The sequence below is a fragment of the Pinus tabuliformis genome, chromosome 7 (assembly GCF_031772625.1).
Source record: "Pinus tabuliformis cultivar Carrire ecotype Pingquan chromosome 7, CPIR1, whole genome shotgun sequence".
In the NCBI taxonomy this organism is placed as follows: domain Eukaryota; kingdom Viridiplantae; phylum Streptophyta; class Pinopsida; order Pinales; family Pinaceae; genus Pinus; species Pinus tabuliformis.
Window position 1 is genome coordinate 350052923 of NC_142293.1, and position 72089 is coordinate 350125011.

The window sequence follows — 72089 nt, forward strand, 5'->3', positions numbered from 1 at the left end:
AAAACAGAAATTTCTACATGGTATCGGAGCTTGAGTGTTGAAGGGCAGTTTGGGACAGCAAAAGGAAAAATTACAGTTGCTGATTTTTCACTCAGAAAATTCCAGCAAGCTGATTTTTTCATAAACAGCAGTTTTATCTTTACTAAAGCAGTGCTATTTTTCAGTTTTAGGACAGCAGGATGTCATTGGGATTGAGGGTGGAGGATAGGCTGGATGGGCATATAAATTACAACGTTTGGAAGGAGAGAATGCAGAGTATCTTTGAGGAGGCAGAAGTCTGGGATATCATGGTGCATACCGCACAGAACCCTGTTGTTGTGCCCACTGATGTTACTCAGTTGGCTGAGTATAAAAAGAAGAAAAATAAGGGTAAGAGGCTGATTCTAGACGAAATCAAAGACCATTGCATTCCTCATGTGAGAGGAAAGAGCAATGCCCATGAGATGTGGACAACATTGTCCAATCTCTACCAGAGTACCAATGAGAACCGGAAGATGGTCCTGAAGGAGAAGCTGAAGAACATTAAGATGGGTAATGATAATGCAACTGGATATCTCACAAAGATTACTAATGTGAGAGATGAGTTGGCAGCGATTGGAGAGGCCATTCCACCCACTGAGTTGCTGCGGATTGCAGTGAATGGCCTCCCCCGTTCATGGTTGAACTTTGCTGATGGGGTTTGTGCACGTGAGACCCTTCCCACATGGGAGAGGTTTTGGGATGATTGCATTCAGACATAGATCAGGAAAGGACAGCTTGGGGCAGCCAAGCCAGTTGAGCAGGATGAGGACGTAGCACTGGTGGCAGGAGGTAAGAAAGGCAAAGGGAAGAAGCAGGCTTCCACAAGCGGTGGCAGGAGGCAAGAAAGGCAAAGGGAAGAAGCAGGCTTCAACAAGCGGTGGTGGAGGCAAAGGCAAAGGTAAAGGTAAACAGGGTAACACACAGAAGGACTATTCCAAGGTGAAGTGTTGGAATTGTCAGAAGATGGGACACTATGCAGTTGTGTGTCCGGAGAAGAAGAAGAAGAAGGGGAAGAACCAGGATGTGGCAGCTTCAGCTGAGATTGAGGACTTTGCAGGTCGTTTTGACCGGGAGTTTGCATTCACTACATGTGAGTCCTCTAGTGCAGGATCACCTGTGTTAGGCCCCTATACTACTAGTGTAACCCCTTATTGTTATTAGTATAACCCACTTATTATATTGATGTACCCTTGTAGTGCCCATATTGTTACTATTGTGCCACATAGAAGCCCACTATTGTTATTATTGTGCCCTTACATTATTATTGTTATGTCGGCTCTGATTATGTTATAACCCCTTAGACTCCTATATATAGAAAGGAGGTCTTTTCATTTGTATCATCCAAGAATTGTTTATTTATGTAATGTAAAGGAGGTTTCCCCCTCGAAGAGGCTGAATTCTAAGGTGTTGATCTATCTTTTCTATCTTTTCTTGAGCTGGTTTCATAACATTTGGTATCAGAGCTTTGGATTCTAGGGTTTCGCTGCTCCAAACAGGTCATCGTGGCATTTTCACTATAACGTTTTTTTCTGTGACGTTTCAGAAGTTGCAAAAAAAACCCATTTGAGAAGAAATCGTGCTAAACCTTGGTTCCAAATTTCAGAGATTTTCGCGTGATATTTTCGGAGATATGATCTGAGGAAGTTGGTCTTTTTGCAGACTCCTGAATTACACTCAAAACAGATGACCTGGGGAAAATCGTCATAACTTTCTCTCTAAGGATCGAATTGAAGTTTCGTAAGAAGGTACAGAAAGAGGATAGATTGTAGTTTCTTGTGGGTGTTTTTCAGATCCAAAGGTTGAAACAGTGACTCGTGGCACGTCATACAAGTTCGCTCTACTGAACTAGTCTATAATCGAGTCACTGTGGGAGATTTCGCATAACTCTTCCTTGGAGAATCCAATTTGGGTCAGACTTGTTGCATTGGAAATAGGACACAGAGGGCTACTGCAGGTGACAAATTCAGAACTAGGTGATTGAAAAGGGCAGAGTTACAGTTGTTTCAAGGTCGAGCTCCTAAAATCAAGAAAAAGCAAGATGAGGAAGTTTGATGGCAAGGATCCGGTAAATTGGATACTTCAAATGGAGCAATATTTTGATCTACATGGTGTAAAACTGTTACAAAAGGTATGTATTGCATCTTCATATTTAGAACCAGATCAATTTTTATGGTATGAAGGGCTTTGTTCTCGTAAAAAACTTGTTACGTGGTCAATTTCCACGGAGGAAATGATAGCACATTATGAGGATACAAAGAGCAACACCTTCTTTAGAGAAACACCACAACAATTGGAAAGAGTAAAAGGGCTTTGTGACATAATATAAAGAAAAATTATGGAAACCAGGAACCATACCCCTCACAACTATAAAGATGGAAGTGTTGTTTCTCCCAGCCTTCCACAACCTACAAGGGTTACACCACAACAATTGGAAGAAAAAAGAGAAAAAGGGCTTTGTTACAATTGTGATAGCAAATGCACTAAAGGTCATAGGTGTGCTGAGAAGAAATTATTTTACATAGAATATGAAGAGGAGGAAGAAAATGATCAAGAAACATCAAAAGAAGAGGATATACGCCAGGACACCACCCCAGAGAAAGAGGAAATGAATCAGACCATATCTTGTAAAGCATTGGAAAGAATTACCACTCCTCAAACTCTCAAGATAGAAGGACATATCAAGAAGAAAAAGGTGCAAGTAGTGAAAGATCACATCGAGAAAGAAGAAATGAATCCAACCATATCTTGTAATTCAATGGACAAAATTACCACTCCTCAAACTATCAAGATAGAAGGACACATCAAGAAGAAAAATGTTCAAGAAGTGAAAGATCACATTGAGCATCAACAAATGAATCCGACCATATCTTGTAAAGGATGGGAAGAAATTACCACTCCTCAAAAGATAGAAGGACATATCAAGAAGAAAAAGGTTCAAGCAGTGAAAGATCACATCGAGCATCAACAACAAGTTCTCCAACTTTTAAAGGATAACGCCACTTCGGTGCAAAATCAAACGAAACAACAGGTAGATCAACATCGTAGTGAAAATTTTTTTGATGTAGGTGATTGGGTATTTTTACTGCTACATCTAAAGCAAGCTATTTATGAGAAGGAAATGTTGGCAATACTACATGCACTTAAATAATGGCGACCTTACCGAATGGGAAGACTCTTCAAGGGTGAGGATGTGGAAGCATTGTTTTGTGCTATTTATTATATCCAACCAGATTGGATAAACAAAGCAAGAGATGAATGGAAGAAGGACAAAGAAGTATGGCCACTTATTCAAAAGTTGCAGATCCCAATTCAAGAAATATTGCCAGAAATTGAAGAGGAAGGAAAAATCATATTGGAACCTGGAGCAATCACAGAAACAAGAACTCGACAGCTACGAAATTGATCAATTTCAGAGTATCTCATCAAGTGGAAGAACTTACCCGCTGAATATTCCACATGGGAGGACAAGAATTTTATACAGAAGCATCAAGAGCTACTCAAGTGTTGAGGACAACGCTTTTTGAAGGAGAGGGGCATGTTAGGCCCCTATACTACTAGTGTAACCCCTTATTGTTATTAGTATAACCCACTTATTATATTGATGTACGCTTGTAGTGCCCATATTGTTACTATTGTGCCACATAGAAGCCCACTATTGTTATTATTGTGCCCTTACATTATTATTGTTATGTCGGCTCTGATTATGTTATAACCCCTTAGACTCCTATATATAGAAAGGAGGTATTTTCATTTGTATCATCCAAGAATTGTTCATTTATGTAATGTAAAGGAGGTTGCCCCCTTGAAGAGGCTGAATTCTAAGGTGTTGATCTATCTTTTCTATCTTTTCTTGAGCTGGTTTCATAACAACCTGCCACACAGGTTCAGAGGGAGCATGCTTTTCCCTCGATTAGCGGAGCATCTTAAGGTATCTGGTATGTGGACAGTGGGGCTTCACGTCATATGACAAGAGTCCGTGAGTACTTCTCAGAGCTTTTAGAGAGTGGCACTGATATTGAGGTAGTACTCGGTGATGACAGAGTTGTTAGAGCAGTCGGGGTGGGGACAGTGACATTTCAGAGGGAGTCCAAACCTCCCTTGAAGGTGTCAGAGGTTCTTTATGTGCCAGGGATGAGGAAGAACCTCATATCCGTCTTAGCTTTGGAGGACAGAGGATATGAGGTACTGTTCAGGGGAGGACAGGTGTTGATGTATCCTAGGGGCACTCCAGCTGATTCAGCTAGAGTGATAGGTGTACGCCATGCAAAGGTGTACAAGTTTTCATTTCAGCCCCTTTTGGCATTGAGCAATAGTACCGACAGCAGAGCTAGCAGTTCTGAGCTGTGTGAGATTTGGCACCGCAGAATGGGACATATGTATCATGGAGCCTTGAGGAAATTGCGGGAGATCACTACAAGTGTGCCAGATTTCAGTACTGATCAGTTTGATACTTGCAGAGGTTGTGCGATGGGCAAGTTTGCCAAATCCCCTTTTCCCAGCAGTGACAGCAGAGCGACGGGGATACTTGATTTGATTCATTCCGATGTGAGCGGTCGGATGTCTCATGTTTCCTTGAGTGGATATGAGTACTATGTGTTATTCATTGATGATCACTCCAGGATGACCTGGATTTATTTTTGAAGACCAAGAGTGAGGTCTTCAAGCGGTTTCAGGAGTTCAGAGTTCTTGTGGAGACTCAGACAGGTCGAAAGATCAAGTCCTTGATGTCGGACAATGGAGGAGAGTACACCCTTGGAGAGTTTGTTGACTATTGTGCGGAGGCAGGCATTAGGAGGGAGTTCACTGTTCCTTACAACCCCCAGCAGAACGGGGTTGCAGAGAGGAAGAACAGATCCATCATAGGGGCTGCCAAAGCCATGTTACATGATCAGGGGTTGCCATTGTTCTTGTGGGCAGAGGCCTGCAACACAGCTGTTTACTTGCAGAACAGGAGTCTGCATCGTGCCTTGGGGCACATGACTCTGGAGAAGGCTTTCTCTGGGAAGAAGCCTGATATTGGTCATCTTCATATCTTTGGATGCATTACATACTCCTATATACCCAAGGAGAAGAGGACCAAACTAGAGCCCACCGCAGAGAAGGGTATCTTTGTGGGCTACAGTGAGACCTCAAAGGCCTTTCGGATTTACATTCCTGCACAGAGGAGAGTTGTTGTCAGACGGGATGTGAAGTTCGAGGAGGACAGGGCCTTTAGGAGGTCACGGGAGTTAGAGTATCTGGATCAGCCAGACCCTCAGCAGCAGTTGAGTCAGTCGCAGGGATCCAGTGGGCAGGGATCAGGAGGATCCGGAGGTACATCTATGAGGATGTCAGGTCCGTCAGTGAGCAGTGGCTCGCCGAGCCAGAGGGGTGGTGCTCCGGGCAGCATGCAGAGCAGTTCACAGAGCAGTTCACTAGCGAGTCCATTGATGGACAGTTCAGACGGTACCTCAGCTTCTATAGGTTCAGGTGCAGGCAGGAGGACAGCAGACAGACAGTCAGGAGTTCAGGCTACTGATGATGATGAGGAGGAGGAGTTTCATTCTCCGGTGGGAGAAGTGCGCTCAGGGAAGAGGAAGCCCAAGTGGCTTCAGGACACCTTGAGAGATGCCACATCTGTTGCTGAGCCGAAGAGGCCGGTTAGAGAGAGTAGACCACCTGAGAGGTTTTGTAGCTATATGGCGATGGTTACCAGCATCCTTGACTCTGAGCCTTCTAGCTATGAGGAGGCAACTAGCCAGCAGGTCTGGAGAGAGGCCATGCAGGAGGAGTATTCTTCTATCATGAAGAATGATGTTTGGGAGGTGGTGCTGAGGCCTGAAGGCAAATCCGTGGTTACTTCCAGATGGCTTTACAAGGTAAAGCATGCTACAGATGGCAGCACTGAGAAATTCAAAGCGAGTTTTGTGGCTAGAGGGTTCTCCCAGGTAGAGGGAGTTGATTATGAGGAGACCTTCGCTCCCGTGGCTCGATATACTTCGATCCGCTCCATTATATCGATAGCAGCAAAGATGGGTTGGAAGATCCACCAGATGGATGTGAAGACCGCATTTCTCAATGGCTTCATACAGGAGGAGGTGTACATTGAGCAGCCACAGGGCTTTGAGGTGCATGGGAAGGAGTCCCATGTGTGCAGATTGAAGAAGGCCCTTTATGGCCTGAAGCAAGCTCCCAGAGCTTGGTACTCCAGGATAGATGCATACTTGCAGGGGATGGGTTTCACAAAGAGTGAGGCAAATCCGAACCTTTACTTTATTGTGATTGGTGAGGAGCCTCTCATTCTAGTGTTGTATGTGGATGACTTGATCATTACAGGTGCAGAGAGACTCATAGAGCACTGCAAGAGAGATCTTGCGGCGGAGTTTGAGATGAAGGACATCGGCTTGATGCATTACTTTTTGGGTTTGGAGGTGTGGCAGGAGGAGGGGCATTTCTTCATGGGGCAGGGGAAGTATATTGTGGACATCCTTAGCAGATTCCACATGGAGGATTGTAGACCCATGTCGACACCGATGATCACCAACTGGAAGAAAATTCATGCTTCGGATTCCGAGTTGGTGGATCCCACATTGTACAGGCAGCTGATTAGTTCCTTGATGTATTTGGTCAACACTAGACCAGACATCTGTTTTGCAGTCAACACGATGAGTTAGTTTATGTGTGAGCCTAGGAAGGTTCACTGGGTGGCTGCAAAACACATTTTGTGGTACTTGCTGGGGACAGTGGATTATGGTCTGGACTACAGGCAGGGAGATGGAGTGAGATTGGCAGGATACACTGATTCTGATTGGGCAGGTTGTGCTTTTGATAGGAAGAGCACTTCAGGGTGCTGTTTTAGGTTGGGTTCAGCAGTAGTGTCATGGTTCAGCCGGAAGCAGCAGTCAGTAGCACTGAGTTCAGCGGAAGCAGAGTATATGGCAGCCAGTCTAGCTAGTTGTGAGGCTATCTAGCTTCGCAAGATGTTGTTTGGCTTATTTGGTCAGCCGTTGAGACCTTCAGTGATTTACTGTGATAATCAAAGTTGCATTAAACTCACGGAGAATCCAGTATTTCATGACAGGTCAAAGCATATCGGGATCAGATATCATTTCATCAGAGACTATGTTCAGAAGGGAGCTGTGAAGCTTGAGTATATTTCCACTGATGAGCAGGTTGCAGATATTCTTACCAAAGCCTTAACACGGGGCAAGCATGTCTACTTCAGAGACAAGATGGGTGTGGTGAGGAACACCTTCCTCGGTAAGAGGGAGTGTTGAAATTTGGTACCGGAGGACAGGTGGTTCCCTTAGGCTTTGATCTTTGGCCTAGGGAAAAGTGTCCAAAAGAATTTAATTTTCTCCTAAAGTGACTTTATAATTTTATAAAGTTAAATCTAATTTAAAAGTGACTTTAAGTGATAAAGTTACTAAGTCTAATTTTAAAGTAACTTTTATAAAGTAAATGAAAAATTAGAAAGGAAAAGTGACTTTGGAAATAAATGACTAAGTGGGTCTTTATTAAAGTGGGGTGAATTAAAAAAATAGAAAGTGAGATTTAAATGAGCATTTAATCTCAGCCATTGATCTAAATCTATTTCATCCATTGGATTTAGAGATCACCCAAAAGTCACTTGGAGTTATATTAAAGGAGGAAAAGGAGGAAAAGGTCAATCATTCTTTCATGAGCAGATTGGGAGAAGGAAAGCAAGAGAGCAAGAGAGATTTCTGAGCAGGGAGGAGAAGGAGACAGCAGCTTGGCACATATTCCAAGGCAGCAGTTGAGCAGATTTGTACAGCTGATTCAGCACATAGTGAAAGGCAGATTTTTGCACAAAAATCGAGGAACAGTTTTTTGATTTTTCTGCACAGAAAACGGAGGCCGTACAACATTTATTGCTGTCCTGTTTGCTGTAATTTCCAGATTGTTGTGAGGCACGGGAAAGGAGATAAGTTGTAAATTTGCTTGCTGATTTTTTGCTGAATAATTCTCACTGTAAAAAGGCAATTTTCAGAAATAAAGAAGAGCTCTCAAACTGGTTTTCCCCAAGAGTTGTAGGGGGTTTTTCCAGGGTCAAGTTGACCAAAAATATCAGTGTTTTAATGTGTTTTAATGGCTGTTTTTGATTGCTGATTTTTAATTCTGCAATTTCCAGCATTCTGAAAAATTTCCAGAATTTGTGTTTTCAGCAATATTTATTTTTTTCAGTCTGTTAAATGTATGGTTATGGGAATGGGCATTTAACTACATGGGAGAAATAAGGAGAAACTGAAAATCGGGGTGGGAAAACAGAAATTTCTACAGTAGGATGGAGTGGTTGGGTTAATCTCTCATGAAAGGGTAGTGGATTTACTTTAAGCATGCTTTCCTCTTTTTCTTCCTCAACCTCCCTAGGTGGAGGTAGAGGATGGTTGTTTAGGAGTAATCTCCCAGATCTAAGGATTATTTTCTATATCTCCATAGAATAAGTTGGATATGATGTCTCTCCACTTTATACTTTGTTGTGCCTATCTGTTGTTCAGGTTTGGATTTGGCTTGGCAGGCATCTGGGGTTTTTTAGGTGGAGCAGAGTGTAAAATTTGTGGTTGGGAAGGTGGTGAAGGAAATAAAGCTAGTAAATTGTTGTACGGGGGCCTCCACCCATGGGGCGGTACATTCCACTGAGGTTGTGGTGGAGGATATGGTTGAAATTACTGGCTGGCTAGCTGGGAATGATACTAAGGTGTAAAGGACCAAGGAGGAGGTGTAGACTAGGAAGGATGAGTAGGGGCCCAGATAGAAGGTATGGATGTGTTCTGGTTTGGGTTGTAATCTGCATGTGATGACCCTTGAATGCACTGCCAGTTTGGCACAGGCCCAAGAGGTCTCCTTTGGTTTATGTAGTAGAGCTTCTTAGTGACCCCTTCAGCTCCTTGATATCCAAATTTGAGTCTAGGCAAAGAGGGGAAATGGTCTGTGGAGTTGTTTTCTTCATATACTGAGAAACTTTCAATAGATTTCAATGGACATTCATTCCTAGGGTGCCTCTTCGCCCCTCTAGGACAGAAAATGGCCAAGGCTCTCCCTGCTTCCTCCTGCTTTCTCTTAATTTGAAAAGTTTCCATCTCTAGGGAAAGGGTTTGCAACATCTCACTTTTGAAATCCTCTAGAATATTTCAAATTTCACCCTTGATGGATGAATTGGAAGAGGATGGACTGACCATAGGTTGACTACCCCTACCCATTTTTCTAGCTTCCCTAGAATGGTTTCTAAATATAGTCTTGATATCCTCATAGGGTAAGTGGTAGATATCCCATCCTGCTAACACGTGTAGGTTGTCCAAAAGATCTTACCTTAATCCTCTAGCAGGACAAGCTTCAGTGACTTAGGGTCAAGTGTGCACCTCGCCCTTTTATAACTAAGCTAGAATATTTCTTCATAATCCTCTAGGGATTCATCATTGCCTAATGTCATCCTAAAAATTTCCTCTTTAGTGTGTTTAGGCCTACATTAGTCCCAATAATTGTTGTTGAAGGCTTGCTACATATGAGCCCAAGTTGTGATGCTATCTCCAGGTAAACCCATGAACCAGTGCAAAGTTGCATCTTTGAGAGTGGATGGAAATAGTTTCAACTTCTTCTCATCATTTGTATAGTCATAGGTTCGTCATATGACAACACACTCAAGTAAAAAAAATTATGGGTCTTCTACGGTCAAGCCATGGAAATGAGGAAGGGAAGTAGGGCTTATATTTTTCATCTTAGTATCTCCATTGCTTTCCCTGATGGGGAAGGCACCCTCAACTCTTTCTCTATTTCCTTTGTCATTTTTTTTTCAGCCATAGATTCAGTAGGAATGGGTTCTCCTTCTTCTTCATCCCTTGTAGGTTCTTCAAATATGTCTAGTTTCTCACCTAAGGGTTCCTCTACTTCATAGGCACTGAAGAAGAGGGAAGGTTAGCTTTTTGATGTAGTGGGGGTATTTGGCAAAATTTTCCCTAAGTTATCCCTATTCCTATGAGCCATGAAAATAAATGTTTTTGTTTTTTTCTTTTCTTTTTCAAGATTGGAAAGTATTTGTAGAATTGAAATTGTTGACTGAATGAAAATTACTAAATGAATGAAAAAATAATTGCTTCATTGAAATCCTACTTGTAGAATGGAAAGGAGAGGAAAGAATGTAGAATGAAAAAGGAAGCAAAATAAATTACTTTTGTAGAAATGAAACTAAGAGCGAAATATTAGAAACAAGAAATAGAATAAATAATGTAGTAATCACATATTACTAAGACACCTCCTCAGAAATAGTGCCAAAAGGTTATGGGCACCAATACTATAACAAGAATGTTGCAACTCCTCGAGCTACCAACTTTACCTTATCAAACCGAAGTTCGTACAAACTTAGAGGTTACTTTACTATATACATAAGTAAAAGCGATGGTTCTGCCTTTTGTCACTATTCATCTGGCGAGAGAACACTAGGATTTTCAAGCTAGACTTCTATGGATTCAGAAGAATCTTGATTGTTGATTAAGGAAAGAAAAATCTATTGTAGGAGAAAGCTTGTATATTGCAATAAGGAAAATGACTGAAATCCTATGCTAAAAACACACCATTCTCTAACTAACTGTTGAGAAACTATGCTTTACAAAAATGTCAATCTAACATGTATGAAATGCTACGGTCTAAAGCATGGAAGTACAAGACATCAAATATCACTATTGTCCATGTAAAGGACTTAAATAAATTTATTTTGTTCTTTTTATTCTTTTTATGGAAAATCAAGTTTAAACCCTAAACTATTTTGATGATGTGGTAATTGGCTTTGATGCTAGTAGATGGATATGAGGTTCAGGAGATGGTTGGAATGTTTGGGAGACCCTTCGGTAACCTGGTGTGGGTTCCTAATGGTTTTCCCTAAATTCATCCTCAAAACAAGCCACTACAAGAAAACCTACATGATGTAATAGAAACCTACAGGATTCCCTGTATTTCTACATGATACAGTGGGAGAAAAATGATGGTTAATGGAGGTGATGGAAGGCCTAGGAAAGGTGATGATGGGTGGAATAGAGTGAGAAAATACTTAGGATCACTTAGAACTAAAAACCAAGGTTAGGAGATGGTTGGATTCACTCAACATGCTTAGACGGATTTCTATGTAAAAGGATGAGATTGGTGAAGGTCTTGGTGAAAGAAAGGAATGATTATGGATGGATGAAGTTGAAAAGATTTATAATTTCCAAAAAGTAATGTAAACAAGAAGAATTCTAGCAAGCCAGAAAAAAAGAATTTAATGAACTAGTTGTCTACTTCATGCATGAGGAAAGTTGCTGGATAAAATGGAATCATGGATGAAAACTTCTGTAAGAATGAATATGGAAGAGATGGTGATTAAATCCTACAGTTGCAAAACTGATCAAATGCTAGTTCATGTATAGTAAACTCTAAAGCTTATGAGAAAATGGAAATCTGTCTTTTTGGGGCTGCATAAGGGTCTTTTCCTCAAATCATGGTCCGTGAGGGAAGCAGTGAGGCCAAGGAACCTAATGAAAGCTTTGTGGTTCTCCTTTTATCCCTTCTAACATGCTACTAAAGTAAATCACAAATCGAAGAAAACTAATAAACAACTAATCAAATCTACATTACTTGTAATGAAATACTTCTAAAGACAATTTGACCATGAAGCTATGAAGCTAAGCCAAGCATACAGATACAAGAGAAGGAGTCTTTGCTACTAGGGTTGGGCCCTAACACATGAGCTTCAGACCTCTAAGTTATCTCATTGCTAGATCAAGAAAAAGCTCATTTTCATTATCAAAAAAAAAATTACATCAATGTCTTCCACAAAAATTCGAATACCTAATGAGGCTCTAGGCCTCTCTACTTATACAAATAAAGTTCCTAACGACTTCCTTAAATCTAGGGAGGCTTGGCTCCCAAACTCAAGATGAACTAAATCTTTCTCTATAACTTGCTTGGCTACCTCTTGATCTCCATGAGTTGTCTGATTGCACTCTGAGCTGGTTTGATTAATGAAGGAATATTAGAATGGGGGTGGAGTAAATGAGGAGGATTTACCTTGATTTTCTCTTCCAAACCTATATTCAATGCATATTAGTCCACTAGGAACAATACCTCACTTTAACTCATCTAATTAAACAAAATACAATCAAAGAAAGTAATATATTGTGAGAAGAGTTAATTTGACTAGCTGGAAGTGAATTAAGGCCCATATAATTACCCAATGATGAGGCTCGTCAATGGAGTTGTGGAAGATGCATTTTTACGGAAGAGGTCTAGAACTACAATACAAAGGCAATAAGACATTGGCATATTGGGTTGAAGGGAGAAATTCTAGGCAAAGCTATATGGCACAACAAAGAAAGGGTGGAGGAAAAATGTCCTCACCTCATTCAGTAAAATATTTTGGGGACCAAAATCTTCCCAAAATGGGGAGGTGTGATACAGATTGGATCCTTTATTTTTCAGCCATCTTAATGCATTTGGAGTAGAAAAAGTCGAGGGATCATCTCATTAGACTATTTTTACTGGTGGGACCCAATATGGTAAGATGGGGCCTCAAACCTTCCAAGAGTGTTTTGAGACTTCAAACTATGCTCTTTTGGGTTAAACCTTTGCACCTTAATGACACATTGTTGTCTTCTATTATAAAAACAATTAGCTTTCCAATGACAAAATAATCACATCAATCAGATTTTGTATGAAAATGTTATGCCACTCCTATGTTGACCGTCCTGTTTTCATAACTATAGTTTGAGAGGATGCCACGTTAGCCACCATTATTCATGTAAAATGGTATAGAAATATGTTTGTCACTTAAAATACTCTAGAAGAGTTTATTTTGTACCTCAATTTTAGAGATTTTGTAGTCAAAATTAACCGCTAGTAGGCTATCGGGTTGTGTTATAACAATACCACTAAGAGGAAGGTGCATTCCATTGTTGTGAGAGAATTTTTTTCCATGGCAAAGAAAATTTAGCCATGAGAGATAGGAGGTAGAGCACATAGAGATCATTGTGCACTATAGTAGCCCATGGGCCATTGACATTACTTATATTTACCTGCAACCATATTTCCAAACAGAGAAAGAGACTGAAAGCAGCCTCACCTTCCTGCTAGGTTTTCTCTAGAAAGGGTTTCCTAGAGATAATATATTATGTCTTAAGTGTGTGTGAGCTTTTTTTCTCATTCTCTACTTTTCTACATCATTTATATTCTCATGCATGCAATATAAACAGTTAAATATACAGATCTTAAATTTGAATAAAACGATAATAGTGTAGAATCTAAGGTTCTTAAGATAATATTATCATATATGTTTTCATGAACTATCTGGTGGAATATCCCAATAATTTATGGATCACCGTCACATATTTCATGGAATATTCGCTGGATGTTAGAAAAAACCTTCTTGGTTTCATGTGTCTCTAATAGGGTGGTACTATTATCTCTCCCTTAGTGACTCACTTTACTCTTTCCCTCCATAGTAGAAGAAATTAGACACACCTATAGCTTAACCCTCACCAGACACACCTTCCAACGTTTGAAAGGCACACATGTGCTCCTATCTCTTATTGATAGTTATAGCTAAGGCATATGTATAAGAATACATGGAAACTAGGACAATGCTTTGGTAGGGTCTCCTATTCCAAATGGTTTGAGGTTTAATCGAGAGTTCATGTCAAAGAGACCCCTTGGTTTATGTATTTCCAGCAACATCAACAATGGTGCTAGTAGTTCTAGATGGCAACTTGTTCTTATTGTGTGCGTTTTGAACCTCTCATCTCAAATGGATCATCATCAAATCTTACTTCTGGGGTGTTTCTCTAATTTATCCCTTTATCAATTTTCAATCCCTAATGAACCCCTCTATCACTTGTCTCAGTTAAAGTTTGATGGTGAGGATGGAACACCCATATCCGTGCACATTTATGATTTTCTAAAATCTTGTGAATCTTACGAATTTGATGATGAAAATTTTGTTTTTGTGGTTTTCTTCATAACCCTTTAAGGTCAGGTTAATCAATGGTGTCATACCTTATCACCTACCTTCATCCATTCTCCATCATTTCCTCAAGGAACTTTATCAAGCCTTTGATAGGTATGATTACTGAAATGTTTATAAGAGAATCATCCAATTAAGAATCAAAACTAATTAATAAGTTGAGGATTTCTCTAATCTATTCCTTCCATTTTGTTATGAATTTCCGGAAGACATGGATTGGGATTTCTTTAAAAAAAACCAACATTTGGTTCATGCCATGATAGGAGTTTCGTTAAACATGTCATAAATATGAATTCTATTGTTTTAAACAACATATCTGAGGATAAGGGTGTCATACTTATATGGGATTCATTAAGAATCATTGATGCCCCATCACAATAACTATATTAGCATCTATAAAGCCTTATATTCATTGTACATTTAGTGATTAAACAAAACATGATGAGAGCTGGATACATTTTCATTGTCATAAAACTCATTCATAAGCACCATATAACCAAAATAAATATAAAGGATATAAAAACCATATAAACCACATATAAACAAGTATATTTACCGATAAAATACCAGTGAGGAAGATATATCTTATTGATGAATGCAAATTCCAACCAGGTTTGGGACTTTCACATTCCACCTGAACATATATTGGCTGAACCAAACGTCTCTTTATCCAACCATCCACGTGCCATATTCCAAGCATCAATGTGGGATATCATAGAACAAATCCATCAAAATCATACATGGGCTTCCAAAGGCCAAACCACCTCAACCCTCAACCAGTGGTTTGTCCTCACGGTTGGAAGTCATTACCCCTCATCATATTGGTTTCTACTAAATATTTCCAGGGGTCTAGAGCATCTCTTCCAGCCAAGGCTCGAGGATTAGTAACTCAACCACAATTGCTATTGGGCTCCAGAGTGTTTTTTCCAACCAACGCTCTAAGACTAGTAACTCAACCCACAAAGGGCTCCAGATAATTTTTCCCACCAAGGGTTTAGGATTAATAACTCAAACAAAGTTGTTATATGTCTCCAAAATGTTTGTCGAATGAAGCTTCCAGTAACTAACAACTCAACCCACAACCAAAGAAGCATGAGAACCAACCAAAAGACAAAATGGAAAGTCTCCCACAATACCATGGCTATCCAGGAAATGGAAAATGTGGGAAAAGCCACTATCAATCCAGGAAATCCACCATGGAAATGAAAAACATGACCAAGAAACCACATGCATATGCCATTGATGCCAAAAGTAGTAAGGAAACCGTACATGAAACTCAGTACCTACAAGAAAAACCCATCGTATTTGTTCCTCACAATATCCTCTTGCACTTCCCTGCTCTTCCTTCACCTTCTTGCTCCAAATCCCAACAACAGAAAACTCCTAGATTTCTCAAAGAAAACTCCAAGTATCCAAGAGTATGAGAGAGAGAGAGAGAATAAAATGAGAGCTCCAAAATAGAACTCACAAAATTCTTAATTGACCAAAGCCATGAACATATGATTAGAAGACTTTTTTATTAATGAGGCCTCTATTTTATCATGTTTTAGTTATTTTCCTTAATTTTCCTCCTCACATGCAACATGTGACCTTTCACCTTCCTTTTATCCTAATTTCCATTATTTTCATAAATAAATGCCAGTAAATTCAACTTTGTCTTCCAAATACCTTACCATTGCCTTTGCCAATTTTCATATCCATAATAAACCAAATGAACACCCACACTAGGATGTTTTTCGCAACAATTGGCTTCGAATATGTGTCCCATGAACATGTTTATTATTTTACCTTCATTAACTTTTATTAAATGGATTTTTTAAGTAGGGTTGTTACATGTAGCAGTTATCCTCAAACCATGTACGATTTGGTTCAATATTCAAAATGCTACTTTATAATCCTGGAAAGTTCTAGGACCTGCGAGAGAGTTAAGGAATTTCAACTTCCATTGATGGTTATATCATGATCTCACAACCCTTGTAAGCCCCTAGACTATGTCAGATCTAGTTTCTCTTGCATAGTCATTCTCTTTGCATGGTTTCACTTGATGAAAATTCATTTTTTGAAAAATGTTTGATATTTCAGATGTAATCTTTAAAATTTTCAAGATTTTACTTTTAAGGGGGTTTAGGAATCCTTTTCAGTTCAGTCATATTCATGCAAATATCTCGCATCAACTTCGAGTTTGGAATGTGTATCTCTCATAGAGTCATGGAATTGCGAAGTTGATCACTCCAAAGACCATATTTTGCTAAAGGGATCATGCCTATCATATTAATTTCTTAGTTGGCATACCTTTTAAATTCCTTCGATTATTGTGATGCTTGTATATTTCATCACTAGTTCCAGGAAAATGATTCATCACATTCTTCCTACGAGGAAGTTGGTTTGATTATTTAGAGCATCCACAAAGTTGTCAAAATTGGTTTATCTTTGTTAATAAAAAAATAGGAGTTTAGTTCTTTAACCAACTCATCTAATCATGATTCTGTGTTTGATGACTCTCATTCAACTTACTATTTTCCCATTTACGCATCAAATGAAAATTGTTTTACACCATTCAATCTTTATTGTTTAACATCAGAATTTTCGAGTATTGGTTGAGTTGTCGAGGAACTTCAGCCTTTCTTGTTCATTATGTCAAGTCCTCATTATCTCAACATGACTGCTAAATATGATCGAATCTATTTTTCCTCACAAGTTTCTAATTGTAATCACGTGCCTCTAATTGAAAATTCATCTTCCCAAATATTTTCGGGTTTTCAAGAGGATTATCATGAATTTTATGATCCAATCGCTAAATGGTTGGAACCGTCTTGCCTCACAAGCTCTGTCACAAGAAAATAGTTCTGATCCTTCCTCACGCTTGCTAAGGAATTCAATGCATATGGAGACACATTCATAGGAAGCTTCAAAGGTTTTTTGAATGACGGTCCTCACAAGAAAGGCAAGAATATAAACTGGTTAGAAGTGGTGTCTATGGCCTATATTTCTACTAACAAGAAAGACCTTTAAATTGTTGTTCAAGTTATTGAAGTTCTTGTCTTTCTATTCCACGTTGTTTTATATATGATTAAATTGATTGCATATTTGTGATCGTAGTTGGGGAAAAATTAAGGTGGCTACATTTCAAATTCTATTATATGCAACCCCAACCATCTAGTTGGTTAGGCTAGGAATGGGTCTAGTTTAATTTTAGTTTACCTACACATCCATCTTGCATTTGCTTGTTGTAGTTTTCCTTGTGTTTTCTAGTTCTAGTTTCACATCATGTTTTTCTTTAGACATTTTTGTCTTGTCTTCTGGTTTTGTTTCATTGATGTATGTTGTATTTTCTTTCATTTTGTGGGACGATCCATGAAGATTCTCTGTTGGATCCAAGGGAGTGTGGAAAAATAGAAAATGACTTTGTAACACCACAACGTTTGGCTAACTTTTTGTCCTTCTTGTCTTGGTTACAGATTTTGATTTATGATGTTCTGACGGAAAATACGATCCTTAAGTTAGGAAAGCCTTGTGTCAAAACATGACCTCCATGTCTATTATGGAAACCTCATGCCTGCACTCGGGTTTTTGTTTTTCCATGTTCTGAAACTTATCCAATCAAGTAGAGAAGGACAAGGGGAAAAGTCTAAATGGGAAAACAAATGTCGAAGGTCTTATATATGCTTCCCTAAAGGGACAACCTCTCCTCACCTTAATTAGTTTAGATCGCTCTTCCACCGATGAGGGTAGTCAAAGAGTTACAACAAAGGTGAATAATCATCTCTTGGTTATATATACACCCTCATTGTATCAGAAAAGGTCTTTTTTACCTTGGTTCCTCCCACAAGGAATTAAAGAGATAAGCTAGTCCTTTTGAGGAGAAAGGAGTGGCTCCAACGCTCCACTATTGAAGATAATGACATTCATTGGACACATGTGTCTTAGAACTTTAACTTAATAACAAAAACCTTCAAGGGTAGCATGTTCTTCGTGCATGGATTATGAATATTCGTAAGAATATTATGCCAATGTTTGTATATTCATGTTTGCCTTCATCTATGCTAAAGTACTTGGACTATTTCAGTTATTTTACAACTTTTCTTCTTTAGAATTTGTTGTAATGGATGCTATTATTGTCCAATCCTTGTGGACTATTCCACATGATACTTAACATGTATGTCTCATTGACTGGTTTTCATTCCTATCGTATATTTTGTGGACTCTTCCACTGGATGTTAGATGGATCCTTCTTGGTTGCTTGTATCTCTACTTTGGTGCTACTATTACTCGTCTCTTAGAGACTTACTTTACTCTTTCCTTCGAGTAGAATAACTTTGAGAAAACTACAACTAAACCGTCACTAGGCACACATTCTTGCTTCTTGAACACACATTTTCTTCTCCCTTGTTGAAAGTTAGAGCCAAGGAAAGTCTATAAGTATATATGGTAACCAGGTCGATACACTTGATGGGGATCTTATTCCAAATGGTGTGATGTCTAATTGGGACTTCACATCGGGGAGAACCCTTGGTTGATGGATTTCTAGCACCACCAATAGGAAATTCTATATAGACACCCTCTATGTATGAGCAAAGGACATTTTTGCCTTGCCTCCTCCCACAAGGAATTAGAGAGATAAGCTAGTTCTTTTGAGGAGAAAGGAGTGGCTCCAACACTCCACTATTGGAGATAATCATTTTCATTGGATACATGTGCCTTAGAAATTTTACTTAATAACAAAAACCTTCAAGGGTAGCATGTTCTTCTCTGTTGTTAACTGTTAGAGCCAAGGAAAATCTATAAGAATAAATGGTAACCGAGTCGATATGCTCGATGGGGATCTTACTCCAAATAGTGTGATGTCTAATTCAGACTTCACAATGGGGAGAACCCTTGGTTGACGAATTTCCAGGACCCTTGGTTTGGTAATTTTATGCTACAAGCTTGGGATAGTCTACAATATTCTTTGATGATGAGGTTATATATGTCAAACGGTGGTGGAAAAAGATAAGAAGCATAAGTATGCCTCTCAAAACTGGGATATTAATGTACATAGAAATTTCCAAGAAAGTGCTAACATTGTATTTCTCGTTAAGTGGTGCTTAGAGGTCACAAGTAAATATCCCATGCACGTGATCTTTTCAAACTATTATTCATATGACTATATATTTTCACTTCCACTTAAAATAATAATAATAATAATACTATTAATACACAAATTAATAATAATATTAATAGTCAGATTATTAATGATCATATTAATAGTCAAATTAGTAATGATCAAATAAGTAGTGAAAACATTGTTGATCAATTTAGTAATAAAAATAATTATCACCACATTAATGATGGAATCAATAATCAAAATAATTATCCACATTGTGGTGATGAAATTAATTATTCTCATATTAATGATCAAATCAATAATCAACATGAAAATCCTCCCCTGAAGAGTAATAATCCTAACTATTCCTTGGATCCTTCTTCTTCCCCTATCCGTCTAGTTGTTGCCGTTGTTAGCTCTAGGCTTTCCTTTGTGGTTAACCTTTACTCCATTGATCTTGATCCCTCTTCCTTCCATATCTTAGAGAAACGAATTTTGCCTTAGACCCTCTATGAATCCCCAAAGAGGATATTCTCTATTCTATTGAGCTTGTATGCCAAAACCTTCTATCTCATGTAGCTGAAGAAATTTGATAAGAATGTGGTAGGGTTGTAAGGAAGGGAAAACCTCCCAAACCAAATTTATCCAAAAATGAAGTCCAAATTTATCCATATTTTAATTTTATTTTTTCTATAAAAATTATATAATTTGAAAAACTTAAAAGGTTAAAACAATAAAACTTTCAATAATAACTTAGACAAGCTAGGACATTATACAGTAATATGTTTTAAAAAAACTAAATTAATAAAATGTTATACGTGTAAGCAGGGCTGACAAATATGTTTCAAAACACTTAAGAAAAATATTTCCATAAAAACCAAGCAAATGAATAATCAAGTATTTTAATTTTATTTTTCGCCATAAAAACCATATAATTTGAAAAACTTAAAAGATTAAAACAGTGAAACTTTCAATGATAACTTAGAGAAGCTAGGACATTATACAGTAATATGTTTTAAAATAACGAAATTAATTAAATGTTATCCAGCTAAGTGTAATCAGGGTTGACATTATACAAAAATATGTTTTAAAAAATTAGAGCAATAAATGTGTTTCAAAAATCTTAGATTAATAAATATGTTTCAAAAAAACTCAAATTTAGAAAAATATTTCCATAATAACGAAGAAAATGAATAATCAAGTATTTTAATTTTATTCTTTTGCCATAAAAACCATATAATTTGAAAAACTTAGAAAAGTTAAAACAGTAAAACTTTTAATAATAACTTAGACAAGCTATACAGTTATATGTCTTTAAGAAACTAAATTAGTAAAATATTATCCAGCTAAGTGTAAGGAGTGCTGACATTATACGGAAATATGTTTTAAAAGACTCAGAGAAATAAATATGTTTCAAAATTCTCTGAAAAAACAGATTGAGAAAAATATTTCCAGCGAAATGTTTCGGCAAAACAAATAAAGCTTATTTACTACTTACTGCAGTTTGGGAAGCGAGTTGAAAGTAAACTCTGCTGCAATGGGGATGTGATCGGAAGAGCGATTAACAGTAGGAAGTCCACCCGGCTTCACCTCATCCTCGTCAATCAACTCCAGTAACGACACCACTTTCAATTTGGTGGTACTGTAGAGAATGTAATCCAACGTTCCCTCAAATGTTTCCCGGTCATTCTTCACGAAGTTAGTGAAACGGGGCTCCCCGGTTTCACGATCCATTTTTTTATCAATGTCTTCCCGCAAAGCATTGCATTGAAAATACGAAGAATAAGCACTTGCTAACGGTAATGCATGCCGAAATTCCTTGTGTAAACTATGGACAAAGCCTCTGATAAGGAGTGGGGGGCGCTTCCCGGCAAAGAATTGAAGTACCCACATATTACAAGAGGAATATCAGAGACACAGTCATTCTCTTGCTCCAACTCATTCTCCAACCTTTTGAGCAAACAATCAACCTGCAATAACTTTATATCACTGTTTTCTGGATTTGCATGAATGTGGGTATTAGCTATGACCACAAGTTGATTAGTCTTTTTGAACGAAAGCTGAACATGCAGGGCAATGTTGTCTTTGTATATTAAACCTATCCACCACCATCTTATCAAATCAAACTCTTTCACTTTATAAAACGTTGCACAACCGTCAATAGTTTCAGTGAAATATCCTCTCTTCTTTTCTTTAAACAGCCCCTCATATCCTAGTTTGGCCAGTTCTGGTTTGAAAAAATTACAAAAGTGGTTGTGTTGCACTTCCTGGAGGCAAATGATGTCCGGCTGACATTGTAATATTTCTTTTAGCAGGTTTGGTCTGCGGTATTCCCAGCCGAGAGCGTAGGACGGACAGTTGGGAAACTTCTGTGAAGTAGCATACCTGTCTGCCAGAACGTTGTATGTTACCACTGTGAATGATGGACCGACTGTCAAACTTCTGTCATTCATGTTGTTGTTAAGCTTAGTCATTTTCTGAGCACTCCGGCGAATAACAGGCTTAGTGACAAAAAAATCCCTTTCCTTCAATGTGGAGAAGTGATTCGGTCTATAAAACTCTGAGGTAGACTAACTGTAATTTCTCTTCGTAAATTAGCTGTCCTATTTTCTTAATATTCGGATGAAATCAAAAAAACAAAAACATTGTTGAAATTCTACCACGCTAAGTTCTCAGCGTTACCTTTCTTTGTGCTCTGAGTTTTTCTATAAGACTTACCAGCCAGCTCTCTTTCGTTAAGACCACATGCCACTTTTTCTCTATAAACATAAATAAAACTCCACGCTCTATAGATAGACAGAAAAGCCAGATTCGTGGTTTTATTCGCTTATTTATTCCTTCCATAAATTTCCATTAGCCTTTATTTATATAACTTAGTGTTATTTTTTCGGTTTACAAAATAAAAAGTTGAACGGGACGTCGTATCCCCACAAAACAAATCAATAACTCATGGTTGGTCATTGTTGGATGACGTAAATAACCATTTAAAAAAATATAAAATTAAATCTTTAATATGCACAATTTATCTTTTATTGGAAAAAATAAAATTAATCCCTGAATGACAGCCCATTCTCAATGGTCTCACAGAACCCATTGTCGAAATCTTATCATTTGTTGTTGAATATTATCAAAAACGTGTTGTAAAGTAAATAGTTAATTGATGCTTCATTTCAAATTTCTTGTATAACCAATAAAGAATCTCTATCTCATATTCCTAATAATCTAATTGTAGGGTTAATTTGAGAGTCTTCAATTCACTATAGGATGACCTTTTTGGTTAAATTCCACACACATTAAGATTTTATTCTTTGAGGAACCCCTTATGGTTTTTTTAAAAATTTCGAATGCTTCTCACCTTTGCTTCAAAAAATAAACCCAAGTCATTCTACTGAAATCATCAATGAAGAATAAAAAGTATTTGCAACCTCCTATAGAAGTTTGTAGAGATCCACAAATGTCATTGTGAACCAATTGAAAACATTTGTTTGGACATCATGAAATTGTTGGAAAAATATCTCGACTTTGTTTCCCGTAAATGAAAGCCTCACATTTTGCATTTTATTTCTTAAAAGTTGGAAGTTCTTTAAGAATTCCATATGTTTGAAGTTGAGAGAGACTTTCAAAGTTTAAATTTCCATATCTTACATGCCAAAACCTTATGGGTGAAATATCTATACTTTCTACTCCTGCAAAGTCAGAATTATGTGGAATAACTATTCCTTTCATCCTTAACAGTTTTCCATCTTCATATCCTATCATGATTGTTTTCATACTCTATTTGATTGAGTTTATTTTGACTAAACCGTACTCCATAACAACTTGTTGTCCTTCTTGTCAAATTGTGGCTAAAGATAACAAATTCTTTTTGAAAGTTGGTACATACCAAACATTTGAGATAACGTTTTCTCCAATGCGAGGAAGATAAAATTTTACTACACCTTTTCCACAAGGAGTGTGTATTGTATCATCTACAAGGAAGATTGAATTGAGATGGCATTGTTTAAAATTCCAAAAGAAGTCACATCGAAAAGTCTTGTGTTGTGTTTCTCCTGTATCTAAAAGGCAAACATCTTCATAATCACTTTTAAGATATGTGGAGACTTGTAATGCTGTTGATTCTAAACTTTGATGTGTAGTAAAGACATATTATGATCCATCATATTCTTTATCATTAACAAACTATGTTGTGTGTTGATGAAACTTTGGAATTTTTTTAATAAAGGTTTGACAATCTTCAACATAATTCGACTGAAATCTTTGTCTCTACCCCCAACCAACTCTATTATCCCACAATCATTCTTGGGCTACAACTTTATATCCCTTCTTGGAAGCGTAATTCATGGAATGGTTAAGAGACCATATTTTTGGTCATCATCCGACATTATGTTGGCATTATAATATTTCAAGGCATTTTCATTTAACTTTCAAACCTCCACAAGATCCTCTCCCAATCTCAATTCCTCCAAAGTGAGCTACTTTTTTTTCAAATTTGTAGACCCCCCATAGTTCATAATCTATATTGGTGAAAAACCATCAAATTTGAGGCTCATGAATCAATTGAGGAAGTGATATATCCTAGCCTTGAGTGCCTCTCCGAGAGTCTAGTTCTATCTAGAAATTACTCCCTTACCCGCCTTCTATATAAACTAATTACAACCAAATCAAGTTTTGGCTTCACAATTTCCATATCGTTTGGGCATTATGTAATTGTTTGACAAGAGATCTAATCTAATCCTCTATCCACTGAATAAAACTATTGAGATTTGATTGTCTAGACCCACAATGCTTTTCCTTGTTGTCCACCCTCCATACAATTTTAGCTACGAGTTCATTCTTAAATTTTTCTCCCCACCAAATAAATTTTTAATATAATACTCCAACTGCTTGCAATACAACCTTTCATATTTAAGTGAATGAAATCTAACATACTAGGATGATTTATTAAGACACATTTTACAAGTAACAATCTTCCCCCTCTCGAGAGAAAGGAATTTTTTAACAGAAAAAATTCTTTCATGTTCTTGTTATTTATTATCATTCACCCGAATTTATTTTAATAATTATTGTATATAAAGGGTTGACCCATGCTTATTTGTTATGAAACCAGCTCACAAAAAGATAGAAAAGAGAGATCCACGCCTTAGAATTCAGCCTCTTCGAGGGGGCAACCTCCTTTACATTACATAAATGAACAATTCTTTGATGATACAAATGACAAAACCTCCTTTCTATATATAGGAGTCTAAGGAGTCACCATATAATCCAGCCGACCTAACAATAATAATATAAAGCCACAAAAATAACAATAGAGGGATTCTATGGGGCACAGAAATAACAATATGGGGGTAATAGGGGCACAACAATATAAATAAGGGGTATAACTACAATAGTAATGGGGTAATCACTAGTATTATAGGGACCCAACATGCCCCTCTCCTTCAAAAAAGTGTTGTCCTCAACGCTTGAGTAGTTCTGGATACTTCTGCATAAAATTCTCATCCTCCCATGTGGAATCTTCAGCGGATAAGTTCTTCCACTTGATAAGATACTCTGAAATTGATCGGTTATGTACCATAGAAAATATGCTTATTCAATTTTGGAGTGGGTGTAATGAAAATATGCTTGTAATACTCAAATTTAATAGGAAAACACATATGGCTTTAATTTTAGTCTTTCAAGTACCTTATTTGTATTTACACCCAAAATCTATTGCACACTCTATTTGCATCCTATGACTACTTGTCTTGTGTTATGGGTTTGGTTTTGAGCCATTGATGTGTTTCAAGGCTTTTATGGTATATAATCAATGCTTTTATGAATTCTTAATATGGGCACCTCAAATTCTGCTCTTAATAGTGAATTTTTATGGATGCTTATGATTAAGGTGAGAATAGTTCCTCTTACATTCATTTTTATCAATGTTCAAGAGCATTTCATTACGCTTTTTTTATTAGGTGTCCATGTTGTTGAAAAATATCTCTTCAAAACTAGGAATCAGATATTTTAGTTTCAGGAATTATCTCTCTTCAAAACTATTTCAAAAAAGGTTCTCAAGTTTGCTTAAATATATTTGATGAACTACCAAAATTTACATTATGGTCTAAACTTATTAATATGCATGGACGCTAATAATAATAATAATTTATGTGTCACTGTCACATATTTTATGGAATATTCCGTTGGATGTTTGACAAACACTCCTTGGTTGCATGTGTCTCTAATAGGGTGGTACTATTATCTCTCCCTTAGTGGCTCACTTTACTCTTTCCCTCCATAGTAGAAGAAATTAGACACACCTATAGCTAAACCCTCACTAGACACACCTTCAAACATTTAAAAGGCACACAAGTGCCCCTCTCTCTTATTGAGAGTTATAACTAAGGCATATACATAAGAATACGTGGAAATTATGCCAATACTTTGGATGGGTCTCCTGTTCCAAATGGTGTGAGGTGTAATCAGGAATTCACATCAGAGGGACCCCTTGGTTTATGTATTTCCAGCACCATCAACAATGTTGTTAGGAGTTCTAGTGACAAGTTGTTCCTATTGTGTGCATTTTGGACCTCTCATCTCAAATGAATCATCGCCAAATCTTACTCCTATGGTGTTTCTCGGATTTATCCCTTTATCAATTTTCAATCCCCAATGAACCTCTCTATCACTTGTCTCAGTTAAAGTTTGATCGTGATGATGGAACATGCATATCCGTACACATTTATGATTTTCTTAAATCTTGTGAATCTTACCAAATTGATGATGAAAAGTTTGTTTCTCTGGTTTTCTTCATTAACCTTTAAGGTCAAGTTAATCAATAGTGCCATACCTTATCGCGTACCTTCTTCCATTCTCCATCATTTCCTCAACGAACCTTATCAATCCTTTTATAGGTATGATTACTGAAATGTTTATGAGAGAATCATCAAATTAAGAATCAAGACTAATGAATAAGTTGAGGATTTCTCTCATCTATTCCTTCCATTTTGTTATGAATTTTTAGAAGACGCGGATTGGGATTTCATTTAAAAAAATAAAAATTTGCTTCATGCCTGACAGGAATTTCGTTAAACATGTCACTAATATGCATTCTATTGGTTTAAACAACATGTTTGAGCATAGGGGTGTCATACTTATATGGGAATCATTAAGAATCATTGATGCCCCATCACAATAACTATATTAAAATCTACTAAGCCTTATATTCATTGTACATTTAGTGATTAACCAAAATATGATGACAGCCATACATTTTCATTGTCATAAAACTCATTCATAAGCACCATATAACCAATAGAAATATAAAGGATATAAAACCCATATAAACCACATATGAACAAGTATATTTACTGACAAAATACCATTGAGGGAGATATATCTTATTGATGAATGCAAATTCAAACCAAATTTGCGACTTCCACTTTCCACCTGACCATATATTGGTTGAACCAAATGTCTCTTCATCCAACCATCCATGTGCCATATACCAAGCATCAATATGGGATATCACAGAACAAATCCATGAAAATCATACACAGGCTTCTAGAAGCCAAACCACCTCAACCCTCAACCAGTGGTTCATCCTCACAGTCAGAAGTCATTACCCCTCATCATATTCATTTCTACCAAATATTTCCAATTTTCTAGAGCATCTCTTCCAGCCGAGGCTCCAGAATTAGTAACTCAGCCACAATTTCTATCGGGCTCCAGAGTCTTTTTCCCACCAAGGCTCTAGGGCTAGAAACTCAACCCACCAAGGGATCCATAGAATTTATCCAACCAAGGCTTTAGGATTACTAACTCAACCCAAGCTGTTATAGGTCTCCAGAAAATTTGTTGAACGAAGCTTCCTGTAACTAATAACTCAACCCACAATCAAAGGAGCATGAGAACCAACCAAAAAACAAAATGGAAAGTCCCGCACAACACCATGGCTATCCAGGAAATGGAAAAGGTAGGGAAACTAATGCCAATCTAGGAAATTCTCCATGGAAATGAAAAATATGACTAAGAAACCACATGCATATGCCACACATGCCAAAACTATAAAGGAAGTGTTATGAAACCAGCTCACAAAAAGAGAGATCCACGCCTTAGAATTCAGCCTCTTCGAGGGTGCAACCTCCTTTACATTACATGAATGAACAATTCTTGGATGATACAAATGAAAATACCTCCTTTCTATATATAGGAGTCTAAGTGGTCCCAATACAATCAATGCCTACATAACAATAATATTGTAGGGCACAACAGTAACAATGGTGGGCTTCTATGTGGCATAATAGTAACAATATGGGCACTATATGGGTACATCAATATAATAAGTGTGTTATACTAATAACAATAAGGGGTTACACTAGTAGTATAGGGGCCTAACATGCCCCTCTCCTTCAAAAAGCGTTGTCCTCAACGCTTGAGTAGTTCTTGATGCTTCTATATAAAATTCTTGTCCTCCCATGTGGAATATTCAGCGGGTAAGTTCTTCCACTTGATGAGATACTCTGAAATTGATCGATTTCGTAGCTGTTGGGTTCTTGTTTCTGTGACTGCTCCACGTTCCAATATGATTTTTCCTTCCTCTTCAATTTCTGGCAATATTGCTTGAATTGGGATCATTTGCAACTTTTGAATAAGTGGCCATACTTCTTCGTTCTTCTTCCATTCATCCGTTGCTTCGTTTATCCAATTTGGTTGGATAATATAAATAGCACAAAACAATGCTTCCACATCCTCATCCTTGAAGCATCTTCCCATTCGGTAAGGTCGCCATTTTTTAAGTGCATGTAGTATTGCCAACATTTCCTTCTCATAAATAGATTGCTTGAGATGTAGCATTAAAAATACCCAATCACTCACATCAAAACATTTTTCACTACGATGTTGATCTACCTGTTGTTTCATTTGATTTTGCACCGAAGTGGCGTTATCCTTTAAAAGTTGGAGAACTTGTTGTTGATGCTCGATATGATCTTTCTCTACTTGAACCTTTTTCTTCTTGATATGTCCTTCTATCTTTTGAGGGGCGGTAATTTCTTCCAGTCCTTTACAAGATATGGTCGGATTCATTTCTTGATGCTCGATGTGATCTTTCACTTCTTGAACATTTTTCTTCTTGATGTGTCCTTCTATCTTGATAGTTTGAGGAGTGGTAATTTCATCCATTGAATTACAAGATATGGTTGGATTCATTTCTTCTTTCTCGATGTGATCTTTCACTTCTTGCACCTTTTTCTTCTTGATATGTCCTTGTATCTTGAGAGTTTGAGGAGTGGTAATTCTTGCCAATGCTTTACAACATATGGTCTGATTCATTTCTTCTTTCTCTGGGGTGGTGTCCTGACGTATATCCTCTTATTTTGATGTTTCTTGATCCTTTTCTTCCTCCTCTTCATATTCTATGTAAAATAATTTCTTCTCAGCACACCTATGACCTTTAGTGCATTTGCTATCACAATTGTAACAAAGCCCTTTTTCTCTTTTTTCTTCCAATTGTTGTGGTGTAACCCTTGTAGGTTGTGGAAGGCTGGGAGAAACAACACTTCCATCTTTATAGTTGTGAGGGGTATGCTTCCTAGTTTCCATAATTTTGCTTTCCATTATGTCACAAATCCCTTTTACTCTTTCCAATTGTTGTGGTGTTGCTCTAAAGAAGGTGTTGCTCTTTATATCCTCATAATGTGCTATCATTTCCTCCGTGAAAATTGACCACGTAACAAGTTTTTTACGAGAACAAAGCCCTTTGTACCATAAAAATTGATCTGGTTCTAAATATGAAGATGCAATACATACCTTTTTTAACAGTTGTACACCATGTATAAAAAAATATTGCTCCATCTGAAGTATCCAAATTACCGGATCCTTGCCATCAAACTTCCTCATCTTGCTTTTTCTTGATTTTAGGAGCTCTACCTTGAAACGATTGTAACTCTGTACTTTCGGATCTTTAAGTTCTAAACTTGTGACATGTAGTAGCCCTCTGTGTCCTCTTTCCAATGCCACAAGTATGATCCAAATTGGATTCTCCAAGAAAAAGTTATGCACAATCTTCCGCAGTGACCTGATTATAGACTAGTTCAGTAGAGCGAACTTGTATGAAGTGCCACGTGTCACTGTTTCAACCTTTGACTCTGAAAAATATATAAACCGAAACTACACTCCGTCCTCTTTGTGTACCTTCTTACGAAATTTCAATCCAATGCTCAGAAAGATAGTTACGATGATTTTCCCCAGGTCACCTGTTTTGATTGTAATTCAGGAGTCTGCAAAAAGACCAAAGTCCGCAGACAATATCTCCGACAATATCACGCGAAAAGATCTGAAATTCGGACCCAAGGTGCAGCGCCAATTCTTCTCAAATGGGTTTTTTTTGCGACTTCTGAAACGTCACAGAAAAAATGTTATAGCGAAAATTCCACGATGGCCTGTTTGGAGCAGCGAAACCCTAGAATCCAAAGCTCTGATACCAAATGTTATGAAACTAGCTCACAAAAAGATAGAAAAGAGAGATCCACGCCTTAGAATTCAGCCTCTTCGAGGGGGCAACCTCCTTTACATTACATGAATGAACAATTCTTGGATGATACAAATGAAAATACCTCCTTTCTATATATAGGAGTCTAAGTGGTCCCAATACAATCAAAGCCTACATAACAATAATATTGTAGGGCACAAGAGTAACAATGGTGGGCTTCTATGTGGCATAATAGTAACAATATGGGCACTATATGGGTACATCAATATAATAAGTGGGTTATACTAATAACAATAAGGGGTTACACTAGTAGTATAGGGGCCTAACAGGAAGCCATACATGAAACTCAGTACCTACAAGAAAAACCTATTGTGTTTGTTGATCACAATGTGCTCTTGCACTTTCCCACTCTTTCCTTCACCTTCTTGTTCCAAATCCAAAGAATACTAAACTCGTTCCATATTCCTCAATGAAAACTACAAGTATCCAAGAGTATGAGAGAGAGAATAAAATGAGACCTCCAAAATAGAACTAACAAAATTCTTAACTAACCGAAGCCATGAACTGATGCTTAGAAGCCTTTTTCATTAATGAGGCCTCTATTTTATTAAGTTTTAATTATTTTCGTTAATTTTCCTCCTCACATGCAACATGCGACCTTTCACCTTCGTTTTCTCTTAATTCCATTGTTTTCATAAATAAATGCCAATAAATTCAACTTTGTCTTCCAAAGCCCTTACCATTGCCTTTTCCAATTTTCATATCCATAATAAACCAAATGAACACCCACACAAGGATGTTTTCACAACACTCAACTTGGAATATGTGTCCGATGACCATGGTTATTATTTTACCTTTATTAATTTTTATTACATGGATTTTCTAAATAGGGTTGTACATGTGGCAGCTATCCTCAAACCATGCATTATTTGGCTCAATATTCAAAACACTATTTTATAATCCTAGAAAGTTCTAGGATCCGCGAGAGAGTTAAGGAATTTCAACTTCCATTAATGGTAATATCGTGATCTCACGACCCTCGTAAGCCCCATAGACTAAGTCAGATCTCGTTTCTCGTGCACAGTCATTCTCTTTGCATGGTTTCACTTTATGAAAATTCATTTTTTGAAAACTGTTTGTCATTTCAAATGTAATCTTTAAAATTTTCAAGATTTTAGTTTACAACGTGTTCAGGAATCTTTTTCAGTTCAGTGATATTCATGCAAATATCTTGCGTCAACCTCGTGTTTGAAATGTGTATCTCCCATAGAGTCATGGAATTGCGAAGTTAATCACTCCAAAGACCATATTTGGCTAAAGGGATCATGCCTATAATATTAATTTCTTAGTAATCACCGAATCAACTGCTATCATTCCTTGTGTATGTTGTATTGTAAATATTTCCCTTCATCACACCTGAAATCCTCTTGAATGATAATTAATGCACAAGTCATCACGTAAATCAAATTCAACTTCACTCACTATGTCCTGACTGGTCCCATGAGTTTGTTGTGTTGGCATACCTTTTAAATCCTTTCAATGATTGTGTTGCTTGCCTAATTCATCACTAGTTCCATGAAAATGATTCATCACATTTTTCCTACGAGGAAGTTGGTTCGATTATTCAGAGCATCCACAGATTTGTCAAAATTGGTTCATCTTTGTTAATAAAAAAATAGGAATCCTGTTCTTTAACCGACTCATCTAATCATGATTCTGTGTTTGATGACTATCATTCAACTTACTATTTTCCCATTAACACATCAAATGAAAATTGTTTTACACCATTCATTCTTAATGGTTTAACATCACACTTTTCGAGTATTGGTTGAGTTGTTGAGGAACTTTAGCCTTTCTTGTTCATTATGTCAGTTCTTCATTATCTCGACATGACTATTGAATATGATCAGATCTATTTTCCCTCACAATATTCTCATTGTAATGACGTACCTCTAATTGAAAATTCATCTTTCCAAATATTTTCGGGTTTTCAAGAGGATTATCATGAATTTTACAATCCAATCGCTAAATGGTTGGAATAGTCTTACCTCACAAGCTCCATCACAAGAAAATAGTTTCGATATTTCCTCACACTTTCTAAGGAATTCAGTGCATATGGAGAAACACTTGCAGGAAGATTCAAAGGTTTGTTGAATGACGGTCCTCACAAAAAAGGTAAGAATATAAACTGGTTAGATGTGGTGCCTATCGCTTATATTTCTACTAACAGGAAAGACCTTTAAATTTTTGTGCAAGTTATTCAAGTTCTTATCCTTTCTATTCCACATTGTTTTAGATATGTTTAAATTGATTACATATTTATGATTGCAGTTGGGGAAAAATTAAGGTGGCAACATTGAAAATTCCATTATATACGACCCTGACCACATTGAAAGTGACTAGGGTTAAAGTGAAAAATTCATACTTTGGTTTTTAATCTGGGACTAGGAAAGAAAAGGCAATAAGAGAACATTACACACTGGGAAATATCTTTTAACAATTTATATTCATGCATAACTCACGCGTAAGATGCAAGCAATGTTTATTCATAATATAAGAAAAAATAACCTTCTCCTGAAAAAGGAAAATGAACACAACTCCAATCATCAACCAAATCAACATTTGCAATTGAAAAATTCTAAAGGGATCTGGCGAAGCGACTTCGGCTCTGGCGAATGCGGCTAGGGTTTGGCTGTGTGCTCAGACGGCACAGACTGTTTAGTGCAGATTACCAGCAAGGACCTGACGACCTGCGCAGGCTCTTCAAAACCAAGGAGGAAAAGGCGTAGGACACATGGGAGACCCCAAGGGGGGGGCTTCTGCAACCTCGCCCAGCGTACATGTAGTACAGCAACACAATGAGAGATCAATCTGATTTGGATCAATCAATGAGAACGTCATCAATCCAGAAATCTTGCGCGAGAATGAACGCAAAGGAAAAGAGAACCTGAAAGACGAGGAAAATGGAGAGACTGTGAAGCCAACCCCATAAGAGGGTACTCAGAAGGTCTCTTCAACCACATGCAAACCAATAGCCACAGATCGACCCAGAATCGAACTGCCAGGGGAAATAATAGAAGCTCAAATCCAATACATGACTGACCATGCACTCATCGAGAAGTTCATAGGGTTTTGGCCGACGAAGAAATCCCTTTACAGTTGGATTGTCGTGAAGTGGAAACCTAAGGGAGATGTGACGCTGTAGTTAGGCCCAAAAGGATTCTTCACTGGAATCATTTTTGGTCTGGAAGATAAATATAGAATCCTGGTTGAGGGTCCTTCTTGCTTCAATTCTGCGGGCCTATATCTGAGGGATTGGGGTCCCAGATTCAACCCAGATCAGGAGGATCTTACATGGGCACCATTCTGGATAAGACTTTATGGATTACCAGACGAATATATGGAAGAGAACGTTCTGAAAAACATAGGAAATGGCTTAGGGGAATATATTAGGACTGCTGAAGAAACGAAACTCCGAAGATTCACATCCTACGCCCGCTTATGCGTCTTCATGCGCCTGGACAAAGCCCTGCCGGAATCGGTAAGTCTCTCTCACCGTGATCATGAGTGGATTCAGCCTTTAGACTATGAACATGTTCCGTTTCGTTGCCGTAAATGCCATGCCAAAGGGCATCTATTTAGAGACTGCCCCCTGAATGTTCAAGATAAAGTCCCCTCACCCTCTGAATCATAGCCCAATGATGGCTTCACAAAAGCCCCAACTCGCAAGAGAGCGCAAAAAAAACCACCCACAGGGAAGAAACCCAAAACGAATACAGGCCCTGACCATTCAGGCCCTGTCCATTCAGTCAGGAACAGCTTTGGAATCCTGGCTAATATCTCGGATGAGCACATCACCTCCACCCCTCCAAGTTCTGACCACCCCTCTTCCTCTTCACAGCCACATCCCGAGGCCCACCCATCCAAATCCCACTCCTCCAAAGATCCCCCTATCCTCATTGTGGAGAGCGAAGAGAAGCAACAAGACAAAGATAATGAAATGGAGGTTGATGGATCCTCTGGCCCTGCCCAGGATCCAAGTATTCCCGCGGAAGAAGACAATCAGGTGCAACAAATGGAGGAAGAGTCAGAAAGTATAGATCTATATGGTTTAGACATACTTGAACTAGAAGCAGCATGCAAGAGAAAAGCGTATGAAAGTATCCCAGAACTACAGTTGGACAAACTGGAAATGCTCATTTCCAGGGCCTACTATCAAAATCAGCTTGGCATTCAGCCAGGCAGTCACTGGGATCTTAGTCAAACCCCAAAAGAATCCAAAAAAAGAGGAAGAAGAACAGACCTCCAAAGAACAATCGCGCTCGGAAAGATTCTGGTGGACTCCGGTAAGTATGCTAAGCTTACGAAGTACTACAAGCCCTCCCCCAATAGTGAATCATGAAGCTCATCTCATGGAACCTCAGGGGGCTCAACGGCCCAGGAAAGCTCAGAATGCTTAAAAGTATGATTAAATTGGAAAAACCACAAATTTTCTTTTTCCAGGAAACAAAATGTAATAGCAATACTATAGAAAGAATCTTCTCCAAAGCATGGTCAGGATGTCAATCAGTCGCTGTAGATGCATCGGGTGATTCAGGGGGATTAGCCATTGCATGGAACTCTCAAGCCCTTACTCTGTCGGAATTTCATGCCTCACACAATCTCATTCAGGCCACCTTCCACATAGTCGGCACAAATATTCATGGGAACCTCTCGAAGGTTTACTTCCCTCAGGAAGCAAAGGAAAAAATGGCTCTCCTCCACACTTTAGAAGTCCTCAACGCCAATCGCAAGCACCCTCTATGGATTGCGGGAGGGGACTATAATATGATCACAAGATTAGAGGAGAAGATCGGAGGTAGAAACAAGCTGGAGAAGGAAAACACCTACTTCAAAAACTTTATTCAGAATGTATCATTGATAGATTTACAGTTTTTCAATGGCACTTTCACGTGGAGTAATCGCAGAATAGGCCCTCATCAAATAGCCTCCAAGCTGGATCGCTTTCTCATATCAGATAACTCGATCCACTTAGGGGGGGATTTCTCGGCAGCCATTCTACCTCACTCGGGCTCTGATCACATGCCGATTTCCCTTCAATGGTGACGCCCAGGCAATAAAACGCGAAGACCCTTCCGTTTTGAGGAGTTTTGGTTCACTCATCCCACTCTCAGAGACTTCGTCATCTCCACATGGACCTCCTTCCGCCCTCAAGAGGGCTCCAAAATGTTTCAGTTTCAACAGAAACTCAAACATCTAAAGCTCTGCCTCAAGAGATGGAACAGAGTGACCTTTGGAAACATATTCAAGGAGCAAAATGAACTTCAAAAAGCACTGGAGGAACTGCAAAGAGAAATAAGTACATGCGGGCATACCGAGCGTACTCTCGCACAGGAACAGAGCATCCACATTCAGCTAGAAGAAAGAAGAAGGCAGGAGGAGATATACTGGAAACAGAAATCAAGAATCAGATGGCTCAAAGAGGGAGAAAGAAATAAAAAAAAATTCACAGAACAACAGTGCAACGCAGAATGGGCAACAATATCCCATATATTCAAAAACCAGGAGGAGAAAAGGTGGAGCAGCATGAGGAAATCGAAAAGACTCTCCTCGAACACTTCAAGCAGGTCCACCAAGAACCTGACATCAACAGAAATCCGGCAATTGAAAGAATTACCCACCATATACCAAAATTAGTCACAGAAGAGCATAATGAACTCCTCCTAAGCCCAATTCAAATGCAGGAAGTAGACAATGCAATGACTCAGCTCAAAGATGGAAAAGCTCCCGGCCCGGATGGTTTCACCACTACTTTCTTTCACGGGTTCTGGGATTTGATCAAGATGGAAGTCTGGGAGGTGGTGGAGGAGTCGAGAGTTGCTCATTGGTTGCTTCCCTCGCTCAACACCACCTTCATTGCCCTGATTCCAAAAGAAGAGGATGCGCTCAAACAAGATAAATTCCGACCCATAGCACTATGCAATGTCATATAAAAGGTCATTTCTAAAGTCATCGCAAACAGGCTAAAGCCCCTCCTGCCAATGCTCATCTCGCCGGAACAATCAGATTATGTTGAAGGAAGATAGATTTTAGACGGAATCATCCATACACATGAGATTGCACATACTCTCAAGCATTCAAAGCAGGCAGGTATGCTCCTTAAACTGGATCTTTCCAAGGCTTTTGACAAACTCAGTTGGAACTATATTCAACAAATGTTATCTGCTTTTGGTTTCAGCCCCACTTGGGTTCGCTGGGTTATGAGCCTTATCTCCTCTTCTAGCTTCTCCATCCTAGTAAATGGGATCACCTCTCGCCCTTTCTATCCCTCCCGAGGTATCAGGCAAGGTGACCCACTCTCCCCATTCCTCTTTTTTTTGATGGCTGAGGGACTGGGACGCCACATTAAGAATGCCCTCCTCATGCACCAGCTTAAGGGTATCTCCATACACCACCTGCCAGCTACCTCCCATCAGCAATTTGTTGATGATACGATGCTGTTTGGGTACCCATCTGTTCAAGAAGCCTCAGTTTTCAAAGCAGTCCTCACTGATTTTACAGAAGCCTCAGGAACCAATATCAACTGCTCCAAATCGTAGATCTTCTTTTTCAACACTCCTCCAGTAGTCAAGACGGCCATAGTCCATATCCTGGGATTCCCTATGGCCACCCTCCCCTCAAAGTATCTTGGAGCTCCCTTCACTACCTCAGCCATCACTCATTCCTCTTGGCGCAATTTAATTGAAAAGCTTGAATCTTGGCTCAATCAATGGACTCATAGAACCCTGAACCTTGTCAGCCGGGCGGTTCTTATTAAAGTTGTCCTTCAAGCTATGCCACTGTACCTCTTTTCCATCTTGGCAGCGCCTAAATGGGTCCTAAAAAGACTAAGGAAAATTCAAAGAAATTTCCTTTGGGGGAGCAATGCAACCAATCGCAAGTGGGCTCTGGTGAAATGGAGCACAGTTTGCAAGCCAAAGGAAAAAGGAGGAATTGGACTAAGGGATCCGAAGCACAACAATGCCATCATGGGAGCCAAGATCTGGTGGCAATGGCTCACCAATGAAGGCAAGCCGTGGGTCACTTTATGGACAACAAAATATGCAAACCAGCGACCCCAGGAAGAGCTTATCAGATTGGAACCCTGTAACAAAGGTTCGTTAATTTGGAATGCTGCCAAGGAACATTATAAAATGATCCAGAAGCACAGCTTCTGGGAGGTAAGAAATGGCAACAACGCTAGATTCTAGACGGACGCATGGAATCAAATGCCCACCCTCAGCAATGCTTTGAACCAGCCTATACATCATTTGGAGGAGGAAGCACAGCTGGTCAAAATCAGGCACTTTTGGACCCAGGATGTGGAGAAAGGTTTCAAAACCTGGAAACCAGGCAACCAAATTCTCTCAAATGATAATCACCAGACATCCACAGCATTGGAAACGGAGCTCAGCAAAAGAAAAATCAGATGTGACGAAAGGGAAGATATCTTAAGATGGGGATATCTGCCAAAGGGAGCGTTCACCACGTCTGAAGCTTATAAAATTATTTGCAATGACGCTGCACCTCAGGACCCGATCTGGGGCCAAATATGGAACTCAGGCTCATGGCCCAAGATCTGTCATTTTCTCTGGCTGGTAGGGCATCAGAGAATCCTAACTTGGGACAAGCTCCGAAGAAGAAATTTCCACGGACCCTCCATATGCGTTAACTGCTGCGCCCATGAGGAAACGCTCCAACACTTGCTGGACTCTTGTCCTCTAGCCAACCAACTATGGGAGAAAGCAAGCTTTCGATGCCAAAAGAGATGCAGACTTGAAGTTGAAATTACGAATTCCATACGACAGTGGAAAAAGGACCCGTACAAGAGCAACATCCTCAATCATCTTTGGCGATTGATTCCTGGGCTAATCCTATGGAGTATATGGAAGGAGCGAAACAAGCGCATCTTCAAAAATCAATGCTCCTCGATGGACACAATCTGGCATATGATTTGCAAAAATATCCAAGAAACTCTGATGATAAGATCATGGAAGAAGTAGGATTGGCCTACCCTAGCCAATGAGAAAGCTATTATGGAAAATTGGCAGATCAGATGCACCAACGGCACGTACCAGCAGAATCCCCCTGCAAACAGCATAGACAAACAAATTGAATGGAAGCCTCCGCCAAAGCACACTTTCAAACTCAACTTTGATGGCGCCTCAAAAGGGAATCCTGGGTTAGCAGGCTTTGGGGGAATCATCAGAAATCACGAAGGGACTCCCATGACACTCTTCTATGGAAGCATTGGTTGGGACACCAACAAATCAGCTGAATTGGAAGGGTTATGGCAGGGTCTTCAGCTCGTGGGGGAGCTACACCTCTATCCTCTGGAAGTTGAAGGAGACTCCCAAATCCTCATCAATATGGCAAAAAAAATCCTTAATGGATCACAAGCCAAAAAAGTGGCAACCAGCTGGAGGTTAGAGGCACGTCTGGAGGCAATAGAACAGAAGCTTCAAAGCAACAGAGCTATCACCTTCACTCATACAAAGAGGGAGGGCAATAAGATAGCGGACTACATGGCCAATGTTGGAGTGGGAGGTAATCACTCTCTAATTACAGGACAACCGAATGACATATTATCGAATGAGGAAGCCCAAGAATGCTCTCAACTGGTCCAAATGGAGGCAACTCCCCCGGATGCGGGTGTTTAAAGCGATGGGACGGGAGTTGGAAGTCGGCCACATGCCGATCCACGGGCATCACGTGGCGCTCCATGTGAGAGGATGGCGTGTTCATTCCCAATTTAAATCGAAGGGACTGAGGACGGCAGTAGTGAATGCCCGGAGAGAGCACTCGAACCAGAGCATCGCTGCAGTTATGGCGGATGGGAATTCGAGGTGGGTAGGTGACGATGAAGAGAACAAATCCGGTTCTGAGCATGGAATATTGGTCGTGTTGCATTTTTCTGGCCTCTTTGCCGTTGAAGAGGTCCCCTCTCAAACGGTTGAGTCCATTACAGAGTTGGTTCTGGTAATCGACAGTCTGGTTCACTTGGCAGTTTGCAGGGAATCCCATCCCAGTATGGTGAGACCCAGACAGAGGTTGCTGAGCCATCGTGGTTCTTCTAGAGGTAGGGGTTCGAGCAGACCTGTGAGAGATGAGTCGAGGCATTGCTGCCACTGTAATCTGATAAGCTCCATTGGAGCCACTCCCCTGCACTCAGGCCAACATATGGATGCTGGGGCATCCAGCTCGGCCTCCTTGCCAGCTTTTGGATCCACTATTTTTAACTTCACCAGCTCTACGGCAAACCCGAGTATTAGTGCTCACGTCTCCATTCTGTTCATCGAGAATCCTCCTGAGGTGGATGTCCCCATAGAAGCCAGGGAGCACGGGATGCAGGACTACCATGGGGATGCAGAGCAGACTCCGATAGATGAGTTGGAGCAGGAAGAAAAAAGTCGGGCCAACGTCGAGGAAAACTCCAAGCATTCCCAGAATGCTCCTATTGCGACTACTGGGGAAGCGGAAGCAACCATGCCTACTGAAGCTGAGTCGAATTACTACGGTTAGTGCCAAATTGTGGAAGAGCAACAGGATGAGCCGAATGAATAATCACGCCGGCACCCTTGCTCCGCCAGGTCGCTCCAAGCTTAGTCGCCGCCTCCTGGTTTGTTGTTGGTTCAGTCAATGTTTTTTTAGGATGTCTAAGCTGTTGCTTTTTTGTGATTTCTATCTCCACGAAATATTTGTATCATGTAGATCCATTCAAAGGGATCATTTTTTACATGCGCAACCATGAACCCTAATCTAAGAGTGTTAGAGAGAATTGAACGCATAACCTCTCAATAGAAAATTAAACTAAAAATTAATATATTTAGAATCAAATATTTTAATATTTTATATATATATATATATATATATATATATATATTGTTTCACTTGATTTTTCTCTATAATTCTTTTATTGTAATGAAATAATATATATTTTATAATAGTTATAATTAAATTAAAAAGATTAGTCCAATTAGTTTATTTTATTTAATTCAAACTATATGAAAATATTTCTTAGCAATTTGAATTATTTAAGGCCTTATACATGACTAGTTTAGCTTCAATAATTTAAAATTTTATGAACTACCAAAATTTACATTATGGTCTAAACTTATTAATAAGCAAGTGAAGTGGCTGATGGAAAAACTTAGAGAAGATGAGTTGGAAATGGAAGTGTCTAAGTTCTTGGTGAAGAAGAAGGAATTATTGATTATTTTGTGAACTGGTGGACATATGCAGACCAGCAGGAGAATGTAAAACCTTATATTGTTCAATCTAATAATTTTGATGTGATTACAAGTTTTGCAGTGGATGAGAAATCTTTTGAAGTTGTCAAAAGTAGGGAAGAGTATCTTTCAGAAGATGAAAACTCTGAAGTAAATAATGACGGAGAATGTCTCTTGAATGAGGAAAGAAGTGAATTACTGTAGCAAAAATATTTTAGTAATACATTGATGTATGAAGCTGTGACAACACAAGAAATTTTTTTTGTGAAAGGAGATGAAATTTAGTCTGAAGAATTGATATGTGAAGCGACAGTTGAGACTATTGAACCTTATAATTTTCAAATTGATACTTTGTGTATAAATGCAGGAATCATAAGTAATGATGAAGTACTTATGAAGTGTCACAGAGAAATTGAGTTGCTGAAGTATTTGCTAGGAAATTCAGAGTATGATAGTGTGACCGCAGAGAAAGGAGTTCATTACGGTGTACAAGAGCAGAAAGACATCATTAGGGCAGATGATGTTTAGGGGAGGCTAATTGATAGTCTTGAGAGTACATTAGAGAATTCTTTAGAGGATCCTTTAAAGAGGTTAAATCAACATACTAATGCATTGATAGAAGAGAAGAAATCAGAGCAACATACTGAAGAGTTGCCAAAGGAAGAAGAGGCACTGAGGCCTTATGTTTTGGATTTTAATAATTGTTTTGTGAGTGCAGGTTTAGTTGCAGATGCTGGAGGAAATTTGGCACATATGAGAAGTAAAGTAGAGATAGTAGAAGAGGATTTTGTGGAAGAATTTAATCCATGAAAAAAAGATGTTCAATTGCTGGAGAGCATTCTGGAAAGTTAGGATTCAATGCAGGAAGAGGTAATCATGAAAGAGAGTAAGGATGAAAGGTAGACAGAAAAAGTAAAAGTAAAAGAGTAAGAATTCAACAAATTCAAAGAGAAGAACAACAGTTTGAAGAGTTAGTGAACAATAGCAACAACCTGAAAATTAAAGAAAAAGAGGTAACAATAATTGGCAGAGTATGGAATAGTCGAAGGATGTGATAGAGATGGATATTGAAGAATTATTGCAGTTGATGATGAAACAGTCCATATGGAGGAGAATGAAAACAGGAATGATGATCAATCAAAACTTGAACCTGATTGACAAAATGAGGAAGACGAAATAGAAGACAGTAGACATACAACAACAACAAAGGTGCAGAGCATTCAGAGAAGTAGAAACTAAAGTTTGGGACCCTGGAGGTTTTCTATCAAAATATGAAGACACATGATTAGGAGATCATGACTATTCTCTACTTTGGGAGTCTGATGTAGGAGCATTCAGCTCAAGAAAATCATTGTATTTTAGTAGACATAGGGGCTCTTATGTTTTAAGGAAGTTGGGTTCATTAGTGTTAAATTAATGTAATTATTAAGGTTTTGAGTGATTTTAATGAGAGAAGCTAGAATAGGGATTTAATTAAGCATTGTGAGGCATATTTGTAAATGTTATGAAATATAAGAGAACATGAGAGATTTAGAATAGTTGAGATATTTGAGAATTAATTGCAAAACATAGATTAGGATTTAGTTCATGATTTTGTGGATTAAAGAGAATCATTAGAGATAAGGAATAGATTTTAGGATTTTGTTGAGAAGCTTATGGATCTAAACCAGGAATTGGTTATAAAATCCTTTTGTCTAAATGTAAGCCAAAAATGTAGAAAAAGAGTTAGTCAAGTCAAGTCAAGTTAGATACTTAGTAGTTAGAGGTGTGAGTTAGAGGTTTGACTGTAAACCTACGGGAAGGTAGGAATACAGAGGCCATTGGTTAGAAGATCCGGGCATAGAGAGAGAGAGAGTCTCTTATGAAAATATCTGTTTATTAATATAAACAACTCGATTTGTAGTTTATGTGTGTGTATGGAGTAATTTAATAAAAATCTATGTGTGAACTAGAGTAAGTTCTATGTAACAAAGGTTGCAGGTGAAGTTCAAGCAGAACACAGAGAAGAAGGTGGAGTAAGTATGATCATGGTTTGATTGTTGAATTTGATTAAAGGATGAACGTGAAGTTCAGGAGTGACAACGGTTAAGAGCGAGCGGAGTAAGGCTCAGGAGGAAGTTGTGATGCAGGACAACTAAAAACCAAAACCCTCAAGAAAACTGAAATGACAGAAGAACACTGAAGAAATGACATAAAAAGGAATTAAAGGGAAGGACGAAAAAGTGAGGTGTTGATGCGTAGGAGCCCTTGGATCAGCTGGATCAATGGACGATATTGTTTGTGATAAGAGGCTAGGTTTAAGTTGCTTAGAATGGAGTCAAGAAATGAACGACAGAGATTAACTTAAGCGTTAGCAAAGGAGGAATCTGGATGAGCCATCGCAACCATTGAGGGTAGAAGATCTATGGTCATCAGGCGTTAATTAGCTCAGGAATTATTCAAAGAAGAAAGGCGGGTTTATAAGTGAAAGCGGGTTATCGGGTGGCGAAAAAGTGGTAAGTGGTAAGAGGGAGGAGTCATCTGATTCCATTAATCAAATGACAAATAGCACATCAGAGGAGAGAGGAAGCCACTTTATCGGTCAAGTAATCCTCGTGCAAGTAGCTCACCCGATATCATTAAGGACTGTCCGATCAAATGGGTTTTGATCTACGGCGCAAGATCACTGAGCAATTCTATTGATCAGGGAAGACATCAAGCATCAGATCTGAAAGGTAAGATCTATGGCAGAGGTTGAAGCTGATAAGGATTAGGAAGGAGCAGACCCGAGAAGTTTATGGACGCGAGTTAAAGTTATTTGAGTTCTAGCGGACGAGTGGATATCAGCGATAGTCGTTGATCTGGTGGACTGAAATCAATGGTGTAGAGTGAAATCAATAAAGATAAACATCGGAAAATGTGCAAAGGTCAAGGAAACGTAAAAAGGTAAGGTTTGCGTGTGCTTGTGGTGTATTTCTATTATATAGGAATTATAATAGAAATAAAGCAGATAAAGGTATTTTGGGTTTAAGTTGGGTTTTAACCAAAGTCGAAGACCATGATATGGGTTTGGTTATTATGCGGAGGGTTAATGAATTAAAAGGTTAAGGCAATCAAATTAAGGATTAACTAAAGTTTAATGAAGGTTAAATAAAGTCCCAATGGAAAGGTTAATGAGGGGTCAAACTATAGAAAGTCAAATTTAAAATTTTTCGCATGAGACAAAATGAAGGGGCCTTAAAACATAATTAAGAACATTAAACCTTAATTTAAGAAGGTTTTCACCATGGATCTGGTGATTAAGGCTTGGGACCAGTGACATGCAATTTTATTTGCATAATGTGGGTATTGTTGTCTTAGACTAACATCATCCATACAGTGAGAATGTTGTCTCCTGATATATAACATTGGAATATATACAATGTTGTTTTTCTTCGACATCTACTCCATTTGGTGTAGCATCTACTCCAGCATTTGGGAGGAGCACAACATTTGGAAGCACTCAATCTCCTTTTGGTCAGTGTTCAGCTTTTGGAGCTCAGTTAACAACTCCAACATTTGTTCGCTCGGGATTTGGACAAACTACCTTTGGTGGATAGTGTGGAGGTATTACAGTAGAACCATATACAAGTACAAATGAGGCAAAGTAGAGTCACACATGGATGACCAACGATGTAGAAAGAATTAAACAACAAAGAATTGGAACCATCAGATCAACTAGATCAATGGAAAAGATTGATAAAATAGGATCAGCGAAGATCTTATGGCGGAAAACAAAGTTAAGAAGTGAAGGGATCATATTAGTTCGTGTGACAGTAGAATAATGGAGCATCTACGAAAGTGCTAAGTAGTATCTCGTGCAATCTCAAAATGGTAAATGGTATTTTACACGCGATTAACCTAAAGGGTTGACACTTAGAACACCCAAAACAACTTTTCTCACATGCTGTCAGAGTATTAATTATTGTGCTTGTTATCGTGCGATATGGCACGATCACCGTTGGATTGACGTAGGAGAAATAAATGGTGGAGATTGGCTAGGCTAGTTGGCATGAGTTATTGTTTGATAACTGTCGGATTGAGGAATGAGATCAAAGGCAAAGATTTAATGAGCTAAGGAGAGCATCGATATATGTGAAAAGGTTTGTGGAATGGAAGAAAGGTAAGGTTTAAGTGTGGTTTATGAAATATTTCTATTATATGGGAATTATAATAGAAATAAGTATGATTAGGGTAAAATCATGTTAATGTGTATCACTTTTTCCCTTTTTGTGGCAAAGAAGTTTTATAAAAATAAATGGAGTTGGAATGTTTACTATTAAATTTTAAAAAATCATCCAAAATTAGGTGGTGGTAAAAGAAGACAAAACATGTCAATTTAAATTCAATTTCATGTCATATTTTTTCTAAAATTTAATATATATTTTTTATCTAATTTATTCATTTCCTTTAAAAGATATCATTAATATTTTACATAAATTTTTAAGTAGTGACAAAACTGCGACACCCCATTTCTCTATTGATTTATGTTTTTTAATTCCAATTTCTTGAAGAGATGTGTTGTAAACATTCTAAAGATTGCTAAAGAAATTTAAAAATAAAAAGTAAGCATACTTTTTAATTATTATTAAAATACTAGTAAAAATGATCATCTTTTTGTATATATAAAATCGCGACCCAAGGAACTACCCTTACAAGTTTATAAAATCAATTTTTTTAAATAGAAATTTGAAAATAACATATAACGAAATGTTAAAATTATTTTTTGAAATTTTTTAAAATATATTTTAAATTTTTTATAATAAAATTTCTAATTATGATTATAATAACATATTTTATATTATTCAAAATATAATATATAAAATTATCTGTTTAGAAATTATAATTCTATTTTTATATATATTTTTAAAGAGTTTTAGCCTTTCATTTAACTTTACATAAAGTTATTTATATTTTGTGAGTGATTAACCATAGTTTTTACCAATATTTACTATCAATTGACTTATTTGCAAATTTAGTATTTACTTTTTATAACATTATTTATATTTTCTAAACCCATTAAATAGGTTCACTATAGCTTTTACCAAAATTTATTGTGAGTTAGATTTGTTACAAATTTAGAATTTATTTTTTATAATTAACAAGTATGAAACTCAACTCATTTAATTGATATTTTTATATTATTTTTTTTTATCTTTTTTCATTTGAGTACTTTTTTGCTTTTTCCATATAATGAGACACATTAGCATGCTTTTACCCATTAATGTATTATGGTTTAAGTTGAGTTTTAACCAAAGTCTAAATTCCATGGTGTCGTTAATATGCACAAGTAATAAGAATTAACCAAGTGTTATGAATGATTTATAAATTTCTGCTCAAAGGTTTATAAAGGTCTAGACTTTGGATGGTTAAATCAAATGTTTTTGCATAGAGTTTCTTAAAGGAGCATTAAAGCTTTACTTGTGAAGACTGTGTATACTCCTGCAAAAGCTTTGTGCATTGATGAATTCTTATGCCATGAGTACATGTTGCTGGACGCAACTACTCTTTCAGCTGGAGATAGCTTTGATGAGCTAACAATATTGGGTTCCGAACACAGTCTATTGCAGATGCTATTACTCAAATTATCAATGTCACCTTTGGTGTGTGTCAAATATGTGCATACTTAGTTATAAAGATGATTACATCTATGAATATTGAATAAAAAGATGTAAGTAGGCTCTCGAACTATCAAAAAAATATCATTTGCAAACAAAGTAGAGGATAGGCTCTTCTTTTGCACAGCATGAGTAATTTGAGAAGTAAGTGCATTGAAGCATCATTTGCTGCGTTGCAATTAGTACTAAGCTATCTGCTACAGTGACTTGGCGATATTGGTACCCTGCTACTCATCTAATAGCTGCAGCTATTTATCATTTTGTAGGTCATTATGTGGTCATAGGTAACATCATTTTTCTGATTATCTTTCCAATATTAAAATTTGTCTGCAAAATGCACATGAGAAAATTGTTTTTTTGTAGCTTGAATCTTAGCTACAGCAGGAAGAATTACAACAATGGAGTCATCATTCTAAACCTGTTTTTATTCATAAGATTGAAACAAAATCCCATAAACAGTAAGTCAATATTGTTTAAGTTCATTCAGATTTAGTACCTAATGAAGCAACAATTGTACATGCAGATGTAGAAATTTAGTCTACACTTCCCAAGCCCATCATCAGACCTTGGGAAGAGCTTCCCCATAACAAGCATAGAACTTGTCTTGGATATGACAAGGAAATTTCCTTTCATATTCCTTATTACCCCAAGCCCCCACTAGTTTCAGAGTGTTGGATTCCTTCATGAGAGTTCACCTTCAGTTGTTCCAAATTCTTCTCCTCTTCCACAGCAACAACAAAAAGTTGTTAAATGCCAACACTGTGACCAAGTTGGCCACATGAAAGACCATTGTTTTAATCTTCATCCATGCAATCAATGTCATAAAACCATTCATTATTCAAATAGATGCTTCAAAAATAAACCTCTTGCAAGAACAAAGATTCATCTTGGATGGATCACTTCTTGGCAATGGGCATCAACTACCAAGAAGATATTCCAGTCATATGTTAGAACTTGCTCCAGAGTATTGAACAATATTGTAGTTGACTTTTCTCCATCATCTCGCCTTGTATCTGAGAGCGGGGGAAATGATGATCATCTACAAGCTTCAAAGCCACATCACGCGAGCCTGAGCCATAACCTGCCATATCAAATTCAGAGTTATAGTGAGAGACAAATATGCCCTTGAGCATGCCTTCAGTTGGTGATGCATCTTCAAATAATTGGAGACACATCCTCTAGCATAAGACTTCATCTTCTTTCTATTTTTGGAAGAGTTCTAGGAATTGTATTAAGCATTCCTGAGTTGTTGGTCATCCTTAAACCATCACAGGTTGAGACCTCCCTTTTCAAGTTGAGGTTCTCCGTTTTTATGCTGGGTGAGACCTCCCTTTCATGGTTGAAGGTTTCCCTCTTCAAAACATCAGGAGCACTTCCTCTAGTAGAAGACCTAAACTTCATGCTAGAGTTGGAACAGTTATGGGAACTGCAGTAAGCATTCCAGTGTTGGTGGTCATCCTTAAACTACCTCCCTTATACCAACATTTCAGGGAGCACATTCTGCCTAGTGTTGCCATGCATTTTTGCATGTTTTGTATTAAAGCTCTCTTCTTGGACTCATACATAACCCTTCAGACTAAGGGGGGGAATGTTGGACACCTAACACTCTAAGGGTTGGTGTGGAAGCTGAATACTCTAAGGAAGTAAAAGAGACCTTGGAATACGAAACCAAAGGTCATATGAATGTACTATAAATGTATATCATTTCTTAATAATAGATACACTCTCATGCTTATCTTTCATATTATTTTGCTTCCATGTATGTGTTCAACATATACATTTTAATTGTAAATTATTAGTAAAGAGTTGGTCAAATTTGCAGAATAATGACATGAATTCCATCGACACTCTATGCAAGTGGTAATTCTTTCAATTAGATGTAATGATTTTTGACTGCTTAGTCTATAGAGTTATCTACTAACTGAATAAATCATTGTCTGGATAATAAGACTTGCATTCTTGAAATGTTGATTTGTCAAATTTAGTTCCATTTCAGGCCGGAGTGATAGAATGTTTTTGATGTAATATGGCATATCTTCATCAACAGGTTTCAAGTAACATGTCGACTTCTTGATCAGTGTTTTTTAGTGTCTTCTTTCATCACCAACAGTTCCCAAAAGAGCACAGTCCTTCAAGTCCTTAAGTTCCTTTTGGATGGAAATGTGGAATTTTAGTGAGATGAAACTTTTCAAAGTTGTGAAATTTGTGAACAAATAAATTTCCAATAAAAGGTGATTAATATGAAATTTGCACAACATTCAACAATATTTAGCCTAAAACCGAGGTCTTGGAATGAAAAATTTCTTTATGTACAACAAAACTATGTTAGGAAGAGTTTGATGCTAATGGTTGTACATTAAAAGGCATGCATTCCCACCACAAGCACCATTTGATATTATCTAAAGCCTAGCTACATTAAATACAATCAAAGAGTGCCAAGACCAAATGAAGACACATATTTTTTTAAATATACAACAATCAATTATCAGTTATGATATGTATTTCCAAGTCACTACAACAAAACAAGTTACAACATGATGAGGATGAAGTTGCACAACATTTAGAAGTTGGAGACAAAGTATACCTACATTTACCCAAAGAACAATCTAAATACATACAACCAAATGTAAAGAACCTTGATGATGAAATCCTTAAGCAGAAATGGAATTTGGCAGTCAAAATGCATATTATGAGGAATTTTGACCATAAAGTACAATCAACATTATAATCACCTTGATATGAAACATGGAAAAAATCAATGAATATGTTTATATATATATGACCATAATATGATAGGTGAGGGGTGTATGAAAAGTTATTAGCATATTCTTACAAACCTTCTAGAATGAAATTACCATTTTTTTTACACGACAATCCCAAAATAAATGTACATTTTATTCAATTTTAACTAATATGAATATGAAGAGAAAAGAGTACACATGTTCTCAATCTCAAAGAAGTGTTTATTTTGAATCTGTAAAGCATATCTCTTTTCTCATAGGGCTAAAACAAATTCGTCATTTTGAGCCTAGCGTAATTGTTTTGCAGCCAAGTGGTTCAAGTAGAGGTTTCACTAAGTGGTAAAGTTGAGTTAACACCTTATCCACAGTCCCAAATCAAATCGTAAAAACTAACCACAAGGGGAAACAAAGTAGAAGAAGAAATCATGACCATAAAAGGGAATGTGATTGGCATTAGCTTTGGGGATCAATGCCTCTTACGATAGCATTAGAAAAACCGCTAATCATGGAAAATTTTAGGGGTTAATATTTGCAGGTGGGATAATTTTCCATGATTTTTCTAGAAACATATTCATGAATCTCCATTTTTTCTAAAAATATTTGACCCAATTTTTGCAATATAAAATTATTTTACTTAAAAATCACTAACATTACATAGAGAATATATATAAAATCATTATAAATTTGAATAATTTTATAAATATATCAATAAAAATTTTATACTTTACATATTAGGGACTAGTGAAATTCGCCAATGTTCTTAAACTTCAAGATAATTTTTCATCATTAAAATTTTCCCTGTTACTAATGGAGTTGGAATAACTTGATTAAGATATGTGCATGTACAAGGGTTCACTATTTTCTATGGTTATTTCTTTCACAAAACACATCATAATTCATACTTACTGTTGTTGCATAACATATTTGTTATATAAAACATTGTTCAAAGTATTGATGATTAATCTTATAAGGTCAAAATTTCAATTTAATGTGTAGTATATTAAAACCTATAAGTTACTTCCACCTACCTTTACCCGAGCATAGTCTCAATGATAGAAGAAATATACCTACACAATAAAATATAAAATAACAAATACATATCCAGGAATACCAATCTCATGCAGGGCATAGGTTGTTGTTTTTCCTTACACTCACTTAATATGCCATCTAAATGACCATTTATACACATCTAAGTAATTAGTATTCATGTGTGTAGGAACATGGATGTCATTTTTGAAATTAACGAGACTAGGGATGCATGGGACAACATCAGATAGATATGTATGGAAGTATAAAATATTAAAGTCATATAAATATGAAAGAAAATAATAATAAAAAATATTATTGCTAAAATATGAGACCGTATTACTCGAACTGTAAAATAAATTTTGTATCATTGGGAAACAACAAGAACACATTTCAATTTATATGGTTGTGCCAAAACCTAGGGCAAGAATACACAGTTGTGGGAGGTACAAGGATTATTGAATATTAACTATTGTTCATAAATATACATGGGCATTAGATAAAACATTCAAGTCTTTGTAACATGTTACCAAGTAAAATAAAACACATGTCCAACATGTCTAATGTTATTGGACATAAAATAGATAGATCAAAAGCTATATATCAAGTTGATATGCATGAGATATATAGGTTAGGTGCTTAGGTTAGCTTACTGGATTGATTCATTTAGTAGATCATGGGAAATAGAACATGTAAATAAGTACCTTAAATCATGTTGCTTGTCATGGAAAACACAAATCAAGTATTAAAACAGAAAAGAAGGGCATTAGATTAGACCATACAAATACAAATTTCATATTATTTCAAGGGAGGCATCCCTCGAGTTTGTCTAAGGTCATCACACAAAACCTCGGCATAGGAGGGATAGATATATGTGTCCCATAAATGGCAAGACACAACATTACATCTTCATAGGGATGCAACCTTGGAAACAAAGGTAAATATAGATGGTATCAAGGAATTGTTTAATTTTCATTCACAAAATTGAGTAATATTTTTAGAAAGGGGAGTTATCTCATGTAAAAATGGTCAGGCGACATAATGGCAAGATACAAGATTACATCTTCAGAGGGATGCAACCTTGGAAGCACTAGTAAATATAGATGGTATCAAGGAATTACTTAATTTTCATTCACAAAATTGAGTAATATTTTCACAAAAGGGAGTTATCTCATGTAAAAGTGGTAAGGGTAGATTTTTCCTTTCTATATAGCCATAGTACCAATGATGTTCTAAATTATTTTCTTTCATGAATGACTTGAGTATATAATAGATATGAATGATATCTAGATAGATTTAATTAATTTCACTCCAAAACAGTGATATAAATCACAATTGTTACATGATCAACAAAACCATATGCACTTCTCAACTCTCTTTAAAAAAAACACATTCAAGAAATTATAGGAAGGTGAAATGTTGGTGAAATTAATTCATGTAGGAGCTATTAGGAACCAAAGAACTATTGAAAATAACAAATTGCAAATAACCTATACATAGAGAAATAACATATTGCAAATGAATCCTTCATTTATAGAACATTTATGGAATTTTTACAATGTAATTCAGATGAAGGTTCTTAAAATGTATGTGAGGTAATATTCGTACATAATGAGAAGGTATGGATAGGCGATAGGGGTGTTTGTATTTATTTTTATAGATGTAATTACCAATGAGGATATAATCATTTATACAGGATGAGGAATGGAATATACAACACCAATTATGGCCTATTGTGGCATCAAGAGGTAAATGACATTCTTGTGAGTAAGGATGTGTTTTCCTATTTTTCTCTCTTTCATGGTTGTGGATTATTCTTTGTAGGACTTTTCTTATCTTGTAAAGAAATATAATAGTTGGAGACAAATAATGACGAGGAAAATATTGTGGTGGCACGATCCTCATTTGTGTACCTTATAATACAAGATGTTTAATTTCTCAACAATATTTGTATAACATCTATACATAGCTCATGTCCATATTTTTTGGTTATAGGAAAAGAGAGAAATAGTAATTGTTAGCAGAAGTGAATGTTGAAATCATTTAACCTTTTTTCTAAAACAACGTAAGTAAATATAAACCTTTTATCTAAAAATCAATAGAACAATGTGAAGGTAAATGCAATATTAAGAAATTGCATGTTAAAGTTGATGAAGTAGCAAGTGATGTTTACCATGGGTAAATTAGATGATACGGTGTATGGTTTAATATAGTATATTCTCTTGTGCATATTTTGACACTAGCAATGATTATTCTTTATGCATACATTTGAGATATGGATTATCCTACATGTGTGGAAAGCGTGAGAATGGAATTGTTGGATTGATCCAAAGGGCCAACAAAAATATTACTCTTGCTATGGTAGTGAATGTTAAACCTCGTTGTTCTTTGGTGCCAATGTCTATAGTTTATTTCTCTAATGTCACACCCAGCAATTTATGTATTGTTAAATACTATTCCATTTTAAGGGGAATTTGTTGACATGTACCCCTTGTAATGGGGCAAATGGGTAAATATGTTGGATGTGAAATGTATCATGGTGTTCCTTTGTATTGGTGGAAGTCAACGAAAATGAAAGATGACAAATCTCAGGGATTTGAGGTAGTTGCATCTAAGGTTGAAATGAATTTTCCAAGTGCACCATTAACAAGGCCTCCATTCACCCACAAGTTTTTGATGAGTATAACATTTTTCTCATTGCATGAGATGACCTTTGCATCCAAATATTCATCTTCTATTGTAGGATAAGTTTTTTGTCTTTGTTTCTCTACAGAGCATAACACAATTAGCATGCTAAATATTTTAGCATTGTCTTATTATCCAAAGCAACATCATGGTTCATTGCATATAGGTGCATGGAATATTGAAATGTTCGATTATTGTTATGTGTTAGAGAGCTATTTTTCCTTGCCATTAGAAGTTTCTAGTCTTCTAGAGTAGGTGTTCCATTATTTAGTTTTGTGAGGAGTTTGTGGAAAGAAACATGGGAAGTGCTAACATCGTGTTAGTGAAACAGGGTGTGCCATTATTTAGTTTTGTGAGGAGTGTGTGGAAAGAAACATGGGAAGTGCTAACACCGTGTGCCATAGTGGATTTTCATGTGATGTGATGGAGTACATAGGAATGTCTTTCAGTGGCAAAAACTATCCTAAATCTTCAATAAGGATGATGGAACAACTTTCAAATGGTGAGTTTTGTTTAGAAGATAATGCTTCTCTCAAGCGATCACCAATAATTAGAATGAAGCTCATATAATTAATTAGATTGTACTTTAGATGGAGAATTTTATCTTAGAGGTTTAAAAGTCAATTTCCTTCAAGAGGATGATTTATTTCATAGAGATCTGAAGGCATAATGCATTGTAAAGGAATTTATGTTGAAAGTTGGGATTCCAGTAGGTGTATGTAGAAGCAAGGGGTTTTTGTTTGTGATGGATTTTTCCAAATTTCCCCATTTAGAAATCCAATTAAATAATATTTTCTTGTGCCTAATATCCACCGCATGATCATTTTGAGAGGAGGTATTTGTGCATTGTTTTTCAAATGAGAAAGAAAAATTTTAAGAATTGTTCTTTGGTAGGAAGAGATGGAGTGAACTTATTATGGGATCAAAAAGGGATAATGTTGGATTTAGCTAATTGAGCAATTGAATTCATATAAAATCTATGGTAGCTTTTTGCAAGTGTGGAGGGATAATGGTGTTCAACCAATTATGCTTAGCATAAATGTCATGATGGCCAAGGATTTCAATGTCATCAAATTTAATGTTTTATCTTCGCTGGAGGTGAGAGAGTATTTTATGTCGATCCATGTTCATGGAGTTGAGAGGGGAAACCAGACAAGTAGAGGGATCTTCAGGATGTGAGGGTTTTACATTTTTCGGTTGACAATGAACATCCCATTGTGTATATGTCCCTTTTTTTATTCCGAGTCTGAAATTACTTGCTTATTAGTGGAACCAATGTCACTTGGGAGTGTGTGAAAAGGAAAATATAGTATTCTTTCACTCCAAGAAAAAGCGACATAGCAAGGATCATTACGGGAAGGGATAGTAGTGTATCATGGTAACACAAGAACAATTAATTGAGGGAATATTTGTTTCCACTGGCCTTTCTTCAACAAGTATAAAATAACCAAGAACATGCAACTTCATGGAGATGGAATGGTTCCAATGAACCATGTATATTCGTGTATGTGACAATGAAATTTGATGTTGAAAGGGGGCTTTCAAAATCATGGGGGACACATATGAAAAAAGTATATATTAGCAATCAAAGAAACAAATTTTTAACTATATAGTGAGAGTGGTAGTTTTTGTATCATATGGCATATTTTCGTGCCCTAATGTCTCTGTGTGGAATGGCTTCTGCAAGGAGTTTCCAAAAGACATTAACAACAGGTGCTTCTCGAGGCACATTTTTCAAGAGGTGTGATAACATTTGATTATGTATTTCTAATATTGTTTTAGCTTTTTCTACATACTATGAAATGTAGCTTAACACAACATGGCGTGATAGAAAAGGCAGGAAATTAACACTTTCTCTTAAAATGGAAAGAAAACCAACATTGTGGATGTTAAATCTATCATTGTTGTGAGAAATTCTGTAGGTTTTCTAACCTTTATTGTCAATAAACATTGAATATGTGGAGTGAAACTCCCATGGTACTCCATATCAACAACTAAGAACATTTTTTTTGTGAAAGCATGGAGATTCATCACACTGTGTATTGTTGAGAACAATTGACAACCTATTCATAGTCTTAAGTCTGAGTCAACATGATTATAGTTGTTGTTTCAAGAAGACATGAGTCATGGATTTTTTATTGATGAAGTGTAGGATTGTGACATTGGAGATAATGTGGATTCCAAGTGGTTGTGTAGTGATCAAAATTAATCCTAGGTTCGATGAACATTGTTTCATTGTTCCAATCGAGACTATCCATATTTGGGACATTTTGTAGCCAAAGGAAGCCATGTATGTGTTTATATCGTCTATGTTTCCATTCATATCTATAGAAAATAATAAATTCAAAGTTTGGAATAAGAAAAATTGCAATGTATAAATTAAGGGAGAGAAGAATGGTTAGATGAAAACTTGCCTAATAATGCATATATAATGGATAATGGTTAAGTATCTGAAGGCCTTTTTCTTAGGAATTCTTTGAGGAAAATTGTAAATCTACAATGCATATATTGGATTGTAATATGTGGGTTTTTTATCATGTTTTGAGTTCTCCATTAGTAGAGATTACTCGAATTTGAGGGAACATTGTCAGGCATGATCTTTTATAATTCATGCCACTTGGTATCAACTACAGTAAGAGTGAAAAAAATGCTAGACTTCATATTTGTGTGATCATATAAGTCATCTCACATCTTTTTTTGTCCAAGAAAGAGTGTGTTCTTGAATACTTGAATGAAAGTGCATAACTTGTTCCAAAACTTTGGTATCTGGGAGGTGAAGAAGGCATTTTTGAAGATATTAAATAGTTGTTGTTAAGTTTTTCTCAATGCATTTTTTCACAAATGTTGGAAGTAGATGCTTAGCTACAATGGGGAATGGGAATGTTGTACAAGTAGTAGTAGAATCTTGGATGCTCTCTGAATCATTTATCATGGTAGTGCATCAAGTGCAAAGCATATTCACACATCTCAAATTTTGTAATTATTGGTTTTAGGATCGTACCAATGCCTATACGAAAGAGGGTTGGGAATGATATAGTGAATAGGCCCATGGTGGTGTATTCATTCATAGGAGATAGGGATATTTCAATCCAATCATCTGAGCTTGTCGAATTTTAATGGGTCGACTGCAAATAAGCACATTTGTGTTGAAGCTCAACGCATGAATTTGGTAGAGTTGAAATGAAAGAGAAAGGTTGGAGGTATAATGGAGTGAGGATGACATCGAGTTCATAACTAGAATCAACTACAAATTTATGGGATTTGAGAGTAGATTTGGTCACACTATAAAGAGGAGAGGAGATATTTGTACTTTGATATGGAAAAGAATAAATTGCAAATGGTTGTAGCTAGACATCCTTGTAATAGGGACCATTTGCTAGCTTTTATTCAAGTGCTTCCATTATGAATTATTTACAAACAAATAATTTGTTATCTTTTTTAGTAGAATTATGCCCTTTAACAATGAGGATGTCTAATTCAGTAGCCATATGAGGTATATAGTTTATAACACTATTGATCTCTTGGGGGAAGTTGATTCTATGGTCAATGTATTTTTATTGAAGGCCACAAGCATGACTAACCTGTAGAATGGGGTTCACATGTGCAATGACAATTTCTTCAACTTGTGTTAAATTACAAAGGGAAAGTGGTTGTGTGCAAGAGTCTATTTTTTTTGAATGGGAAAAACAATAGGTATACTTAGATGACACACAATGAAAGAAATAAAGATTACCATGTGAAATTCTTATTTTCATACATGGGCATGATTATTTGCATAGTGAAAACATGCATGGTAAAGAGTTTATCTATCTGTTTCCAAAAGTAGTGATGCCCGTCATTGGTGGGGTTTGTATTGGTTTTGAAGAATGTGATGTGAGTTGGTTTGCATGTTTGTAGGAGAACTTGAGGTGGGAGGAAACAATGTTTTTGAATTTTTTTATAAAGTAGCTGCCAACGTTGACTTATTGTATGTTTGTTTTGCGCATAAAGAAGATTCCTTTGTGCATTTTTATGCACATTTCCACCATTGCATGGAATATCTAAGCAAGTATAAATAATTTATTATTAGAATGGAGACATAATCAAATTAGAGAGAAGTACAAATGATATTTGTGTGCATAGGAAATGAATTACAAGTATTTAAAATAAGAATAGTTTATATAATAAAGTACAAAATATAACATTTTTAGGAAAGGGACGTGTCCATGACATGCTTTTAGGTATGTAAAGATACATGTTAGCTTTGTAGAAAAATGTGTTATTGTGTCATCAAATGTTCGAATAAATACAGTGAGATAATCAAACTTTAGATTTTTATTTGAACATTCTTCAGAGATATCATGAATAATTAAAAGGAAAAGAATTCAATTTACAGACATATAGACATTGTATAAAAAAATGATTGTGTTATAGCTCCAAATCTCACTCTTATGGTTTGTGATGTTGTACTCATGGCCTAGGGAAAACCCTCCTTCCAGACCTGGTCCTAAAATTTAAAAAACATTGTTTTATCCCTTATACGCGACATTGCCCTGAGTTAAACTTGTGTATACGTGGGTATGTGTATAGCCAACCCGCGTGTATGTATTAAAACACTTAAAAGATATATAACACTCCTTATTTTCAGGCGGAGATCGCGGGTTTTACCTGCTGATCACCTGTTAGTGCCCGTGGCCCAACTGCTCCCAACCAACTCCTAACTAAAAAACGACTTTGCAGATGGTATAAAAAGACCTCAAAGGGAAGGCCCGAGGGAGGAGAGAAGAGAGAAAAAGGTTATTATGCTGAGAATTTTCCCTTGACCAGGTCTGAAGTCCCTTGTGCCTTCTGAACTTCCCCCATTTTGTACAGGAAACCTTTGTTTCCTTGTGTGCTGATGTTCATCCACTATTTATGACATCATGGAGAGAGTCATGGAAGGCGTTTGTTAGAGGCTTGAGGCTGGAACGGATCCAGAAGGAAGCTTTTCTTGGAGCCTGCTGAAGGTGACTCAGGTGAAAATATTCCTTTTTATGTACTTTATTTATCTATAATAAAAGAAACACATGTCTTGGTTCCCGAAATGAATCTTCTTTATGTTAATGATTTCATGTTTGAGTTCATATGTAAATGGTCGTTTGGATTTCATAACTAACTACCTTTCTTTATAACATGAAGATGGTTTCTTTATAAGTTTTTTCCATGTACTGTTGTGTTCTTTGAATTGGTTGTTTTGCAGGAAAAAAGAGAAGAAGGGAACTCCAAGAAGGGTTTGGACCCTAAGAGCCTTCTCGAACGTAGGACCAAAGGTACGTACCCTTACCATAGAATTTGCTTACAATAGCATAATGGCTGTATGAATGCATGTTTCTTTGAATAGATAACTTTCAGTCTGCTAGGGTTTCAACCCAAAAAGCCCTAGGGGAACATTTCCCTATATCAGATTGAAGTTTGAAGTTGTTACAAATGCTACTATGTATCTTCTATAAACTTGAAAGGGGCAAAGCATACATATTTAGAAAATTTTGAATAAGACTCTTGTCAAAAAAATAGTGTACTAGAACAACATGGAGATGTTTTGTAGAACCGTGGAATAATAATATCTACAGAGATGGTACTTCATGCAAAAAAATGGCATTGGTCCTTGGTGTTGTGAAGAAATATCAAAGGTAACAGATAACAAATAGTTGTGTAGTAGACATTGCTTGGATGTCTTTGAGGATATATTTCCATGCCGATTCATAATGAAGTTCCTTTGAATTAACAAAAATTGTTTCATGGAAATTGTTAGTAAGAGACGACGACCTGAAATTCTTCCAAAAAAATCTTAGATATTATATAATTTGATAGAAAGAAGGAACACGTATTTTGAAATATGTGCACCTTATAAATTCTTAGTTGTGATCATGTAATTCAATTCTATGTTTGTAATGGTAGTCACATTCTTGGACCTGTTGTTACATTTTGTACAATTCCATATATTGTTAGAAGGGTGCATCACATTTTTCATGCATTTCATGCAAAACTCAACGACCATGTGTGAAAATAGAAATCACCCATGTGAAGAGAAGTTGCATTTGCATGAACATAAAGCCATATTATTTATTATAAATTCGAATTCAAGCAATATCATGAATTGTGTTCTGTGCTTGGGATTGCATACAAGCAAATCTATAGTTCCTGTTGAAAGATGAAGATGAATAATTGAAGCATGTTTCAAGGAACCATGATTGAAGCTGTTGAGTTTCTTCAATGTTTGGATTTATGAAAATATTGTTGCTGGAGAATATCCCTATGGCGATTCCATTGAATTCAGATATATGACCTCCTCTAATTCCAAGGATTGTTTTTTTATTATATGAACATAAACTAGCAAGCTTCTTTCCTTCGGAGTCATAACATTCTTCCGATATTGTTACATAAATGCTAAATATTGACATGTCCTTTAACGTGAGAGCTTTTTAAGTGTTTTAGTTCCATCTCTTCATCAAATACTCAAGGTAAGTGAGGTGTAACTAAGCAGCCCAATAACATCAACATTGCTATTCAAGTTTGTAGACTTGATTTCACTGATAGTTTTGAAATGAAAACATTAATAAGGAAAAATTGGGTCATCTTGTAAACATAGCTTGATAGTGGATGCACCGAACAATAAAATATCCCATTTGTTATTAAGGTGGTTGTAGTTTTTGTCTGTTTCCTTCACTATTCCATTTGAAACAATATATCTATGTCCAACTTAGATTAGATCATAAAAGGACTTGACCAATTCAGTGAATGCATATAACTAGATCTCATCTCTATCCCAATCAATGAGGTTAAATACAAATACTTTTCATGAGCCACATGAATTTTTATAAGTTCGTAATGTTGTTTTTTCAGTTGCTCTACCCTTGATTGACCAATATTTTCATTTGGCATTGAGCACCTTCAACGATATAGTTTTAGTTGTGGGCATATTTGTTGGAGTTACTATAGAAGTAAAACCATCTTATATTGATAAATAACTAGTTTGGAGTGTGTCTACCTTTCAACATACTAGTGTTGATGAGTTCCTAGTCAACATTGTTTTATGTCTCACAACATCAAGTTCAAGAACTCTTATGGACATTGCACAAATGAAAGAAGAAGAAAATAATGTCGAATCCATTAACATTTTTAGTAAACGGAAGAAGAGTAAAAACAAACACAAATTTGAAATAAAGTGAAGGAAAATTTTGGGCCTTACAGAGAGTGTTGGAATAACATGCAAGCTACTTTTTTAAGAAGGAATTATTTGAAGGAATTCTTTGTTATTCTTCAAATAATTTTGCACAAACTCGTCTCTCATTTCCAACTTCATGTCAGTTATATTGAATTTCAATAACCTTTTCCCCAGTGTAGAAAATATTTTTCTTGTAGACATTGCTATCTATTATTTTCAACTCAATATTAATTTAGTTGTTTAATTAAGTACCCCTTAGCCTATTTACATTGTTTTCACAAATGGAAGTGTCTTGCCATTGTCCTTGACATCAAGTAGATGACTATTATTCAAAATAATAGATATAAAAATGCTTCCAAAACCACAAGCAATATTTGGGTGAAAATTGGGTGTCCTATGAGCATGGAAATAAGAAAATAAAAGACATATAACCACTTCCACTGCCATGAACAACAGAAATCAAAATTTTATATTATTTTAAGCGAGGCACCCCTTTAGTTTCTTTAAGGTCATCATGCAACACCTGGGCATAGGAGGGATAGAGATATGTGTGCCCATAATGGAAAGACACAAGAGTATATATTCACAGCGATGAAAACTTGGAAGCACGCGTAAATACAAATGGTATCAAGGGTTTCTTTAATTTTGATTCACAAAATTGAGTAATATTTTCACAAAAGGGAGTTATCTTGTGTAAAAATGGCGAGGTAGATTTTTCCTTTCTATATAGCCATAGTACCAATGACATTTAAAAAAAAAATCTTGCACAAGAATAACAATTTTAGATAACCTATACATAAAATAACATATTGCAAATGAACCTTTAATTTATAGACATTTATGGATTCGTTACAATGTAATTCAGATGAAGGTTCTTCAAAGTATGTGAGGTCATATTTTTACAAAGTAAACAACTATGGATAGTTGATAGGGGTGTTTTTATTTCTTTTTACAGATGTAATTGTCAACAGGGAGCTAATAATTGATAAAGGATAAGGAATGGCATATACAACAACAATTAATGTCTATTGTAGCATTAAGCTCTAAATGACGTTTGTTCTAGTCAACATGCATTTTCCTAATTTTGTCTCTTTCATGGATGTGGATTATTTTTTGCATGAGTTTTATTATCTTGTAAAGCAAGATAATCGTTGGAGACAAATGATGAAGAGATAATATTCTGGTGGCATGATCCTCATTTGTCTATCTTGTAGGGCAAATTCCTGTTGTCAAATTTGTCAGAAATATTCATATAGCATGTACAATAGCCCATATCCATATTTGTTGGTTATAGGAAAAGAGGAAATAATAATTGTTAGTGGAAATTAATGTTGAAATCATTTAACTTTTTTTAAAGACAATGTAAGTAAATGTGAACCCTTTACATAAAAACAAATAAAATAATGTAAGGGTAATTGCAATATTAAGCAATTGTATCTAAATGTTGATGAATTAGCGAGTGATGTTTACCCTGGATAAATTAGATGATAGTTTATGATTGACTAGAGTATATTCTCTTCTGGAGTTCTTGAAGTGAGAAATGATTCTTCTTGATGGCTACATTTGAGATATGGAATATGTTGCATACGTGGAAAGCACGAGTATGGAATTGTTGGATTGATCCAGAGGGCCAACAACAATCTTACTCTTGATATGACAATGACCATTAAACCTTGTCTTTATTTATTGCCAATGTCTATAGTTTATTTGGCTAATGGCATACCCTACAATTTATGTATTGTTAAATACACTACTACACCAAGGGCACTTTGAAGACATTTCTTTATGACAATAAATCTTTTGTTTTAAAAGTTCAGCTTTTATTTTAGTGATTTTACATTAAATTTTAGACAAATATGTTTGAAGACAAAACTTTATATTTAAGACAAAAACAGTTTAAGACAAAAGTATTTTAAGACAAAACTTTAAATTTAAGAAAAAAGCAGTTTGAGACAAACATATTTTATGACAAAACTTTATATTTAAGACGAAAGCAATTTAATACAAAAGTATTTTAAGACAAATCTTTATATTTAAGACAAAAACAATTTGAGACAAAAATAGTTTAAGACAGAAATATTTGAAGACAACTTTATATTTAAGACAAGCCACTTAAGATGAAACTCATTTAACGTAATTAAGGATTAAGATGGAAACATATCAATTTAAGACAATATTATCTAACAAGTGCAAAATTGACATAGGCAGTGTGACTTAAGTTTGCCAACTTGCATGCTACTATTGTCTCGCACCTATACCGAGGTTTCTATTTCCCTTACTATTCATGTTATCTTATATAAATACAATGACTTGTTGGTCTCTTTGTTTTGTGGGGGTAGCGAACTCTGAATAATGCGAGAACATTTCCACACAATATTTCTTGGACATCAATTCAGTTTATGTCCTTTGGAGCTCTGTTCATACGATTAGAGACAACTTATGTTTTGTTTCATTCGACACTACTACAAGGAGGGGGATTTTAAGAAAAAAATTTAAGACAAAAGAAATATTTTTTCTTAAAAGTTAATTTGTCTTAAAATTGTCAATACGAGACACTAGTAAAAATGGTAAAGTTAAAGGATTAAGAGTTTGTATTTATGTTGTTGATGGGTTCTTTAGGAAGCAGAGCAATGGAGGCTGAAAAAAGCTAACGGGATATAGGGTGATGGAGGCTCGCAACAGAGGTGTGCTTCATCAGAGGAGCAACGAAGGTATTCTTGCTGAGCGCGGATAGGAAGTAGCATTGTTGGAGTACTTTTCTGGATCTCCATCAATTCTGTTTTAATGTGTTTTTTAACTGTTTCATTTATCTTAAACGTTACTTTCTTTTTTACATAAAGAAAAAAAATCTACCTTTCTATTAAAATATAAGGATAATTCATATTTCATATTTCATTCATTATATTAGATTTTCATACTTGTCTTATCATTCCTATGCCCATACATTGCTAATTTCATGTTCTACCAAAAGTATATTCCTTAACATCAAACTTTAGCTTATAACCATTACATTTTGATAAATGAAAGCTTTCATTATCTAAAGATACAAAACTTCCATCAAAGTCAAGTATGTGTTAAAATCTCTCATAAGAGTGGTTGATGTTGTCTACATTGACCATGATACCCTCCTTGTAGACTGAGAAATGTTTTTATACCTCTTTCCTTCAAAATACCTTTTTTATATAGGATGTTTATTGTCCAATTCTATTCTCTGTATATTTTATGGAAATGTATATGACTAAAATTCCTTACTAGGTTCTGAATCCTCATCATCTAATTTACAATATGTGGGGAATGAAATTAGTATGCTTATTTACCCAGTGAGTGATTCCTTTTGCATCTCCATATACCTAAATTTTGTCTAACCTTAGCCATTTGGCCTCGATAAGGAATACCCATAATGTTGTAATCTCAAATTTGTTGTTTGATCCCATTTCGCCCTCACACCAGAAGTGGAGGAAATTTGCAGACTTAGTAACTATGACTGCACCACATCCTCATTTCCTTCTATTGTTGGCTCCATAAAAAAACCCAAACAGATATTCTTTCCAAATATCAATTAACTTGAATTTCTTACTTCTATTAGACTTTATCACCGACTTGATCTCGTTGAGAAAAACAACTATCTTAATAACAGATTCTCTAACAATTGCAGTTTTCTGATCAAAGTGCTAGCATTCCTACTTTGCCTTATAATACATATGATATATAATGAGAGGGACCTATACTTTCTTTTTGAAGTGAACCATGACAGAAAAAATCTAAACAGTGGTTGATTAGTGCCAATGAAACGAAGATTCATTTCCTCATAACCCCACCCTAAATGAGCATGTCATATGATCATTTGATTAACAAATGACTTGTATCCCCCCCCAGATGCATAGAGGGCATATTCCAGGACTAATAAACCCACATTTCTATAAGTTATTCCATGTTAATATACGATCATGTGCTGTGAGCCAGAAAAAACATTTTAATTTGTTTGGGATATTCCAGCTACATATATCTTGTAGATGCTTATTATAGTCATTGATCCCTCTAGGCCTACACAACTTCAAGTAGATTTCTTCAACCGTGAGCTCGTTCATTTTCATTTCCCTCCCCCCCCCTCCATATCATATTGTCTTAGTTGTCACCAAGAATGATGCATGAAGATCAAGGTTACACTACCTGTGACCCGCATTCCTCATGATATGTCACTAGTATGCCAAGATCTTTAGCCCTTATCCAACTTTGTTGATCAATGTTTTAAGTCCCTGACAGATATATCTGTTGCAAGTGGATAATGTCATTTCTGTGAAGTATTTACAACATTTGAAAGGATGATGAATGATTTCCATCCTTCCCCATTATGGAATCTAATCCAATTTTGACCTTAGATCCATCTTGAGTCCCCCATTGGGAAAACCCCAACATCTAGTGTACAGTGCGTTGAAAAGTGTAACTGGGTTTGGTCTTCATAATGACATGTGTAAATATAATTTTATGTAATTGATGTAAAGAAGAAAATAAAATTATTTTTGTAATTCTTGAATCATGGGTTTCATGAACAAGGAATTTTATTTTAGTTAAGGTTCCCATTGTGAGCCCTTAGGTTTTTCATCAAGTCATAATAGCCTATTAAGTCAATGTTATGTATGGAAGACCCTTCTTAGGCATGTTACAAATATATGTGAGTCACTGAAAGAGTCAAAGAGATCCTTCAATATCAAGCTCAAACATGTCCTTCAATTTGGCATTAAATGAAGTTAGGAAGCTTCACCAAAGGACATTTCATATTACACACAACTCAAGTCGGCTAATTTACATGGGAAACCATTATAAATAGAGCACCTCGACTACATTCCAAGGTTATAATTTCAGTCAATAAGAAGTCTGCAATAAGGAGTTTTAGAATCATTACGAAAGAAGCCTCATAACCAATGAAGAAAATGAAAGGAAGAGTGATGTAATTAGCTTTGTTTTTGGGTCTATTTTGGGCTGAATCACTCCACAAGTATGAAGTATAGATGATATCTATTGCAAAGGAATCCAAATTACTGCAGTCCCTTTTGAAGGCCAAGTCAAGGAGAGAACTAAGGAGTCTCTCAAGCCAAGTTTTAAAGCAGGTAGCCTCCACCTAAAGTGAAGGAAGTCAAGGTGCAAGAGAAGGTCATCTACATGTAATAGGTTTTTTGAATTAGGGCAGGGAAGCTACAGGTCTGAAGAAGAGAAAAGGTAGTAGAGGTAGAAAGAAGAAAAATGTAGTTGACTATCATTGACTCTATTAAGAAATAAGGTCAAAATAAGAAGAATAGTGTCCTGGTCTTGGAGAGGTCAAATATGTCAAGGGTCTTGGTGTTGGTATTCGTCAATTAAATTTTCTATAAGAAGAAGAATTCATTTTAGTTGTTTGCCTCTCAAGTGGGAGAGGTTTTGGCCCTAGTTAATTGCATATATTCTGTGTCTCTTGTCTCCTTATTGCTTATGCTTTGGTAGTTGTTTGGTGAATAACACTATATTAATATAACTAAAGAGAAGATAATAATATGAAGGAGTAGAAAGAATTCACAAGCTGTTATCATTATAAGAGAACTCACATAATTTCTATGCCCTAGATTTCTCAACAAATTGTGCATCATACTTCTCCATATGTATGATATAACAGATTTCTTCTCTGCTAATCCATGAGGAGAAAGTTTGATGGAAAATATATTTTTCCTTAATGATATGAGACCGCACACCATTTCCCAACACTTCCCTCCACATGTTTTTTATAATAAAAGACTTGTTAAAAGTGGATGTATCTATGAAATGCCAATCTCCTTCGTCCATTAGCCTTGCAAGTGCTGACCATCGTGTTATAGACATTTTTGGGCCCTACAACCCCAAGCATGAAATGTCCACAAATCAAGGGCTCCTAAGTCCCTAAGAGTGTTGTTCTAACCCCTAAAGGAACAAGGTCAACAGATTACAGCTTCTCCCAGAAGTTCTCCACCAGAAACTGCTCAGAATGGGTCAAAACAGGATCATTTCAGCTGCTCCACTGGCTAGGTGTGTTGCATTGCACCTAAATACACTATGAGGGTGCGTTGCATTTCCAAAGTCCCTTCTGTGGGGTGCGATGGGCGAGAAATGACAAATGGCAGTGTCATTCCGCGAGGTGGAGAGACAATGGAAGCTTCCAGAATCTTCTCCTGTGACACTTGCCTCACTGAATTCGACCAAGGATGAGTAAGAGGCCTTCAGTCTCCAAGTGGAAGCAAGAAATGACAGAGAGAAGACACTAATCAAATCACAAGCTGACTCTTCCTCCTTACAGATATCTATATATGGATCCCTCATCCCAGAGATCCAGAGGCTGGAATTTTGCATATTGTAAGGAAATGTTGTTGGTTTCTAGAGACAAACATCAGATTGTTGGGTGATTTATGCTTTGTTTGAGGTGAAGAGGGGCTTCTTTGCTGGGAGGTTGATTCTGGGTCGGAACCACTGGTTGTAACTCCTCCTGGATCTTTTCTTGTTATCAATAAAAGCTATTTGAGTTTTCCTCCATGCTTTTGTATCATTGATGCCTGTTACATTTGTATGGTTAACTTAAATCTAATCCTAAGTTGTTTATGAATATAGATCCATGTCTTTGTATAGTGTTCTTCTTCTGTGATCTTACAGGTACTTTGTGAAGCTGGGCAAGTAAGGGAGCAGGTAGCTGGAGACTATCAAAGAAGAGAGGAATTGGATCAAAGGATTACCGCAAGACACAGGTTGGTTCTTTCTATTCCTCTCTATCTATAGTTCATAAAGGAAATACAAAAGTAGTTTTTTCTCTGTTTGTTTCTAAGGCAGCTGTCACACCTTAGTGGGATAGAGCAGTTCTAAATAGACACTTTTCCATGTAACAAAATGGCGACTCTGTTGGGGAATGTCTAATTAGTTTGTTTGTGTATCATTCTTTGTTGCTTGTTTCATAAACCTATAAGTAGCATTCGAACTGCATTTTCCATAACAAATGCAAAGTAGACAGCTGCTACTTCAATCCATTCACTGGACATGTTTATGATTTAAACAACTGATTCACAAGTTATCTGATTTCCCTTGTGACAGCTCTTAGATCCTCCTTAGATCTACCCCTGATTGTTCAATATCATTTCGAACTTAAATTCTAAGTTCGATATTTTAATTTCGTTTTTTGATTTTGCATTTCATGGGCTCCAAAGTATGAATTCTAGACTATTAAATCAGTTGTTAGATCCAATTGGTACTCTAATCGTTCGTTTAAAAAAATTTAAAACCTTTCTTTTGTATGACCATAATCTTTCACAAAGATCGAAATTATTGATTGATGAAGGAACAATTGCACCATTTGTTACGAATAAGATACCAATTAATCCATTGATTATTGACTTTTTCGATAATGAAAATAATCGCATGGAATCATTCGATAACACTTATTTTTCGACGATATCCAACGATCGAGACAATTGGTTGAATCCTGTGAAACTATCTGATCAGAGCTCATTGATAGCTTCTTTTCACGGAGCAAATACGCTCCAATTTTTTGATTATTTGCATCATACTCGGCCAAATTATAGGAATAGATTACCTTCTGATATGAAAAGGTTTTATATAAAAAGGAATAATTTTACATATGGACAATTATTCAATCTTTTGATCATCCACAACAATCTATCTTCCTTGCCCATTGGTGAAATAGGACCCGTTCACTCAGAAAAAGAGACTATTTCATTCATCAAATCACAAGTATCTAACATATTATTACCTAAATATTTAAAACGAAAACGAAGTGGTGACCAAACGTTTGTATTAATCTATGATTTGTACAGATCCTTCAATTTACTAACTCGATTGAATCCATTCGTTCGTGAAAAGAGATATCTTTCTTCGATCGAAGAGATTTCTACAACGCCTTTAACAAAAGAACAAATAGTCAATTTTGAAAAAAAAAATTGCCAACCTTTTTTTAAAAGATCCGATTCAGAAGAAAACAACTTTGATCAATGCTTTAAAAGGGGTTTCAGTTCAAACGTGGGTCTTATTCAAACTCGATCTTATCAAGATGATTTACTATCCGAAATGTTTTCCAATAAGAACGAGGAAATTTTTCCTCGTATTCAAGATTGGTTTGTAACCGAATGTTTAAAAAACAATATAGTAAACGAAGACATAGATGGAAGGAGTACCCTTTCTAATTCATCTAAAGAGGAACAGAATATTTATAGAATCTCTCAAATAGATAGTATTTTTTCAAAATGGGATTTGTTCAAAACATATATGCCCTGGTTTTTTACCTCTGCATGGTGTAAATATATTGAAAATATGCTTTTAGATACTCTTTCGGAGATATTACTACATGGCAATAATCCATTTGTATCTATTTTGCAAAATATTAAGCATAATATTTTGCTTAAACGGAATATATTGTGGGAACTTTCTCATCCATTATGGGAACCTATACAATGTAAATTGAGAACGAATCTTATTAATAAGTTTTTTTTTCCAAGTAATAATTTCAAGGATTTTTTCCCTTACTGCAAGGATTTTTTAATAGAGGAAACTAGTGATCGAGAGAAGTCATCAGTTCCATTCATATGGGCACATATGAGATTACTAAATACTCGGGGGTATAAATATGGGATTCTTATCCCTTTTTTCGTTCTTGGGTATTCTATTCTTCAATATTTTAAAGTTATTTCTTTCGCCTTTATCAATATAAAGAGATACTTTGAACTCATCAAGTATTTAAAGCATCCATCATACGTGATAGAGTTGCAAAAAATGATTAATCCTCCCGTGCCTAATAGCTTTCTCTATTATACAATAGACAGATCCAGTTCTCTTCCACAGATTATTAATAGTTTTTTTTCTAATAGTTTTTTTCTATTAATATGAATATGAAGAGGAAGACGAAGAGGAAGAGGAAGACGAAGACGAAGAATAGAAATAGAAAATTGCTTATAACTATAATAAGAGAGTTGAACGGATTGTGCTCTAGTATGGATATCTCCGAAAAAGAGATGAACTTACTAGTTCAGTTTCTAATGACGGAAAAAGCCCTTTTTAAATTTGAATCAATTTTTACGTACAATCATAATTTATTCAAGAATGAATTTGGAGATCAAATCATTAGACAGGCAGGGCTTATTCACTTACGATATTTGGCCTACACTTATCAAAAAGGTCTAATTAATTACGGGTTCAATCCATTTTGTTTAGCAGAAAGATGGGTATTCCTTGCTTTTTGTCAGAAGATTACCTCTTCACAAATATTGTGTCAAACCAAACCCACATTTCATGGAAAACCTTTCTCACTCCACTCAGGATCATTACTTTCCAAAGGGATTTTACTGATAGGTCCTATGGGAACTGGCCGATCCTATTTGGTCAAAAGTCTAGCAGCAGAGTCATATGTTCCTTTAATAAGAATATCTCTGAAGAAGCTCTGGTATGGTGAGTATTTAGATTACCCTCTTGGACTGAACTGCAAACTGTGACCTAGAACCCGGAGAGAGTCTTGTTTCTGACCCAGCATAGGTATTGTTAAGAGATCTTGAATTTCAACGCACTTCCCGAAAGGGCAACCTGCGCTGCATTTCAGATTCTCTGTGTTACAGGTGCGCTGGTTAGACTGACTTTGTGTAGTTGTGGTTCTTGTGCTTCTTTCTTTCCAGTTCTATCCCTGAATTTTGTTGCCTGTGACCAGTATATGTTTGTTTGAAACCTCTTTTCCTTGCTATTATTCCGCCTCCTTTGTACAAAAGAATTGTAGATGTTTTTTTGTGTTTGTTGAATCATTTACAGTTTTCCATTGCAAAAGTAGAATAGTCGTATTGTCGTCCTTTGATTTGAATCTGTCGCAAGTGTTGATTTCAATCATAGGAGAAAGTTTGATTGTTGTTGATGGTCGATTATATTGTTACTATTTCCTTTGGTTTGAATTTTCAATTTCTAGTGTCAAGAACGAGTGTTCATTTCAAAATCGTAAGGTGTCGTAATCATCTCTGTTTTTGATTTCGGAAAAAGAGCTTGTTTATATTTGTCGCTTTAAAAGAAATTTAGATTTGTACATCAACTTTCTTTTTAGCATCAATACTAAGAAAGTTGAAAACAAATACATGCATGTGCATTTGCATATAGACAGTCTGTTTGGCTTGATTTAGGAAAGTGCATTTACAGTGTGCTCTTTTCTCTTTGTGAAAAGATTCGTCTTTCTTTTCCCCTACTAGCTAGGATTTTCATTTCACAAAAGAGATAAAAGCTTGTTTATCATCTTTAGATTTCATTTTAGGAATTACATCTACATCTCGTGGTGAAACCAAAAGGCCAACTTCATAAGCAAGATCAACTTAAAATAAATTCAATGAATCTAACAATGCTTTGGAACTTAACGCACAACATTTAGAGGTCTAGGCTAGAGACGCATTCCGGCGTCGTAAAGCCTGGTAACTGTTGTCCTCACTGATGGTTGGGTGATTCCTCCACTTTGAGACAATAAGTGTCAGTACCGACTTGTGCTCCCACGTACCGTCGAGTATATTTTGGGAGACCCTTATAGGCTTAAATCCTTTATCCTTAGGAAGATGTGTCTGCCACCCTATCGATCACAATGCATTGAACACAGCATTCGGGAAGATTGACTGCCATATCGTAAAAAGTATTATGCAGTTTTATGATTGCTTTGGTACTCCCTCTACCTAGATCTCCAGAGTAGTCCCTTTCGTTCCTTTCCAAACTCCTTAACGGAAAAGGTCCATCTGAGCACTTGTCACTTTAGGCTCATTAAAAATCGAAGGAGACTAGAGTCATCTTTTGTTTTTTCTCGACTCTTAAAAACTGAAAAAACAAGTTGTGTCAAAGCGTCTAAAAATTTATTTTAAACGAAGTATTCATTACCCCTTTCCTACGTTGATCTTTGGTTGAGAAAATGGAGTCCACCAACCAAGGAATTCCACTTGGAGGAATTCCTAGTCCCTTCTCCTCTTGGGGAGATGTTGGTGCACCCCATATGGCCACATTGTCGCTTCCAGGACTGACAATTGGTTTGCCTGTATGGCTCTTCTCAACCTCTGTCGTTCAGAACACCACTATTCCTGAACAATCGAATCAGCAATTAGACGAGTCCAGAGTTACCCACCAACCTTCTACTTCCTCTAATTCTTCCTCTCCTCCTTCCTCTTCGCTTGATGGGGCTAGTAAAGCCAAAAGTTAGGTTCCTAAGGAGAAGAAGGAAAAGAAGAAGAAAGAGAAGAAGAAGAAGGAGCCGAAAGTGAATGGGGGAAAATGAGTGTCGTCTAACGAAAATCCACACACTGCACCGACCAGGCCTAAATCTCCATGTGTTATTTGCAAGGGAGACCACTATCACAGAGATTGTCCTTGCATCCCTTGGATCTTAAGGGACTGGTCTCCCCATTTGCACAACCCGGTGTCGTCAACCTCTGATGATCATGTTGAAAACACACCGTCAACTAGTGAAAGTGAAGCCCTAGGATAAAAAGGAAAATATATATTTCCTTGTGAATTGTGCGAAGGCGATCATGCCTTCCACCGTTGTCCCTTCTTAGACGAGGCTAAAAGAGTTTTGGACGATCGTCTAGTTTCACCATCACGACTTCCTCCTGGATATAAAAAACTCTTGCCGAGTCCATCACCAGTTGAAAATCCGACTGGCCCACTCAGGTGGTCGGCTGAAGCATCTATCATTGAAGATAAACCATTTGAATCCATACCAGAAGAAAGTCAAAAGGTCGAGGCGACAGTTGACCCGGTCTTGCCTTCAGAGGTTTCATCTTCAGATGATACAGTCACTGAAGAAAACAAGGATGACACCGTCCAAATTCTCTTCATAAGCACAGACTCCAACGAACATGGGGGCAATTTACCCGTTCCTTTACCGCAGGAAGGAAGTTCGTCAGAGTCTTACCTGGCCATCTATTCGGTCCCACCTCCAAGCAACCTAGTTGTCTCCTTCGACTGGAATCAACTAGGCAGACCCCGTTTACCAGCTAGTGTACCATTGCGTATTGTTGTTCAAATATATAGAATGGTTATGGCTAGTACCATCATAGATGAGGGGGCTTCTGTGAGTATCCTTTCCTCGACTGCTTGGAAAGCGCTTGGTTCGCCATCGCTTTTACCTGAGATGAGAAATGTGACAGGCTTTGATAAAGGAACCAGTCGACCGTTAGGGATCCTTCCCAATGTGCCCATAACATTGAGAGGGAAAACCGTTCACATGAACGTGATGCTAGTTCAACGACCCCTGGATTACAATCTACTCCTTGGACGAGACTATATTTATTACATGGGAGCAATTGTCTCCTCACGCTTTAGAGTAATGTGTTTTCCGCACGAAGGAAGAGTGGTCAAGATCATAGAACAACTTTCATTTCCCGGGTCACGCATAGCAAATAGTCATATACCATCCCTGAATTGTCTTTTCATGCAAGAAATGTCTCAATCTCCAGTCTGTCCACCTGATGGGTGCGAGTGATTGGGGGGGACATGACTGAAACCCAGGGGGCATGCGTCCTGGTCTGCTTCAGCAGGAAAACTTCGGGTATAAGGTAGGTTTCCACGAGAGGATATGACCTCCCTACTCCCATCCATGATTGGAAGGGGGAGTTGGACTAGAACAAGATCCTCACCTTTGTTTATTTTGGTAGACATCGCCGAAGAAGTGTTTTGTTTGCGCTATGAATAGAACAATCTTTGGGTAACCTGTAAGAGGTAGGCCTTTCTCGGTAAAACAAATGATTTAACGGACTGAAGAAGGGGTAACCTTGAAACTCTGTTTAATACCTGGGGGCATGCAAACCTTTTGGAGTGCAAGCGAAGAGCGACTATTTATTTTTTAAATTTATAGGACCTCTAACCCTTTAAACTCGTAGGATTGGTCGTCTCCTAACTTGCATAAAGAAAGGATGTGGGGCAAAACTCTAAAAGTTGTCTTTTTTATATGAGACATTCTTATCATATGACTGGATTAATCGAGCAG

The 72089-nt window shown here is 36.8% G+C and overlaps 1 protein-coding gene and 1 pseudogene across 1 annotated transcript; one reads left to right on the plus strand and one right to left on the minus strand.

Moving 5' to 3' along the window:
- Positions 1 to 20881: 20881 nt before the first annotated feature.
- On the minus strand, positions 20882 to 21562 carry LOC149247395 (carbon catabolite repressor protein 4 homolog 1 pseudogene; annotated as a pseudogene).
- Positions 21563 to 33954: 12392 nt separating this feature from the next.
- On the plus strand, positions 33955 to 34662 carry LOC149247396 (uncharacterized). Its single transcript, XM_089444121.1, has one exon. The coding sequence runs from the start codon at positions 33955 to 33957 to the stop codon at positions 34660 to 34662; it is 708 nt and encodes a 235-aa protein (XP_089300247.1).
- Positions 34663 to 72089: the final 37427 nt, after the last annotated feature.

What these genes read in the sequence shown, in the direction of transcription:
- LOC149247396 (XM_089444121.1), top strand. Translation starts at nt 33,955, where the DNA reads ATGAAGCTCATCTCATGGAACCTCAGGGGGCTCAACGGCCCAGGAAAG.